This window comes from Pholcus phalangioides, unplaced genomic scaffold, assembly GCF_987345545.1.
Source record: "Pholcus phalangioides strain wild (caught in Gottingen) unplaced genomic scaffold, Ppha-v1.0 ptg000014l_1, whole genome shotgun sequence".
In the NCBI taxonomy this organism is placed as follows: domain Eukaryota; kingdom Metazoa; phylum Arthropoda; class Arachnida; order Araneae; family Pholcidae; genus Pholcus; species Pholcus phalangioides.
Genome location: NW_028301607.1, coordinates 22,965,433 through 23,037,521, shown reverse-complemented (window position 1 = coordinate 23,037,521; position 72,089 = coordinate 22,965,433). Strand labels below are relative to the sequence as shown.

Genomic DNA, 72,089 nt, shown 5'->3' with positions numbered 1-72,089 from the left:
GTGGAGTCGGTCCATTTTTCATGTTGCCCTGATTGATCTCCGGATGATTCGTTTTTCGGGTTTTATATATCCCACGAGGCTCAAAGAATAGAAGAAAACTTTTGGTCCCTTTCTTGAGAGAAAATGGCTTCCTCGTTTCTCATTCTTTTCTCTTTTCTTATGTATTTTATCTCTCTTTCTTTCTCCCATTCTGTTATTCCTACTCCTTTTTCTGTCTTTAATCTCGGGGTCATCGTTCAAAATATATATATATGTATGTATCTGATGCTCTTTTCCTCGAATCCACCGAGAAATTTACATTCCGAGGCAATGACAGCGTATGATGACAGTAGAATGAAAATTTCTCCATTGTGTGGGAAATGTTCCATCTTTTACTCTTTTGTCTTCTCTTTTTTTTATTATTTTTGAAGGCACAAACCATTTTAATTTTTTAACTTGAACAGATCGAGAATTTATTTTTAGCTTGGAACCTATTTTTTATAATCGATCGATTCAAGATCATCTCACGAAGAGTTCATAAAATACATGATAGTACAGGTGCTGCGCAATATTTTCAGTCCGCTGGTGAGATCGACGTTATTCTGTCACTCGATGGCCAGAAACTTGTACATCCCTTTCAGAAACGAGCTTTTTTTTTTTTTTTTTTTTTGGAATTTTCAAGATGTTTTTCCTTTTTTATACTCAAAAAATGCGTTAAAGACATTTAAATGTTAGCAAATCTTTATGATTTTCCCCTTTTTTGCGAAGAAATAATTCACTTCGTTCAAATTGTTTCAGCCGAGATGATGCAGGGTATATTCATCTTCGCATACAATCAATTTTGTTCTAAATTTTATGTAATAAATTACACTTTCTCCTGGAAGTCATCATAAAAACCAACTGAAGTTCAACTTCAAGTGCTGCCCTCTGGTGAAAGCTCATAAGTTCATATTCATCATATTTCAAACTCGAAACGTGTGTACACACAGTTTTTGACAGGGCTTAACTCATTGAGGTCAAAAAAAAAATTTCTATAATGAAAAAAACCAACCGCCTCATCTGCGCATGCAGGGTCTGAAAGGGATACATAGAGTGACCATATGACCCGTTTTTACGGGATATTCCCGGAATTTCGCCGTACCAACTTTTAAAATACCCGTTACTTTATAAAATGTCGCGTTTTTTCCCTTTTCCTCAACAGCCTTGGTGAAAAAATGAATTTTTTTAAATCAAGAACTAAGATTATTTTCACATGATTACATGATAATTATGATCCTAATTATTTCATTATAATCATATACAGTAAAACCTGTCTTCAACGGAATCGCAAGGGACCGAGATTTTTTTTTCCGTTGAACACAGGTTTCCGCTTAATAAAGGTTCAATAGACATGATGTGTAAAAATATGTAACGATCTCGTTACTCTTTTGTAATTGAAGCACAGCACAATAAAAATAAATCAATTAAAAGTAAACTAATTAATTTAAATGTACATAAAATAAAGTAATGCACATTATTAGCTCCATAATTACTAAATATTTAGGTTTTCACAGCATCTGTATGAAACTTTACCCCACATTCTTCATCTGAAATGACTAGATTTACGTTCTTTTTGACGTTCTCTTGAATTTTCAATGAGGGTGTCAATATCTGTCGTGTCAGGTTCAGTTTGTACATTGTCGTCTATGTTTTTGTGATCCTCAGCACCAGGGCCGTAACTACTATTTTTTTGTGTGGGGGGCAACATGATTTCGCTGCCCTGACCACTGCAAAATTCGATGATTTCCCCACGTAAAATTTGCTATCTCCCAGATTTTGCCATCCGAGCAATTGCCACCACCTACGCTTCCCTCTAATTCCGGCCGTGCTTAGCATTTGCGATCACAGAAAGCAGCTTGCATACAATTTTGAAAGTGTTATACATCACTTGGAAATCTAACCATTACACTGATTTCTCCAGTAGAGAAAGGCCTGCTTTACACTAAAAAATGTGTTTCAATTTCAGAAAGAAACTACTTCACTACATATTGCTTTTCAAAAACCACAGCATTAAGTACGGTAACGGCTTTTGTCGAAGGGTGGGTGGAGTAGAACTCGCATTGGCAATCAGTCATTGCATTAAAAATTTCGATAAAAGCACTAATATTTTGTAAGATTCTTTAGTCAATTGTCCGCGAAATAGTCGAAGCGTTTGTGTGAAATTTTCCGATAAAGGGTAAAGTTCGGTTTTCGTGTTAGACAGGTTCCGTTTAATCCAGGTTTTTTAATGTGTATTCTGGCATTCAAATCACGTGACCACGATTTTTTTTTTCCGAACCCTTTCCGGCGTGATGTCCCCATAGTAAAATCACTTTTTCAAAATTCCATCAAAAAATAACTAATTTTCGCACAGGAATCATTTAAATCCTATTAACTAGCTTAAGATTTAGATTTTCTGTCAGATATGGCAGCATCATACTGGTTTTGTTTTGCAAGTGGTTTTTCTTCATTTTCTCCCCTCTTTCTTGTTTACTATAAAATGGGTGGCAGCAGCAATGGTGTTGAAACGAAAGCGCCTCAATCCTTGTCCGACTCTGTTCTAGTGTCGAATTTGATTGGACGTGCGTGATCATAGACGTAAAATCAGGATTTTCTTCCTTGTAACCTTTTGCATGTGGCTTTGGCGCTATTTTTTTTTTCAAGCAACTGTGACGTCATAGAAACGTCACAGTAGACCGCGAGGCTACCGTAACTTTTGATCCATTTGGCGCCACCATATTTCCTAGCGACATTTAATAATGGATATTCTAAATTTAACTTCAGTTCGGCAACCTGGATTGATGCAGTGGGAAGTTCACGGGACGCTTAAAACGAAGGTTATGAGTTCGAGTCCCTCCGTAAAAATCCAATTTTTTTTTCTAGCATCTTCGTTTGAAAAGTTTAATTTCTTATCACATTTAATTTTTTTCTTTTAACCGTTGCACGGGATAAACATGATTTATTATATTATGATTCACCACAAATTGTCAGATGCACGGGAATGGGGGGGGGGGGGGGGGGGTCTCCCAAACAGCGAACTTGGCGATACAGGGGGAATGGGGGGGGCCACCCCCGTATAATAAGTTATCGTTTATTGAATCACTAAAAAATGTTTTGTTTTTTTTTCTGATTTAATCAAAATGTGGTTCAGTTGCATCAAGTTGACAATAGTAACGGCTCGCGAAGCGAGCGCCCAGCGAAGCTGGGCCCTGCTATCATTTATTGATTCATAATGCTGATAGATTCATTAGAAAACCAAACATAGAAATTGTGTTTCGGCAAGCCACTGTATTTATTGCATGTCAATATAATTATTATTATATAATATATATCATTATTATTATGATCGTTATAGTATTATAGTTAAATTATATCATTGTAATTTATTATCGTGTGAGCAAACGAGACGTAATGACAAAATGAAAGCGAAATCGTTAATAGACGCTGGTGTTTGGCGATAAGTTGCCAAACGTAACAGCAGGAGGTACACTTTACACATACGGTGATGTTTCTATAACGTCACAGTAGCCTTATTCTGATTGGCTGATAATGTCAAAAATATAAATAAAATCGTCATAACTACGAGGAACAGCCAAAACTAGAGAGGAAATCCTTAATCAGAGGTCATTGATCACGTGATACTAACTATCCAATCAAATCCGACACTAGAAAAGAGTCGGACAAGTGTGGAGGTGCTTGTGTTGAAACATCTCAGATGTGTATTTGTGGAGGAGTTTCGAACGTTAGAATGGAAGACATTTTTATTTTATTTTCTGGAATTTCCTTTGCCTTTAGTCCCCTCCCACCCCCGATTATTGTGCATTTATTATTTTTATTGGTGGTAAAATGCCTATAAAATTCCTTAGTACAGAGGAAGCATTATTATACTAATTTCGGAGCTTCCCTCTGATCCGGAGTCTAATGCATCTTATGATACCCCCAGATGAAGAAAATAAAACAAAGCTTACTGCACGGGTGATGACGAAAATGATGTATGCACTTCCCCCAATGCCTGGATGTTCTCGACAATTTTAGATGGTTCGGGAGAGAAAACCAAGAACCAAAACCCAGATCTCAAGGAAGAGCGCCCGAGTGGCGTGGTGGTAAGATGTTCATTTACCACCGTGAAGGTTGCTCTCACGGTCCCGGGTTCGAACCCAAGGGAGGATATAAATAAGATATTTTCCCTAACGAAGTTGAGGCGACCATCGATGGACAGCGCCTTCATTTCCAACCCATCTCAATAATGGCAGTAATTTGCGATATGGCCAGAGTTGGTGTTTGGTGAAGTAGATTTCAAGGAAGAAGTGGAAATTCTACCAATGCCGGATACATCGCCAATATCTCGATATTCTTCTTACGCCACTCAAGAACGAAAATTTGCACCGCTGTCTCATTGAAAGAGATGTGCCGGCTATCAATATGCTTACATTGATCATTTTTGCATCACAAAATCAAGAAAAAAGGGAATTTTTTTTTTTAAGAAAATGTTGCTTCAGAAAATGTTGAGTAAATTTGCTCGAGTAAATTTACTTGAGTGAATACAAAGGCGAACATCACCCCTCCACGACTCATTCGTGTGAATTCTAACCACGAGGTCCTGATGACGGCTCTCCATTGAAGAGCCGAAACGCGCCGACCATTCGACCAATTCAATTTATTTGTCTTAAAAACGTGGCAATTTTTGTGTAAAATAAATATATAAATATGCTTGAATTTAATTTGATTAATTTTTAATTTATGAAAATAACGAAAGAGCAAAATAAACGTAATCGAATACAGTAAAAAAAAATAGAATAAATTATTTTCAATCAATTTAAATTCTGCGCTTGAAGACGGTACAATGTCATCAAGTTACTTGTACTGGATGAAATTTGTATATTATTTCAAATTAGTTTATTTTTGTGTAAATTATTATGGTTTCGTTGAGGAAATGTCAGTTGTAGCTTCCAAAATACGCATTCTTGTAGTGATAAAAATCGCAAAAAGTGGTAGCAAGCAGTTTTATTAATTTTATTCTCTCCCCATGCGGATAAAAGTAGTATATAATGAGGGAGTAGCCACACAGAAATGAATCACAATTGAAAAGTTCAACCTACCACAACGTTTTCAATAATGTATCAAGGATATAGGTTCATGTTGTAGCCATACTATGAACTTAAAAAAATGAACTAAAATACGTGCGAAAAATTTGTAAATATTTGTTTGAAACATTCATTCCAGAGAAATCATGTGCGCAGTCACAGGGCCGGATTAACCATTAAGCAAAATAAGTACATGCTTAGGGCATCAGTACAAAAGGGGCACCACAAAAAGGTATCATATGGTATTTCTTTTTAATGCACGATTTTTTTTCAACATCCATCATCCGATAGAAGATCCTAAAATTGTAAGAACACTTGATTGTATAGTTGAAGATCATTATCACAAGAATGGCACGAAAGATGAGAATATAATAATATTGCAAACTGGCTTGTCGAGCGGTGATGTGCCCTGGGATTGGGGGTTTGGGTGTGGGAGTGTGATTGTGCTGCTTGGTTGGCGGGATGTTGGTCCCGGCCGGCTTGAGTTTTTTTTCCGGCACGCCCACGATCTCACGATCAATGAGCTTATATCGCAAAAGCGACAGAGCCTGGGCGTGCTCGGTTCTATACTAATACTAATATTGCATACTAGACTTCACATTATTGCCAATTTTTTCTCGATTAGCTTTTCACAATCTTCATAAAGTACGCCCAGGGATGTCTTAACATTATATTACGCCCATATACAAAGCGATTTTTCTGAGAGAGGCACTACTACCTTGCTAAAAATTCCTACCTACCTATTTGGATATTTACTCTTGAAAATCGGAACCAGATCTAATTGTCACTTGGTTGCCAGAAGTGACCAGATGGGCCCCCATGCAGCAAACCAAGTTCTACAGAATAAGGACATGATTTTTGTGGGTCATTAGTGGATCAACTGTGCAGTTTGATCCATAGAAGTAAAAGAAATGCTACCAGGTGTAAATTACAAACTTGAGAATGTATCTAAAAAGAAAAAATACCCAATATATATAACGGTGAATAGTCAGAAATAAGATACCTATTGGCAGGGCCGCAACTGGATACTTGGTTAGCCGGGGCAACTACTCATTTAGGCACCCTTCCCCCCGTAATGCTAAAGGATAGGTTGAATGCTTCAATTTGCGCTCATTTTTGTAATGCGCCTGGGGCACCAGACTCGCCTGCTCCCCCCTTCCCCCACCCACTAGTTTCCGCCCTGCCTATTGGTAATATTATGGCCATTACAAGATTCAATGGTTTCTCCTTGGAGTGTTGGTACAGCCTTTATCCATCAACCGTTCGTCGTAGCGGTATGGTTATAATTTTAAAAATTCTCAAAATACGACCAAAAATCACCCTGTACGAGTTTTGAGGATGAAAATACAGCGTACACAAAATGAAAAATGTAAATTTTTGTAAGCTCCCCCCTCCCCTCTAATTTCCAATCAAACAGTTGTTGCTCTTTCCCGTCTGAGCCCAACAAACAAATCACATGTTTTTAACTGATTATTCCCTGAGATATTTAAATTCAAAATCGGAGACAGGTGCGGGCTCAGGAGAATTTCGCGGCCCAATGCAAAAAAAATTTTTGCGGCTCCCTCTGAAAACATATTATGTAATTGTTCCTGACTTACAAACTTTTCGAGTTGCGAACATAAATCTTGGAGGGGAATTTTTTTTCAGAGAGAACGCATTTTATTACACTAATTTTTTCATTATTTCAGGAACGCGTTGATAGTCCGGATCGTAATCAAACACGATCCATTGAGAGAGAATGACATTTAAATTAATTTTACAAAATTCATAGATTATTAATAATAATTAGCGCGTGGTCCACCTGCTACTTCACCAAACACCAACTCTGGCCATATCGCTGCATTGCAATTTACTGCCATTAATGAACTGGGTTGGAAGGGAAGGCGCTGTCTATCGGTGGTCGCCTCGAGTTCGTTAGGGAAAATATCTTATCTATATCCTCCTTTGGGTTCGAACCTGAGACTCTGACAACAACCTTCAGGATGGTAGACGAGCACCATGCCACTCGGGCACTGCGCTTAGAAAAACTTGATGTGATAGCCACCAACGAGGATCGAACTCACGACCTCTGGTTTACAAGACCAGTGCTCTAACCACTGAGCTATGATGGCGACCGTAGTCCACCTGCTGACATCGTGGCTCGAATCATATTGAACAGTCATAAAATTTTGTCATACTTTTAAAGCGCTTCATCATCTTTTTGGAGGCCCTACCTGGAAAATTCTCGAAAAATTCAACTACGTCTCGTTTTTCTGAGGCACCTCTTGTCTTGATGACCTTCGGGCACGGGCCGGGGTGGGGGAAGCATACGTTAAGACGGCACTGCCTAAGGTTCGTTTTCAGTTTTGAATCTGGTAACCCTATCTGAAGACCACAATAATCCGTGTTTTCACTTATTTGTTCGATCATCCATATTGTCCGAATTTGTTTGTGGAAAGAAATAATTATTTTTTCTGCATTAAAAAATCGATTATTGCAAATGTACGAATTTTGTTACCGAAATTTTCGTCTCACAAAAAAATGTCATGCCAAAAAATGCCAAAGAACTCTCTGTCTCTCTTTCATCATCTCATGAGTTGCCTGAAATTTCGAGATTAAATGGCAGCACCAACAGTATATAAATCAAGTCTCTGGAGAGAGTGGGACGTCAGCGGTCTCCGCCTTGGCAGTGCTGAGAACTGTGTCCCCCAATACCTTTCGTCGGAACATCGCGTGGCTCGGTGAAAACAAACACGGACCCCCCCCCCCCCCCGTTATTTTCTTATGGCATAAATAGGAGTTTAAAACAATAAATTAAAAAATAATTTGATAATAATTCCAAAATTGATGAAAGTTATAATTTCAGCATTAAGGTACCCGACTACCTTTCTTGTCACTTTTCTTTAAAATGGTCCTGGAGTGAACTTTAAATACATTTTTTGATAGAAAGTGTCTCGAAATGGTCAAAACAGTGACAAATTTTGGTCTATCTATTATATTTTCTATATAAAAGTCGTTTTTATGTCAAATTTTAGACAAAATTCATGTGATATTCGAAACACGATTGCAAAAAATTTTAATAATGAAATGCTTTGTGATTTTCATAGTGCATTTCGCTAGTAATTTTGCAGGTTATGAACCAAAATCTAAATGATTGCACGATATGTTCATAAGTTACAACAAAATATGTTTTAGTACGTGTGAATTTTTTGAAATTTCTTCCTGCATTTTGTCTATAAAACACTGTAATTCAAAAAATATATGTGATAGACCTTAGATTTTGGTTCATAACCTCAACAATATATAGCAAAATATCACATTAAAATTTCGTAAGGATGCAATGCATAAATTTTTAGAAATCGTGTCACAAAGTCAAGTAAAATGTCAAAAATAGCATTCTTCGTAAAACGCGTTTAAAGTCTTTATTCGCGTATTACTTGTATGTAAAAACGCAACACTAAAATGAACGTAACTTTGATTCTAAGCATCATATAAACAAAACAAGGCCCGTTTTGGAATCACAACAAATAGGGCTTTTATAAAAAATAAAAAAATGAAAATCCATATTTTCTTCCAAAATGACGTTTTCAACGTAGTCAGCATTAATTGAAGAAAATATTCCAGAATTAATGTAAGAGATAATTACAGCATTGATAAAAGTGATAATTCCAAAATTAGTGAAAGAATTAATGAAAGCGATAATAATAAAATGAATGAAAGATAATTCCAGATCAGAAGGAAAGAGATAATTCCAAAATTAATAAAAGAGTTAATTCCAGAATTAATGAGATATAATTTCAGAACCAACGACAGAAATAATTCCAGCATTAACAAAAAAAATAATTTCAGCATTAATGAAAGAAACAAATTCAGAATTGATGAAAGCAATTATTTCAGAAGTAATCAAAGAAATAATAATTAATAAAGGAAATAATTCCAGAATTAATGAAAGAATATTCAAAAAATAATGAAGGAAAATTCCATAATTAATGAAGGAAAATTTCAGAATTAATGAAAGAAAATTCCAGAATTAATGGAGGAAAATTTCAGAATTAATGAAGGAAAATTCCATAATTAATGAAGGAAAATTCCAGAATTAATGAAGGAAAATTCCAAAATCATTGGAGGAAAATTCCATAATTAATGAAGGAAAATTCAGAATTAATGGAGGAAAATTTCAGAATTAATGAAGGAAAATTCCATAATTAATGAAGGAAAATTCCAGAATTAATGAAGGAAAATTCCATAATTAATGAAGGAAAATTCAGAATTAATGAAGGAAATTTAATGGAGGAAAATTCCATAATTATTGGAGGAAAATTTCAGAATTAATGAAGAAAAATTTCAAAATCAATGGAGGAAAATTCCATAATTAATGAAGGAAAATCCAGAATTAATGAAGGGAAATTCCAGAATTAATGGAGAAAAATTCCAGAATTAATGAAGGAAAATTTCAGAATTAATGAAGGAAAATTCAGAATTAATAAATTAAAATCCAGAATTAATGGAGGAAACTTCAGAATTAATAAAAGAAAATCCATAATTAATGGAGGAAAATTTCAGAATTAATGAAGGAAAATTCCAAAATCAATGGAGGAAAATTTCATAATTAATGAACGAAAATTCAAGAAATTATGAAAGAAATGATTCCGGTATTAAATGAAAATAATTTAATCTTTTTTCATCTCTCTTTAGATGAGTTCTTCCCTCTATCGTTTTTTTAAATCTTTAAAACCCAATATTTAGAGACCGAACTGTACATTTCTATGGAAAAATGGCCAGGCGGGGAAGTTTGTTTCGACCGAGTCACGTGATTTCCTTGCATTTGATGTCGCTGCAGTCGCGGTGGCTGGATGCTCCCTCCAGTAAAGTCCGACCAGTAATGTCGTCTGCTTCTCTCCAGGTTACTTGTTTTGGGCGTCTCCTTGTGTCCTGAAAAAATTACTGAACTGGCAGTTCGAACTTCCAGTTCTGTTTGTGAGCTTAGCTTCTAGGGAACCGAACAAACCGTCTGTCGTCTGCTCATTAAGAGGGTCTTCGTTTTGGACGTCTCCTTATGCTCAGATAAAATAACCGAACTTTCAGTTTGAATTTCCAGCTCAGTTTATCAGCTTTGTTTATAAGGAACTAGGCGGAATGAAGAATATAGTTTTTTTCACTTTGAACTTCTTCATCACCACATGAGTCGCTTTTAAATTCGACGTTAGATGGCAGCACATTACTATAAAGTTCAGTATGGAAAAATTCACTTTTTACGATTTAACACATCGAGAAGAAATATAAGCTTTTGATTGTTTTTTCCGGTGTAACGGTCAACTTCACTTGCCTTTGACAATTTTTCTGGCAATTCTACTTCCTTTTAGTAATTTTTTTCTGCTGTAACTGGCAACTTTACTTGCCTTTGGCGATTTTTTCGGTGAAATTCCGCATTTTCATGGAGGAAATATTGTCAGCCTATCTATTTGTCGTGTTGTGTGTAAATTGATACTTTTCTGATAGAACAACGTTCACGTGCCGGAGGAGGTTGTTTTCCTATTTTGATGTCTATAGATACAGTGAAATAATAGGTTCGATCATTATATTCACAATAAGAGATGTTACCGTTACATTGAAACTGGGTACATGAATAATATGAGGATTGTGGGGATTTCCGCTTCTTTAAGTACAAAGAGAACTTTATTGCAATTTAAAAAAATACTAATTTAATACATTAGTTCAACAGAGTATTGTCTTTCACAATAAGTGACTTTTTGCTTGATTTCAAGCCACTATTGTGACGTACGGGCTAGAACTGAGAGCTCACAAATGCGGCAAAATTCTCAATTCCTGTAACTATAGTGAGCTGCTTGCTGCTACTTTTTAATTATTATAAATGGCAAAAAGTGAAATTGGTCACAAGTTAAATTAGACATTTGAAGTTCAAATGTTTGGAAAGTAACCCTAGTGTCTTAAATATGCCTAAATATACAGGGGGTGAACTATCTCTGCAGTCCTTAGTAACTACTAGTCCTAATGAACTACCGGTCGGAGGACTGCAGCTAAGGACCGCTTCAACTACTAGTAGTTAAGAGGTACTATGTACTACCAGTCCTTAAGGTCACGTGACGTGAAACAGTAGTTAGAGGGGGAGAAAATTTTTGGTTTCGAGATTAACAGATCTCTAACCAATCGGGATGCCGTTTGAAGCCTACAACTACTACTAATTATTTAACAATCGTTTTTCCGCAGTGGGTTGTGGCAGCGATTTCATGTTTACAAACAAACATGTTGTAAACAAACTTTTTTTTTTCCGAGGGACTCGCCATACATTTTTTTGTCACCCGTGTTTTGCAATTTTTTTTACTCTAATATCGCTGGCTAGTTTAATTATTTTGTAAACGTATGAGGACGTTGCATTTTTCATCTTGCGACTTTTTTTTAGAATAAGATTAAGTATATAATAATAGTCAAAGTATTTTTCTTGTCCGAGCTCATGGACCCCACTTTTGGATGCTTGAAGAAGCGAGTACAGAGGCGTCGGAAATGTTATGTACATGTGGGTGCTTGGCTTGACCTTTATGTGGAAAATTTTGATTTCTGGATGAATTCTGGGGGGTGCTCAGATCAGTGGTACAGAATACTGTGGGTTCTCAGACACCCACGGCTCCGACGCCACTGAGCGAGTATCTGGGACCCCCAGCTGCATATAAGTGGGTCGCATACTGATGAAATCAAAATTTGAAAATAAAAAATTCTTACAACAAAATGTAAGATTTTAAATTAAGGTTACCGGCACTAGTTGAGCCTATGGCCGTAATGTGCCTTTTCGGGGCAGACTTTCCCTTTTTTTGGGGGGGCCCTCTTCTTGAAAGGGTTATTATGCAAAATAATTAGATTTTTGGGCCCCCTATTCACCTCGGGAGCCCTACTTGAGGCCCCAGCTGAATACTATTTTTAATATTGAGTGCCACTTTTTTTTAAGACCAATTTGTTAAAAATGATTTTTTATTATCCATTTTTATTCCTTTTAAATTCATTGAAACAACGAATTGCAAATTCTTTTTGGAGCAACTAAAATAATAAATTATAATTTATAATATAAAGTTTAATATTTATAATTATATAAAGTTTAATATTTATATGATAATTTATAATTAAAAGAATTAACTGCCTTGCTGAGTATTGTATTTCTGTATTTTAAACTATGGGTTTCTCCTCAGTATTAAAAAATATTATCAGAACATGATTTTCTATGAATGAGCACTTACCTGTTAATGCAAGTGAATACTTCAATATTTAAAATATATATACTTCAATATTAAAGATCTTTCATCAATTTATGTGTTTCATATTTAGCTTCCAACAAATAACTTCACCTGATAACTTTCATTTGATCGTATATTTCATTTCAGTTGATTAGAAGATGAATGATTGATTGAAGTTGATTAATAGAAACATGAATTGAATAACAACTTGCACACATGATTTGTCATACAAACACATTTTATTTCAAACATATGTTCATAGAAAGTTATAATCACAATTTATTTGTTGTACTTTTCTTAGAAATCGCACCTTTCAAGAATATAATTTTTTGAGATTCATTAACTTTCATCTGCATCTTCAAATGTTGATTTACCTGAAATTAGAAAGAGGAAGAAAAAAAACACTTTTATTATGCTTATCAATATGTATATTTGATTTCAAATTATAACAGTCTTTAGTTGCATAAGTAGAGATAATTCGTGCACAATAGCACTTTGTCGACTCGCCACCATTTTATCACAGTAGGATCCAAAATGCATCAACTGTGTTTTACAAGGGAGGCCTGGCATTGCACACAGATGCACTTGTTCATGTCTAGATGTATTTACCTAGGGCTTCACAAATCTTAGGAGCCAACATTGCAAAAAAGAAAATCATACTGACACCTAAAATTTTCTATGCAGATCACAAAATATTTGGAGTTTATGTCTGCATCTTCCAATATGTGAAGATCATCACCAAGTGCTGAAAAAGTTGAATATAATTTTTTTTTACTTTGGATTATTTCTCCTAAAAATATGCTTGGCTGCCAAGAAATTTGGCTGGCGCCTAAAAATTTTTTTCAATTTTTCGAGCCATGTTTCTACCCTAAAATTTTGGTCAGACTGATGAAGTGAAAAAACCTATTGGCACGCAGCTTACTTAATATTTTCACTTTACTTTCAGCTTCGCTGTAAAACACATCCTTAGCAACGTGTTGTGGATTGGGGTACTCTATTTAAATTAACATAAAAATTTTGCAGTGTTGTATGGTCTCGCTAGTTAAAAAGTATGATATTATTTGTCGTCAATTATATTAATTGTTTTAATATTTCAATTCACAAAATTTGCTAATCAGTAAATATGATAATAACATTTTTAAAGAATTAATATTGCTTTTCAGTTTTTTTAATGTCCTCCGTCTCATTTATATAGCCAAGACAAGTTTTTCAACATTATACATGTTTTTACTTGCACTGGTCAAATTTTGAGTGGTACAGGTAGCCATTGAGAAATCTATCTTAATTTGCTCAATTCAATTATGTCAAAAAGAGTTGTTCTTTCAATAGTATCTGAAAAAAATTATGATTATAAAGAAAATTACTCATAGCAAGATATTTCTCAAGAAAAATCAATATTGTATGGACTAAAAACAATGCCACCTCCCCCCCCCCCCCCACCTTGCTCATTTTGTTTTTGCACATATAAAATGTGTTGCTGAAATTACAATAATTTCAAAGGGAAGTATGTTTCTGTTAAGTTTTATATTGAGAAATATTCAAGTGATTTTACAGTTTACAATTTTTATGAATTTTCTCAACTTAAAATTGAATGTGTATAAAATAGGTTATTTTATTCATCATACAACATAAATGAGACACTGAAATACATTTCATAATAAACATGTGAATTTATGTAATACAGCCTCTCCGAAACGCTATTATGTCTGCAATCTGATATAACGCCAAAATTCTTTGGGTGGGATGGTGGCATTAAATCGGGGTTCAACTGTATTTGTTCCACTAGGGTTGTTGATACAAATGAAATCAGTGAAAATGATGCGACATAATGTTAAAATTTATGTCATTAAATCATGCATGGAAATATTTCATTTTACATGAAAATAATAATGGAAACTGTTGCTCAAAGTCAAATACAAAGAATTAAAATTACCTTTGTTTGCTCTGGTAGAATTGTTTAACCTTGAAAACCTTCACATAACTTCATAGCTACCTACAGCCAAGTTCCTGGGAAACAAAATTTTTCAAGAGTTAGAAAAGTCTCACAAATGTATATACAATATATATATCAGCTGTTTATTAACAACATCGTTAAAAAATAAATGCTTGTTAAAAGTTTAAATGTTAAAAGTTTCAGTTCCATGACATGTCAAAATGTTATATTTTAAAGTTCTTAAGAAATGGAAATTTTTTTTCTGTCGTTACCCACACACAAAATCAAAAACAATTTTTGGCAAAAAATTAAATTTGAACACACACGCAGCAAGGCCATAACCCAAATACTGAAGTAGTAATATGTTTCAAACACTAATCTGCTTCCTTTCATTATAATGTATATACCTCAACACTAAAAACTGTGCCTGAAATTAAAACTTTGTTTTTTATATCAACAAAGCAATATAATGATTCTTTATTAAATATTCTTCATCTCAGAGCGAGTTGCAGAGTACAATTTTTAAAGTAGTAGCACATGATTTTTTTCTGAAAATTTAACTTTCACTAAGTATTACAATATTGTTCATTTGAACAGTTCAAAATATCAAATCTATATTTTAATCCTTTACACTAAATTTAGTGCATGAGTTTTACAAAATTTAATACTTAACATTACTGCCAATTTTTACCATGCTTTATTTCAATTTCACCATTACTCATCACAAAAAAATAATTAAAATTTTTGTCATTTAGGTGCTATAATTTATTATCAATGAATTGTAGCTTATTAGTTACTTTGTGCATTGAAGGGAGGTTGATCTAAAACACAAATTTTCAATTTCCTTATTTATAGGCGATTATTCATAGCATAGTCATCCAAGCACAATTTTTATTGTGCCAACAATATTCAAATTATTTATTTACACACATGCTCAATTTATTTAGACATAATTTTTCATTAAAAAAAATTAATACAGCAAAAAACATGGAATGTAAAATTTCAATCTGATATTATCGTAATTGCAGATTCATGTTTCATTTGGCATGTAAATATTTTCAATACAATCCAAAATATACATAGGCTATTTGATATTTTTCAGCATTACCGAATGGGATCCACTGCCCTATTGATTGCGTGCATTATGTCCATTTATATTTTTAAATAACGCATTTACCGAGCAAAAAAATATTGAGAATATTTCTAAACACTTTTCTTATATAGTTCAATAGCAATAAAATAATTCTTACCTCAGTAATGAACATGCTAGCACTTCGTCGTGGCTTCGATCGTGGCCGATGTCAACATACACGTATAGCACACAGGTTTTGGAGGATATAACGATGAATCACTTCAACTTTGATGACATCGAAGATATAATCTAAGTTATGTCTGTCATTATTATCGTAAAAAATTGTTTAATTCGAAAAAAAAACAGCATATTTCATCACTAAATATCACAGCGAGAGCTCGCGGCCAGAGGCGAAATTTCCTCTTTTCCAAGATGGCCGCCGTGAACTACTTTTCTTGCTGCTTTAGGACCATAGCCGGTAGGGACCACGAAGGAATGCTTAAAGCGCAAGCGCGAATGGGCGTGATTTCACGCGTGACGTAGGAGCACTTAAACAATAAAGTTAGCATAGGTAGGAGGTTGCTTTAAAATTGGCGTCTAAAATTGGCAAAGTGGCTTAAAAATTGCATTCTGCTTCTATTGCAGATTATTCGCCATTTTTTCGTCTCGTTAAGCTCGTGTTTTCCACATTTTTTCCTATTATATTATTAAAAATCATGGACAAAATGAAGAATATGAAGAGCGTGCATTTTCATCGATCCAAGGGTGAGTTTATTTATTGATAAAGTCGCAAATGAATAAATTTGATGAGCGTGCATTCTAACGCATGCATGAAGGGAGAGCAAGGGAAGCTCATTCTCCTTCCCCAAGACGATCAAAAATTAGATAATGTTTTTGAAGGGGCTCCAGTCCGGAACAATTATTTTTTGTTTTTTTCATGCAATAAATTCACACATAGGGACCCGTGAAAGGTCAAAGCCTAGGGGAACTTCTGTAGGATGTGGGGTAGTGGCTCACAAAAATAAGAACCGGTTGAAATTTTCGAAAATTTGCCTGGTAGGGCCTCAGAAAAATCGCCTGGCTTCTTTCTCAAGATGATCAAAATTAAAAGATTTTCAAATCGAGAGGCTGTGTCCATACATGAAGACAATCATATTTTCTTATGGCAGGGGTGGCAGCTTAGAGTTATTTATGAGAAAAAGGGGGGACAGTTGTAACAGAAACAATTTTCTGTCACAAAAGGGAGGGCAAGTATGCATTTAGGTGCCCCACTATTCTGGAGTACCAGAAACACCTTCGAAATAAGTTTATAAAAATTGCTTCATTATGCTTTGTTTGTAGGGTAATCAACATTTCCAGAGAATGTTCATGGGAATTGATGTATTCCAATGAACGGTGGAATCGTGCATAGTGTCTGCTAATTAATGACCATTTTCTATTATATATATGCATGTTACATATATATATATATTTGTCGATTAGTTATTTTTCATGTGTATTGATTTTATTTAGTGTTGCTGAATCGTGTTATTGATTATATTTAGGGTTGCTGAATATTTGTAGGGTGCTGTAGCCTAGGTTGATACTATACTCGCCTAAAGTACCAAAGGATGTGTAGAGGTGTTGCGAGTTCGATACCAGGTTCGTTCTTGTCAGAAACTTTCCTGACATCGGGTGCAGCAGAAATGGCAACATGACCACAGAAAAGAGATTGCTTACCGCAGGGAGCCCCACACCAAGGGGTTAGCGTACCAACTTCTCTGTGAGTATGAAAAAAAGGACAAAATATCTAATGCTGCCGTTCGGAATCTGCAATAAATTATAGGTCCTGGTCTAATTAGCCCTCCTGTGCAGAAAATGACCGTGGTGCGACAAAAATGATCTGAATGTTATAGTATTTATGAACCATATCATTGATATTTTTTTTCAGCACCTTGTATAGCAGTTTTTACCAAGACATTTTTATAATTTAAAACATTTCTATCAGATCTGTGGACAGGTGTTTTTATATTTATGCTTTGACGAAACGTTGAAGGGAAACATCAGCTCTAGCCTGCAGGATTAATAGCTCCAGTAGTTCTCTCTCAGGACATGGGTCTGGGTGGAGAGGCCGCTTGATCATGGACTTTGATGTCAAGACATTTGTTTTACTTGCATCACTGTCTGTCATCCAGCAGCCATTTTCTTGGAACATACATCCTAACATAAAAATAAGTGTAGCCTCTTCCCTATGTTAGTGGCTGATTTCAGGCTACTGCTGGAGCTTCCAACATGAGACTAACGATGTATGTAACAGGAAATAATACCTTTGACTGTGAATGAGCTAAACCAACTTAGTTATTCATTTTAGTGGAATAAATCAATGTTTCTTTTTTCCTCTTATTACTATTTTAGTATTCAAAACTATTGATCTATATTTCCTAAATCTGTTTCATTCATTCTATTCTTTTAATTTTATTCTTAACTGGCATTTGACACGAATTTCATGCAATTTCTGTACTACTTGCTTATTTATATCTGCCATGTATAGAGATGTAAAATTCTCGAGAATAATCTTTTAGGAGGATATTCTCTGGAAGGACTACTATTATAAATAACTTGAGAATATTCTCCCGTTTATTTATAATGTAGTTATATATAATATCCTTGAAACCATTTCTCTTCCCGTCAAGAAGACTGGGAATATTAAAGTTTGAAAGCAGGAAAATGAAACCACTATTGCTGAATTGCACAACTTGCAAAGAAATATGAGCGATAAAGAATTTAAGTGTATGTACATTGAAGAAAACAACAGTTCTGTATCTTAGAATAAAGGTGACTATTGAAGAATAGCTTTCTTCATCAATCACCTTTTGGTTTAATTTTTTGTTTTCAACTTATTTCTGAAAATTTATCTAATTTTAAAATAATGTTTTAGGGTTTTAATCTTAAGATTTCTAAAATCTTTATAACCAAATTTTTATACACAGAGAATATTCTCGAACTGGAAGTTGTCATTGTGGGGTGATTATGCCAAAAATTGTTTTTTGTTTCAGGCAATAAAAACTGATATATATTTTATAATATAAACAAAACTAGTAAAAACATTATGCATTTTTCTTTTAAATAATAATATCGATTATTCTCCAATTTTTACATCCAGGAGAATATTCTCGCATGTCTAGCCATGTACATTTTTAAAGATTTGTATTTATTCATTGAAAAAATGGGCATTATTTTCCATTATAATTATCTTCTGATTTGCATACTGCTTTCTCTATGTGGTAACATTACTTAATTTTATAACACACCAAATAGTATTTAAATGCTTTTAGAAAAGGGCAAATATACTATTTTATGTATCTTGTAACAATCAGAAATATTGATTTTCAACGCTATTTTAATGGTTTATTTACAGTAGTTAAAACAATTAAGTTAATAATTATAATTCTTTCACACACTTCCCTTCGATTCAAATTGAATACAATTCTTTAATTTAGATGAAAAAAACAATTGGCAGCCCATAATTGAGGTATAATTTTATGGGGAATGACTAGGGTCAAATTAAGTTTGACTTTGCTACACGCCCTTAACTAGTCTGGGGCACTGCCCAGGACCCCGAGCCAAGTGGGTCCCCTACATAAAATTATGCATATATTTTGCTTAGAAATAACCACATTCAAGAAGCCTCCACGAAAAAAAATCTGCTTTGAGAAGGCACGTTACGGTCTTGCCTTGCTGTACATTAATAGAATTATCACAAAAATTAGAAAATTTACCTGGTTTTAATTTATACAAAAATTGCCACGTTTTCAAGACAAGTAAAATTCAATTGGTTGAATGGTCAATGGTTCAAGTGGTCGAATGGTCAATGGTTCAAATGGTCAATGGTTCAAGTGGTCGAATGGTCAATGGTTCAAGTGGTCGAATGGTCAATGGTTCAATTAGTCGAATGGTCAATTTGACCATTCGACTAATAACCGAAACCCCTAATAAGTCGTTATTTTTATTCAGGCCCTTCCAGCTCTCATAGACAACAATATTATTAAACCCTTGTTTACTCGTCGTTAATTTTGGTTAACTCGTCACTATGAGAAAGTGGAACAGACTATTTTTATGGCTACCAATTAAAAAATAGCTTGTTAACAGCATTGTCATATGCTTAAAAGTCACCATAAAATCCTATATACCCAAACGGAACAGTTTGAAATTTAAACAAAATATCTTTGTTGAAAGAAATTAGACATTCTTTCCCAAGTTGAGGTCTTCTGTTTACTTTTCCCAGCACAGGGCCCCTCCACCAAGTCATACGTGTTCGAGATTACTTTGTGGTTGTATCATGAACTACTTATGAACAAACACAAATTATAAATTTGATGTACATGTAAAATTAATGTGCAATAGAGAGTTCTATTTATGAAGGAAAGCTGCTTATTCTAACAGTTGCTCCGTTAGTCTAAATTAAAAATTACTGGTATAAATCGAAAGTGTACAGTACATTTTACCACAATAATTTAAGTAATAAGAGATAATATTATTTTTTACCTTTTTTTTTTATTTATTCTTTTGCAATGTAAATTTTATTAATATTATTTTGGTTCACACTTTAATAAATGTCATATTAAATATTTTTATACGATTTTCACAACATTGCAAGGTAAAACTGATGGCACTCCGGTTAAGTTGTCACTCCGTTTAAGCAGTCATAATTTTTCGATAACTTGAGGTGACAACTTATCAAGGTTTTACTGTACTTTTACTTTTGAAGTACAACTTTCTTTTGAAGTTTAATGAATTTGTGCAATAAAGTGATAGTCAATTTTATGTTACAAAGAAATTAGTGGAAGCGAGTGATCTGTTGTATTGCATTGCAAATATTTCGTATGAATTCATCTGCATTTTGATTTTCACATTTTTCTAAATTCATTTCTATACGTAAACTTATCTAGAATTAGAGAGCTATATATATATATATATATCCTTCTGTACTATTCTACTGAAGATAAGCAATTACGGGTATGTCTTTCTGTATTTCTTTTAATTGAGTAATTTCAGGCCTTTGTCACATTACAATAACATGCATTACATTGGCTTATGAATTTTGATGCTATTCAAAAGTATTTCAAAAACTTTAAGAACAATTGTCCAAGTTTGAAAGCAAAATAATTAATCCTGAAATAATTCCAAAAATTCATGAACTATGTGGAATAGACAGTCACGTCGCAAGCATCAAATTAATGCCATTTCTGTATGTGAGGTTTTAATATCCTCAAAGAATTTTTTTTGAGAATAGCCTGTGTGAAAGAAGCTATTATACTCTAGAAAAATTCAAATGAATATAAAGATATTTATTGTGTGTGCACTCTGTTCAGGGGCGTAGTCAGGAATGATTTTTGGAGTAGGACGGAAAAGGTTTGGGAGGACGGAGTGTAAGGAATCTCTCTCCACATATAAACTTATGGTTACCATCTCTTAAAAGCATTCCAATCAATTACCTTCTGTGATACTTTACTTTTTTTCCAAAATTTTTTGCAAATGTAGAAGTGCAGATAATAGATTCAATTATACGAGAATGATGAAGATATCTAAGAAAATTATGAACACTAAACAAAAAAATGTAATGATGAAAATTCAGATGTGTGTGTGTGTGTGTGTGTCGTGAGAATTATTAAAAGTTCAGAATATTTTATGAAAGAAACATTTAATCAAAAATTAATATAAAAAATTTAATTCCAACAATGTTGAACATTTCGAATAAATGAAGAAAATAATTGAAAGCTAATGATAATGTGCCTAGTCATTTTTCTGAGGGCCTACTTGGAAAATTCTAGAAAATTTCACCCATATCTCATTTTTGTGGGGGGCCCTCGTCTCTTGAGGCCCCTGGGCCGTGCCTGCGTGGGCCTATGCCTTCAGACAACACTGAATGACAAATATATTTAGAATTGAATTTTTTACGGTTATGAAAACCCTGAATTTTTTTGAAAAAGTAATTTGTGAAAATCAGTAAAAGCCCTAAATATATGTGAGATGGGGGAGATAAGAAGAATGACACGTAATTGTTTTCACTTCCAAGTTCACTGTCCCATGGCTCCCACAAGGACAGGGCTAAAGCCCGGGATTATTCTTACCAAGTTTTGTTTTTTAACACTATAAATTCGCTATGGAAGGGCCATCAAAGATCTCATCCTAAGGACCTTGCTGCAGGATGTGGGGCACCATGTCAGAAGTAGGGCCTGCTGAAGTAGAGTCCCCAGGGTACAAGAACTCCCTACTTCAGCAGATATACCGTTATCAGCTCCGGCGCGGGGTTATGTGTTTACGTAACGCTATCCTAGAATCCTGAACGGGAAGTTTAATATTTTTGTTTCATATAAATTCACAGGAAAATCAAAGTAGGCTTCGTGAAAAGACTACGATTGGGGATTCCTTCAAACTCCTGGCCTAAACAGTGCCGCCTTAACACGGGCCCCACCCGAGCATGACCCGGGAGCCTCAAGTGTGCAGAGTGCCACATGGTAATCAGATCTCGTAATGATTTCGAAATTAAGCATGCAAATCGGTAAGCAATCGTTTGGGTGGGGGGAACCTAAAAAAAAATCAATTTGTCCAAAGGCCCATGATGAACTTACGACGGGCCTAGGGTTCCATCTGTAGGCTGTGTATGTGTATCATATTTGAGTATGTTATAATGCGTGTGACATTTTTCCATTGCATATTTATAAATCAATAAAAAATTATGGTCTATAAATCTCTTTACAAGCATATTTAAACTCAAAACGGAACTTCTTTTTTTTTCATTTATCAGATCGCTTGATATCATTAGCCTATACATTTTAATCAGGGCTGTAGTGTGCCTTCTCGGGGCAGATGTTCCTTGGGCACCTCTGGAAAGGGTAAATGTGGAACAAATATAAACTTTTGCGGGGCCCCATTCAACTCGGAGCCCAGGGGGAGTATCCCCGTTGCCCCAGCCTAGTTACGGCCCTTATTTTAATCCCGTTTTACGACACTTAATATTTAGCGGCCTGGTGCGGACGCTAACCAGTGCGTCTTAACACATGGGCCCACCCGGGCCTCAAGAGAAGAGAGCCTCACAAAAATGAGATTTGGTTGAAATTTTCTAGAATTTATCTAAAAAACCGCTTGGCCCGGTGGCCCATGATTATGCTCTTAAGACGGCCCTGCCGCTAACTTCACACTTTTGTAAGTTCGGCATTAATGTAATGCAACCATGTTTTCCAAAACAAGGCAATTTGTTTGTTTTCCAAACAACATCAGTGAATAATTTTCGTTGAGATAAGAAATTCACAATACAAAAAATATTTTTTACCACTTCTCTAATATAAATTCCACCAAATGTGTATTTTGATTGGAATGAGGAGATAGATTATTTTATACCGTAAAATACAGAAAATATATATATATATGGTCATTTAGTTTTGCTAATCAAGTTTTTGTTTTGAGAAATGGCAACAAAAGATCATCTCTTTCTCCCTTGGCGACGACAGTTCATGCGATAAGCTATTTATTGTGGTAACCTTGACTAGATATAACGCAAAGGATTCTGGGACTGACACCGCGACGTCATAAGGGACGTCACAGAAGAGATCCAAGTTCTGCGCATGCGCTTTGAGTAATATTCCATTCCGTTTCTTGATCCCTAACGTCTTGTGCTTTAGGACTGGTGCTAGGTAGTCCTTAGAAGCGGTCCTAAGTAACTACTAAAAAAAAGTCCTTAGCTTACAGATAGTATCGAAAAGTCGAACTACTGGCCAGCTAAGGACAAATCGGCGCTTAACTACTTTTTTTCGGCTAAGGACCACAGAGATAGTTCACCCCCAGGGTCTTTATAACTAAATTTCCACTCTGAAATGGCCATAAAAGGAAAACTACTGGACAAAATGTTATCAAACTTGGTAATAGTTTACAGGTCATGGAATTCAATTTAAAAAAAGTAGAATAGTTCAAAAACTCACCGCCAATGGGGGAATGGCGCTGTATTCGCAATATTGTTAAACGAATCCCAACCATATTTGTTATGGGCATCTTTTTTTCATCCACCTCGTTGGGCATTTTGCCTGTTGTGGCCTTGTATTTGTATTGAAATAAGACATGAAGACATCGGTTTAAAATGTTTTTAATCGTTTCTAAAACGTGCTAAAAAAGCATGTTCAATGTGGCGGCCACCATTTTCTGAAAGCAAGTTAAATCGCATTACTGCGTTCTCAACAGTAGCTCAGCATATCAGGAAGAATGTTACGGGCATGTCGGTGTATCGCATTTTTCAATTCCGGTGCAATTTCCCCGATTCCAAAAACATTTTAAACCGATGTCCTAACGTCTTATTTCGTTTAACAATATTACAAACTGCGCCATTCCCAGCTGGTGGTGAGTTTTTGAACTTTTTTTTGCGCAAAATTGAATCCCAAAAAAATGTCTCCTGTAAAACTATTACCAAGTTTGATAACATTTTGTCCAGTAGTTTTATTTTGTAGGTCATTTCAAAGTGGAACTTAACTAATTATGAAGACTTATAGTGCCTTAGTCTCTTAATATAGTGTCTTAGTCTCTTAATATAGTGTCTTAGTCTCTTAATATAGTGTCATAGTCTCTTAATATAGTGTCTTAGTCTCTTAATATAGTATCTTAGTCTCGTGTATAGACTTATAGTGTCTTAGTCGCGTGTATAGATTTATAGTGTCTTAGTCTCGTGTATAGATTTATAGTGTCTTAGTCTCATGTCTAGACTTATAGTGTCTTAGTCTCGTGTATAGACTTAGGCCCTCCTCACACGGGGAAACTAAAATCGAGTTCGAGTTGCTTCAACTTGAGAGTTGAGTTGACTAGAACGAGTCGAGTTGCCCGTTCTCCCTCACACGGCGCTACTAAAAAAATATTCAAAGCCCGGGAAATTGAGTAAAAACAGCACAGCCTATAGTTTTCCTTCTTATCTTCCGGTATTATCTTGTTAACCGGGTTTGGAAAAATCGAGAGTTTCCTCTGACAACTATTGCTACTCAACGTACATTCACCTCGTAAACATTCCTCTGGAGAACCTCGAACAAATTAGTACACGCCGGATAGTGTGTTCTGAGTTTTTGTTGCGTGAACCTAACGTATTTATGTTGCTAGGGCAATGCGTATTTCGTGTTCTGGTCGTGCTGCCATCTGGCTTCCATATTTAAAAGTGAAAACGGAAGGTGCTTGAATTTACGTGTTATGTAAGTCATGTTATATGTCTGCCTGCTCCCTACGCGAAGTCTTTCTTTTCGCAACTTTCCGTGAGGAGGACCATGAATTACTGGCGTGTGTGTGTGTATTGGATATCCTGTCTTACAGAATATTTTAATGGCAGGTCGAGATCAAATGGGGATTGTACCATCTGGGAGGACATAAGAATCCTAAGCGTGATTTTACTTCTATGATTTCTTGAAAATTTCCTTTCAAAGATTCAAATAAAAATTTAAAAATTTTAATGCATATGAAAATTTCATTTCAAATTCCGGAAAAATCGAGGACTCGGCGGAGTTTTCTGTCGGAGCCAAACTTGAGAGAATCCCATACCTGGAAATATTATCGCGATTATTCGAGTGAAAACTCTGTTGTAATTGAATTAGACTTCAGCCTCGTTTTGAGAGAATTTTGATTACTTTATTAACATTTTTTTTTTTTCATTCGTTCCTCCTGCCAAAGTTTGGACCAATCCAAAATCACGGATCCAAATCATTTTCTTGAAACGAAAATTACTTTAATTTAGAACTGGAAAAATTCCTCTCACGCATTCTTCCACACTACGTTACGTTCCACGGGATCACGAATAGAACGAAGGTATGTGATTAAAGTCGTAAATACGGATAGTTTTGTTCGCGTATCGACGGGTTCTTTATTTTAAATTTCGTGTATATATACACAAAAATTATCTTTTTTAATGTTGAAAGTTATTGGCAAAAGTTATAACGCGCGAAATTCACCATGCATCAAATAAAAAAAAATGATAACAATTCCTAATAACGCCGTACACCAAACACTTCTTGAAAAGAAATTTCTAGTTCCACACGGGAACATTAATTAAACCAAGAAATGAAAATTTTCCTGAGCGTAATTTTCGTTTGCCGTTTTCCAGGGGAATAAATTCGTTTTACGGAAATATATTTCCCACGTCGTGGAAATGAGCTCTATTTCATTATGTAAGAGGTTAACGGAATATCTTTTGTGGAGTTTTCGTATCCGTCTCTTGGAGAACAATTCGTGAATGCGGCGGAATCTGAAAACACATTTGAGTGCTACTCTATATCTATGAAACAATGCAATTATAAAACAATGATGTTGAGTAATTACGCGAGTTTTATACAATTCAAAAATCACTTTTATTCAAAAGAAAAATCTGGATCACTGATATGGAAATGCTTAACCCAGTGTTGAACAATAACATAGTGGATGTTCGGAGTCATACAAGGTGAAGTACTCACAGTAGGTATTATCAGAGTTACAAAGGTTTTAACAACTGGCTGTTGCGAAGATATATTTCGGAAAGAGAGAAAATTCAACTGCCCCTGCGGGGAATCGAACCCACGTCCTTTCACAGTTGTGAGCTTGGCCTGAGTCTGGTCCGGCCGTCCATGTACGGTCCCTTTCAGTGAACACGAACTCCAAGGAAAGATTGAGAGATTCGGTGCCTCTGCAGTCTAGTGGTCTAGGGCGTTCTCCCGGAAAGTGGAAGGACGTAGGTCTGCTCAACAGCCAGTTGCTAAAACCTTTGTATGGTAGCGGAGAGTGACGTTATCCTTGCATTATCAGAGTTGTCCTAAAAGTTTGGTGTTCCTGCATGTTTTTGTGTGAAGGAAAGCATGTACTCTCTTTGGAGTACGGGCCTTTTTTATTTATTTTTTCCAGCTTTATTTAGTTGCTTTGGAAACCAAATAGAAATATATATATATATGTTATCTATGTTGCTTTCCACATCATTACTCGTATGACGTGACGTTCACATCCTTTTGTCGATTTTTAATTCCGTCAACGTGTATAAAATTATATTCTTCATGTAACTTCCAAGATAGCTAACAGAGGGCACTTATGCAGAGCCATCCTGGGGGGGGGGGGGGAAGGGGAGGGGGGTATGCGACAGGTGTGGTTGCCCCAATTTTTTTCGGGGGGGAGAGACACACGGTAACAATAATCCGTTTCGTAAATTCTGAATTTTAATCATCGCTAGGATTCTGCATTCTCATCTAGAAAGAAATCCTATATATAATTCTGGAATTATTTCTTTCATAAATTCTAAATTTCCTCCATTTCTGGAATTTTTTTTTTTTTAACAAATTCTGAATTTTCATCAATTCCCGGAATTCTGTATTATTTGAATTGTTTAAAAATTATTTCTTTCATTTTCTGAATTTTGATTCTTCGCCCCCACAGAATATATAAAATCGGCGCCAAGGGGCACTGTAAGGGAAATTATCAAGATGGCTCTCCCTTCTCTATTAATTTCGCACCGGACCCCGCGTCTGGTAAGGGCGGCCCTGCACTTATGTTAACTTCTATGAGTGCTTTTGAACATTGGAAGTGTGATTCTTCTATTTTTTTTCTCAGTGTTTACACATAGGGTATTTAAATCAGAGTTGATTGGATTCATTTAGGGAAAGATTTTGCATCTAACGAATTTTGAAGGAAGTGGAACAAGAGAAACTGATCCCTTTTTTAAAAATGCCTTTTTTGTATAAAAATGTCTTTTTTGCCCATTTTCAAACTTTTTTGGAAAACAATTTTTTTTGCAGAACTTGGTTACATTGGTATTTTTAGCATTGAGAAGTTAAAAAAAAATCACTTTTCCGAAAAATCTTCAACTTGCAATATTATTTTTTATATTTACCCCTTTCAATCCCAGTATTCACAAACGTGGGATTATTTTCTCTCCTGTAGATTTTTTTTTTAAACTTCAGAGGAGTTCAGCCAGTGCCACCTACAGCTAGAGATATTATCTACAGATAATATCTCTAGGGAGTTTTTTGTTCAGATTTGACTTCGAAGATAAAGCAACCATAATCAGCCAGGGCTAGATTGAAAATAGAATTACAAAAAAAAAAAAAAGAAAACAGCCCTCAGTCTGTGTGTATAGGGTTTTAGAGGGATAACGCCTTTCCCCCCAGCCCCATTCAAACACAAATAGGCGTAAGTGCCTAACGAACATATTACAGAACTTCCGGTTGTTAAGCATAGATTCCATTGAAATAGTAACGTGGTTATTTGTATGGTTTTATGGTGTGGTTGTGGGTGCGAATCATAAAATGAATAAAAAAATAGAATCAGCGTGTTTTTAATGTGCAATGAAAACTCACACTAAGGTTTTCGAAATTACTGGTACATATTTTAAATGCTTCATACCCTGGAACAATAGAGTGAGGGGTGCAGCAGTAAAGTATATATACAGTAGCCAAAAATTTATAATACGTAATTGGAAACACATTGAACAATACCACATTACTCGCATAGAAGTTTGATGCTATAATGTGAAGAATAAATTATGTGAATCTCATCATTCACCTTCCATTTTCTGTCAGTGTAGCTTTAGAAGCACCCTTTATCCGGAAATTTTTAACAACTTTTTCAGAATTATTACATATACACATTTGTTGAATATTATCTGTACAAATTTCGGTATTGATTTGACGATTGGATTAAGCTGCATAATGCTTCGAATAAGACAACTTATTATGTTCCCACCTTGCCCTTTAATATTTATGCATCGATTCTTTGGCGAACTTTATCATCTTAAATTTCGCTGAGTAACAGATTAAAATTTACTTTATATCATTTCATATCTTTAATGTTATGTGAACGCGGGCACTTTTCTCTTGTGTCTGATAATTGAGACATTCCGCAGCCTCTCAACCGTAATTAGGAACTTTTTTTTTTTAAGTTGGCATAATTCGTGATTACAACTTAATCCTCTACAAGCAATTAATTTCTTCCGTTTTTTAATTTTTTTGGTATTGTGAACTTGAATAAGTGAAAAAAAAGATCATCTCTGTTTTTTTTTTTTGCGTAGCTTGACATTATCATCTTGTTGTACTTGGAGCTTTCTAAATCCCCCCTCGTGATTACTTGAGATAAGCGGCGAAATTTTTATGAGAAGTTCAAAAAAAGAACAATTATGTCGATATTTTCTAATCTCGAGGCACGTTGTAATTAAATGATGCAGCTCAAGGATTAAATGCGGAGATTTTCTTTTGAACACTTCAAACTTCTCTTTCTCATATTTCTTTTTCCATGAAGCATTTTTTGTGTTCGTTTTTCTTACCATAAGCCATGGAAATATTTTGTTGCAATGAGCCCTTGGGTCTGCTTAGATTCCCCCTTTCCCTCCACCCGCGAAGTGTTCATTTGCATATTGGAACGTTTAATGGTTGCAGCTTAGTAGAGGGGAATGTTTTAAGATGAGTTTCGCCATCAACTTGCAAGATTAGCCATGGATGAATGTAATGTTTGAATCGACGTATTTGTGGAATTTCGCATATAAGTCGTCTTTGAGGTGTGATTTTTTTTATGGATGTAATAGGGAAACTACAATAACGCATGCGTAGCTTACCTTTTTTTTTCGTAATCTGAAGAAAGGTTCAAGCAATCCAGCCTCTGCAGTAGTAATGATAGCCTATATCGATCAGGCTGAAGAATAGAAATCATCCGCTATTGTCCAGGTTGAAAAAAGGTGAAAGGAAATCATCCTCTACCGGTGAGGTTGAAGCGGGAAATCATTCTTTGTCTAACAAGCTGAATAAAAGTGAAAGGAAATCACCCTCACTATCACTCGGGCTGAAAAAAGGTGGTGAAAGAAAACTGTTCTCTACCAATCAGGCTGAAGAAAGGTGATGGAAAATCAGCCTCTATATTGATCAGACTGAAGAAAGGTAAAGGGAGCAATAGTCACTATGGATGAGGCTGAAGAAAGGTGAAAATAAATCAACCTGTATATCGTGGTAAGATGCTTGTCAGCTTCCAAGAAGATTACCGTCAGGGGTCCACGGGTAAGATCCGGGAAAGGACATGGAAAACAAATCTTTACCTACCGATTCCGGGGTGACCACCAACAGATGGTGCTTTAATTTCCCACCCAACTCCATCGGTAGGAAATTGCCGTATGGCGATATGACCAGAGTTGGTGTGCGGTAAAGTAGTGGTAGCCTCTATCGATCAGGATGAAGAAAGCTGAAAAGAAACCAGCCCCCATCGATCAGGCTGGAGATAGGTGAAAGAAAATCAGCATGTATCGATAATGTGTGGGTGCCAGCATTGGAGTACGAAAAGGGGGTTTTGGGATTCTAAGAAAATTCTGCGTACGCCTATGGGTGCTTACCAATGCTTCTCTTGATGCGTGAAATCATGGTAAAACCCTAGATGGCGCAATAGTAAAATATATTCTAACGACATCAGCTCACTTTTTCTCATGCTGTAGAAGCACATACATACACTCGTAATTTAACACTATTTTGACATTGAGGCTTGCATCTAATCCACTGTAAAATATTTTCCTACAAAATAAAATATGCGCCTTTTTTGGAGAAGAACGAAACGCAAATTTCGAGCATACAACAAAACTTCGTTTTTCTAACGTGAGCATTTCATAAACAGTCCTTGCAAATTTCTATAGTGTTCAAGTTTGTTTTTTTTTTCCACAAACGTTTACATGTAAATGGTTTTTATTCATTCTATTTTTGTTGTAACTACTATCTTTCTCTGTTGTACATTTGTTCACCATGTATCTAAAAATATTATTACTGTACTGTATTTTAATAACCTATTTATTGTGACAGCTAGTATGAGACATCGTCTCCTTGGTTGCCATCAACATCATAAAATATGTATTCACACAAATTGTAAAATGAATTTGAAAATGAAATTGAAAAAATAGGTAGCCTCGCGAAATGCTCCTGAGATTCGTCGATAACAGCCAGTAAGTAAAACCGCTTCAATATCGATGGATTGGAATAGTACAGAACCACATTACGAAGATATATAATGTGGGACTCTGTACGAGTAGAAGACTAAATCATGCAACTTGCTTCTGTTTTTTATATACATATAATGCCTATCGACCCTTTCACGATCAAATGGTAATATCGGAAATAAATGCGTCGGAGGAAGATGGGAAGAAGAGCGATCGGACTACACAAACTGAATGGAATTTCGAAAACAAAAGAAAAGAGAGAGGCTTTACTGGTTTTCCTTGTATTGTTGTTTTTTGGCCCAAACGTTATTGCCTTATCGAAGAAATGTGGGCTGGGGGGAAAAGGGGAATTTTCTGTCGTAAAATTAGAATTTCAGTAGCTGATTTGAGTCGGTCCCTTGCTTTCCCTTTCCAGGGGGAAAAAAAGCTCAAGGAAGGGAAAATAAAATGAGGTCGTCCCTAGTATAGGCTCCCGAGCGGAAACAAAGGGACATTAAAACTAAAGGAAAGCTCCGAGATGAAAGAAGTCGAAAGAACAGTCAATTGAGTAACAAAATAAGAAAAAAAAACAAATCACCAAGAATTCAGTTGGCTCCAAAGAAAATGCTCCCTTTATTGAGAATCTTCAGTATTTTCTATTCTATCCCAAGAGGAAGGGGTAGGAAATAAACGCTTACCTGAAATTCGTTTCTTCAGAGCAGCATTTCTCAATCTTTCTGCCCTTTCCAAACATTTGCAAAAATATTTGTGCTTCAGGCCGGAGTTTTCCGAAATTTTGAATTCCAATAAAATTACAATAATGCTACAATTAAAATATCTATATTCACGTTTGTTATGGGTTTGCGTTCCGCGGAATAGTCTAGTAACCATCAGGGTGTAGGCTATGCTCAAACTAAAACGTTAGAAACCTCTGTTCTAGGGAGCCTCTTCCATGTTCAAAAATCCCTTTAAGTAATATCATACTCTGGAAAATTAATACGTTTATGGGGTTCCCTAATTTAGCTCTTGTTTGGAAACAAGATGGTTCAAACTCATACGCTCTCACCCCATGGCTGGCTAGAGAGCCAAAGGTGGCCCTCTTCGTCATCTGATACGATCTGCGACCTCAACCCTAAATTTGTAAAAATGAACTAAGAGGCACATTTCCAGATCTCTCATGTGACCGTGGCGCAATGGTGCATCACTTAGCCATCACCAGACCATTTAAATGACTTGCGGCATACTTACAGATCATTTGAGTGACCCTCGGCACATTTCCAGCTCACTTAAGTGACCCGCAGCATATTTACAGGTCATTTAAATAACCCGGCGGTGCAGTTCTAAGGCACTTAAGCGCCCCGCAATACGTTTTCAATTCAGTGGAATGGCCTTGCACTCTCCTTAAAGTTGAACACACTTTTTCTAACGGGGGTCATGTGCTGATAAACCGATCTCGGATACGGATCTCAAGAGAGCGATATATATATAGGTCTAACTGAAACTATTTTCCTTTCTCTATGTGCGGTGTTATTTTCTCACAAAATCCCTTGCGATGTCTTGGAGATACCCGATAGAGAAATGCTGCTCTAGAACAGAGTTCCAACATTTTAGCTCGCGTGGAAATGCTGAGAAATGGTTACGAGACTGTTGCGTGAAACCCACGCAAACATGAATATTTCAATTATTAAAAATATTTTTTTCTTTCGCATCAACATTGAAAACGTATACAGTTTTTGATGCTGTGGAGTCTCACGGAACACCGGTTGAGTACCTATGCTCTAGACTAGAGCAGTGGTTCTCAACCGGCCTAAGGATATTCGAAGGGGGGGAGGCACGGATAAAAATCTCTCAAAAGGGGAGCCACAACTGCTGATAAGGTGGCCACAAAGAAATTTGTGATGAAGAGAACGACCTTCAAGTCGTAGCAATCGTTATTGCATGTTACGTATGTATCAGCGTAATCTATCATATTATGTATCGTATATGTAATCTAAACACACTCGGTTTGCTTGTTAGTTAACTACAGGGTGGGCAAAAAGTCCATAGAAACTTGAAAAAACCGGGAAAAACCGAAATGAAAAACGATTTGCAGGGTTAGCATTTGCAGGTTAGCAACGGGAATTTTTTTTAAGACAGGAAAAAAACCTCAAAAACAGCCGATAGGTGGCACTGGTGGCGACTTCAATGGAAATATGCAAATGAGACGGCAGGCCCGTTATTTGGGGGGGCAGGGGGGCCGTTGCCCCTCTCCCCGGCTTTTGAAAATACACTAAAAATGGTATATGGTAAATGGTACATACACTGAATGTATGTACATATATATATATATATATATACGGGGTGATTATAAAAAAACTATCCCGACATATGGGCCCCTAACTATCATACCATTCACAGAAACTGAATGAAATTTTGGCATAAGGTATTTTGAGGTATGCGCTCAAGAATGGTATGGAAAACAACAGTGTCACTCTAACAGTTACGGTTACAGTGAGAAAATTTCGAAAATATCAAATGGCAACACCAAGTTTTTTGTATTGGAATGCGATCTCCATACTGAAAAACACTAAATAGCGTTGGAATGGCACCTGTGTCACGAAAATCCCCGGAGCTAGGCAGGGAGAAAGTAAAAAGGACTTTGCCGTGCACCAGAGCATTAATGTTCGTTTCATTCGTCACACCGTTTCTTCGGCTGAGATCCCAGCCTGATTAGTCCTCCACAAGGTCATGTGGAAAATTTGTGAAACACAATAAAATGCTTTATTTTATGCTGCTTCTCTGTCCTTATTGGTTGTCCTCACTTTTAGCCTATCTACCGCCGGTGATTTTCATGCTACAGTTGCCGTTCGAACGCTATTTAGGGTTTTTCACAATGGAGATCACATTCCAATACAAAAAACTTGGTGTTGCCATTTGATATTTCGAAATTTTCTCACTGTAACCGTAACTGTTAGAGTGACACTGTTGTTTTCCATATCATTCTTGAGCGCATACATCAAAATACCTTATGCCAAAATTCCATTCAGTTTCTGTGAATGGTATGATAGTTAGGGGCCCATATGTCGGGATAGTTTTTTTATAATCACCCTGTATATATGTACATACATTCAGTGCATGTGCTTTCTCCCTCCTGGAAAATGTTTGCCCCCCCCCCCCCGGAGAAAGTTGAAATGACGGCCCTGTGAGACGGTTATAAGAACTTGCGCTCCTAATCCACAGCAAGTTCACCGTTGTAAACCGTGTATTTGGACCTGCTGCACTCGGCCGTTGCTCTATTTGTGACAATGTGTTATCCCCCGTGGGCACGTGGAACACATACTGCTGTAATAAAGGATTTGGAGGCATTCTGTTCGTTATTTAAGTATCTTTTTTTTTTACTTGTGTACGTCAGTGATACCTATCGGCTGTTTTTTTTCAATTTTTTTTCCTGACAAAAAAATTCCCGTGACCTAGTGATGCTAATCCGGCAAACCGTGTTTTATTTCGGTTATTTTTCCGGTTTTTATGAATTTTTAAAGCTTCTACGCGGTCTTTTTGCCCACCCTGTATTATACTTAATACAGTAGACCAGTGTTTATACGCCGTTCAAGAGGCCGCATAAAAACTTAGTATGAATGCGAAAATTACACAAACTGAAATTATTATTAGCCCCTTTCCCGTATAGTTGTTATAAATTTTAGGGGTTTATTTTTAATAGTTATTTCTTTGTGTGTTTCTTGAAAAAAATTCCCATCTTTTTATAAAACTACTGTTAAAATTTTGGAGAGCATTGAAATTAATTCAAAATAGTTCTGGAAAATTATACAAAATTATTTTTTCCCATAACACTGCAATACAGTATTATATCACATGTAAGAAACATCACTGAACTAGAACCTCTGCTGCCACCTATCATACATGAACACAACTGCTATAATTCTTCAATTGAAATTCGTAACCGGTTTTTGATTTGTGCGTCGCACAATGGAAAACAATACGGCGTTATTTACCCCGGAGGTAGTAAATTGTAACACAATTGGCACGTTTAAAAAGAAATACGATAAACATGTTGGGGTAAATCGAGAAGCTATCCATACTTAGAATAAGACAACCATAAGTATTCTTTATGGGCATTGTATAATATTTTATCACGTGTATATATTGTTTACAATTTTTGTTAATTGCATTTTTAATTGGATTGCTGTATTTTTGAAATATATGACATCCATATTTTTATGGGCATCTTTTTCTCAGCCACCTCGAAGGGCATTTTGTCTGTTGTGGCGTTGTATTTGTATTTGTATATATTACTAAATATTTCACAATTAATAATATTAGTTCAATAATCAAGTTGGCCTCGGAATCTTGCCAGTTATTTCTTTGTCCGTCGTAAAATAACGTTAGTACAACCCACAAAGTATAGTCATCCTTGGATTTTTGTAATTGCAATGTAAAGAATATAGATCATAATCCATCGGGTCCTGGTCTATATTCTTTCAATTCCTATTACTAGCAGCCAAAGAGAGTACTACACACTTTATGGGTTTTATTTTATAACAAACAACAACTTGGAAGATAGTCACAAAATAATAATAAAGCCAAAATTAAATATTAGCCATAGCCACAAAAAAGGCATTAAATAATAAGTAAAAAAATTATAAAAATTAATTAATGTAATTAATTATAGAAAAAAAAACAATTTTCAAACATAAAAAAAACATTTTCGAAGAGGGTGGGGTGCGGGAACGTAAGTCCCATTGCACTGGGGGTGCGGGAAGGAAAAAAGGTTAAGAACCACACACACACTGTTATAGAGCAATGAAACCCGAAGAAGTATCTCGTGCAAATGTCGTTTGTCTGTCCCGTAAAAAATAAGCATCAGCCTAGCCTTGATTAAAATGCAAGGGGAAAAAATGAAAATAATAATAAAACACAGTGGAATGAATTCGCTTTGTTTGGACTTTCGGTAAAACCCGCTTCGTTATTTCAATGCTTGAGGGCAACGTGATTTCTATCAAGTTGTCGGCCTTGAGAAAAACACAATACTAGAGAGAGAGAGAGAGATGCGACGTCCTCATTATATTATGCATGTACAATGAAAGACTTCGTTTCTCCAAAAATTCTGATTTTTTTCTTCCTTTTTTTGCTCTCAATACATGGGAAGGTGCAGCCAGAATCATTTCGGTACGCAGCCGGCGTACGTACGTACGTATACCTCGACAATTTCGAGACTATAATCATTTGTGAGTTTTTCTTGACAATGTAAAAAGATGCAGCTCTTATCCCGCAATTTCTTTTATTCATGGAATGACATATTCAGGAATTCAGTTCTCAATTCTTTCTCATCAGAGAGATGGATCCACATCATTAGAGTTTCGAGATTCTTTTATGGTAAGGGATGGGACTCCTTGATAAAATTATTTTCGAAGAAAAATTTATATAACTACGTATGTACATTTTACAATGTTTTGAAATATATTTGCAGAATTATACTAAAGGCGCACTAGCGCGCCGATCTTGCAACGCACAACTCCCTGCAGCGGTTCTAATCCGATAGCGGGTACACAAACTTCCTTTGTGTTCCTTTCTTTCCTTTGTGTTCGTTGAAAAAAACGATTTCGGGTAGGACCAGTTTGAACAGCTCAAGAATTGTTCACAACACCATACAAGTTACTGAACAACTAATTACGAATGCTTTCATTGCATGATCCGCGCGCAAGTGTATACGCGCCTTAATATTCACCAGTATAAAGCCATGAAGCTTGATAAGTTCTCCCATCCATAGATCCGAGTTTGAATCTAGGTGTTCGCAGAAGTGTTATGTAACATGTGTGGAAAATTCGTCGCCAACAATTTTACACCGTCAAAAATTTACCACCATAAAATTCATTTTTCACCGACAAAAAATTTACCACCACGCAATTCAACGACAACAATTCACCCCCCATAGGATATTTCACCGACGAACATTCATCAACAAAGTGACGCAGCGACCCAGTGGATGAGCAAGTGCGTACGCCAGTGAGCAAGGGAGTGATTGATCAAGTGAGTCAGATTGTTAGTAAGTGAGCAAAGTGAAAGAGTCACTAATACTCACTCAATCGGTCATTTATATTGTCACTCACTCGCTCGATCACTAAAACGAGTACTCACTCTGTCACTCACCCACTCACTCTGTCACTCACCCACTCACTCATACGGTCATTCACTCAATCGCTTACTCAGTTGGTAACTCACTCACTCACTCACTTGATCACCAATACGGAGATTAGCTTACTCGGTCACTCACCCATTCATTTGATCGCTCATCCGATCATCCATACAGTCTATTGCCCAGGGCAGCATGTTTGAGTATTTGTGGTCAAGAACATTAAATTAGAATAAGAGAGGAGCGCAAAATTTGAATAGCCCGCAAGAGCAGAGCCATAAATCCTCCTCTGAGTGCTAGTATGCTGACCATTGTCCCAAAGTGATTTCCTTTTGATGGGGATGTAGTTCCAAGATAAGTAATGTTTGACATGAAGGTGTTCTCAAGAAATCGGAAATTGGCTTGATTTTTTTTTAGGTAGAATAGAACACTAGATAGAAACTCGAGCTGTTAGGTATACAAACTCATACTTCCGGCACAAATTGTTCGGTGGTAATGTGACAATGGCGATAGACCGGATTGTTCGGGTAAAATTACTCTAGAGGAGATATTCTAGAAGATTGTAGAAGATGTATATATCGCACTGTGCGTCCACACACATGGCGGAGATAAGAAGGGGGGGGGCGGGGTGAAGGCAATGCCCCCCAGTGTCAAAGGTGGAGTCGACTGATCTAATGTATATATGTATATATGAATTGACATCATCATCGTGCCCCCTCCCCTCCAGCAATAATGACCGTGCACCCCCAGACTTCCAAGTCTATCTCCGTCTATGTGTGCGTCAAGTCCTCCGCATTCGAATTTGTGTGACATTTCATGTGTAATGCAGTTTTTGTGATGCAGCGTCCTCTTTGAGTTGAATTTCAAACAATTTTTTATCAATATTTTTAATTAAAAAATTTCACATAATGATTTCACATTTTCAGTGCATGCCGCATCATCTGATGTCAGCACTACGCATAACAAGCATTACACAGAAGCAAATCTTCACGTCAGGTACACATGCATTCCAACATGCAAAAATGCAATCAGTAAGAGTTTCGGTTACATTCGAGCGAATGTAAGCAATAGGCTTATTGGTTACGTTTTTCAAGTTTTGTAAAAGATCTTTTATCTAACTTGTATAGTGTAATTCCGGCCTTACTCTACGGAAGTTGTTCTCCTGAAATGTGTTTCACAATAGGGGATACACACTTGCGTGGTTCTGTCAAAACTTTGCAAAATAAGTGATCCAACCAGCTGATAAGCCCAAAAGTGAAAATTTTCACATTCGTGTCTCTGGCATAAGGGGACGATATGCTGAACATGCTTGTCATATCCTGGAATTTCTTAACTTGGATCTTGTTGGTTTTTTTTTTAATTGGTAATTTTAGAAATCGCCACTAGTTTTCGTTGAATCGGCTTGTGTTTCCTCATGTCGAAAAATTTGATCAAAATATTGATTCAAATGTTTTTAAATACGGTCACTTATCTGAAATGTTATGTACAGGAACATCATTTAAGAGACATTTAATCGGTTTAGTCAAATAAATCAAGTTAAGTTATAAACTACTAATATAAAAATTTTAATCGAATTTTGATTGGATTGATCAAGCCGATTAACTCAACTGAAATTTTTAACTGCGATTAGCAAATGATCGATTAACCAACCCGATTAATCTGACCAGCCCTACCTTCCAAATGTCTTATTGCTCATAAATTTAAAGTATTCGCATTCATATTTAGCACACGAAACGTGATTAAAACATAACTAGTATTAGCGCACATAATTCTTTATGCTACTACTTTACCGCACACCAACTCCGATCTCATATCTCCATACGGCAATTTCCAACCAGTGGAGTTGGGTGGGAAATAAAGACGTCATCTATATCGATGGTGACCCGAGGCTGGATTAGTAAAGAAATTATTTTCGATATTCTACCTCTGTATTCGAACCCGTGGATCTTGACAGCAAACTTCATAGTGGGTGTACTGGCATCATACTAGAAAAAGAAACATTTTCATGCTTCACACCGGTTTTAAACCAATAACTAATTTTTCTTCCAGAATTGCAACAGATGGTTGTGTTTCCATTTGATAAGTGGCGGCGCTATGTACAGTATACAAGTATTATTGTCACACTGGAACCACTGTAATCTACAAAAAAAAAATTAGAAAGTTTCACATCGTAGTGTGTTGTCTGTCGCTATCCTGTTGCCCCAAAAATAAAACATTGCCGTTACTTTGATGTTCAAATATAATTCACATTCGGCACACGATAAATTATTGCTGTAATTCTTCGGCAAAAATAAAAACATTATCGGAGTTATGGTGCATAAAATTTTTACTAGTATCGCAACAAATATTGCTCAATGCTTGTTGCCGAATTTTATTCCATGCAAATTGTCAAATACAATAAATTAATTAATAGATAATTAATTAATATAATTATTAATAGAGCCCGGATTATATGCACTAAAAAAGTGGCAAAATATGCTCTAAAAATATGCAAATATGCACTTAAAAATGTAAAAATATGTGCTTAAAAATGCAAAAATATGCACTTATAAATGCAAAAATAAGCACTTGAAATACAAAATGTGCACTGAAAATTTCAAAATATGCATTAAACACCCCAGAATATGCATTAAACACCCCAGAATATGCATTAGAAATCTTGAAAAAGTCAAATATTCCGAAATATGTATAAAAAAAGGGAAAATATGCATTAAAAAATACACCATGCAAAAAAAGCGAATGTGTTTTTAAAATACATGTTTTCTATTAGTGCATATGTATTTCATTTTTACCAAAAAATATCCCCTCATATATATATATATATACAGCATATGCAAATAACTTCTACATATTTTTTATTCAGGCATTTTTTTAGTTTTCAGTTTGTTGTAGCTGCTCAATAACGAAAATAGCAGTAATAAAAGAATTTCGACACTATTTCTAAAATTAAAATTAACATTTTGACACATCTCTAGAAATAGCCTTACAATAAAACAGTTAGTAATCGCAAAATACTTTATAAATATGTATTAATTCACTAAATTTCATATACCGGGAAAAAAAATCGATGTTATGAAAATATTATGAACAATATTTATTTGGAAAATTATAAAAAAAAAAAGTGAGTTTAAGTAAACCTTCAAAAATATGCACTTATACTGGAAATTCTTTGATTTTATGCATTTATATGCATTAATACTAAAAAAGGCTAAAATATGCAAATGCATATGCACATATGCATTTGCATATAATCCGGGCTCTAATTATTAATATTGTAATTTTAATTCATATTTTAATAAATGTGTTGTAAGATTTTTTAAATTTATACGATATCCACACTATTGAAGATTGAAACTTCGCTTAAGTCGTCACACCGCTTAAGCCGTCAAAACTTCTCCATAACTCGAGTGACGACTTGTTGAGGTTTTAGTGTATTTTTCAGTGCTTGTTACCAAATATTGTTCAGGGCTTTTTTTTGCCAAATGTTGTTCACATTACCATGCTGCACACCGATTTAAAAGTGAAAAATTGTAATAGATAGTTTGGTTTTTATTTGATAGGTGGCAGCATTTGTTCCAACCAAGTTATGTTTTTTGCATATATAAAAATAGAGTTAAATTAGAAGTTAGAAAATGTTTCTCCCAATATTTTTTTCCACTGGTTCCGAAATTATTTCTTGCACTTATGGTGGTCTGTGAACAATTTCGCGGACCGTAAGTAGAAAAAAAAATTTAAGAATACTGGTTTTTAGAGAGCGAATGTTGAATGCAAGAAGAGATGAAAAAACTCTTTCACAGCTCATTTCTTATCCTTCTCATGTTTGTATCGTTCATTATCCTTCTCATTACGACTTCAAAAAGCTTGTTTTCTTTCCCATTTATATTTAATAAATTCCAATCTAAATTCCCTTCCATAACTTGATGGCTGGCAATATTTATCCATATTGCCAAGAACGTAACTTCTCTCTCAAAAATCCGAACAGATTTTTTTTTTCTTTTGCTCCATTTCAGCTTCAAACGTACTTGAATACCCCTGGTTGGAGAGCGATTGATTGAAATAATCCAAGATTTATAGTTGAGGCCGTTCAAAACCAGAGATAGAAGAGAAGAAAAAAAATCTTCCACGAGAGAGATAATACCCCAAAAGAAAACGATGTTTACTGAAAACGTTTTCATTCAACTCTTATGTGTATCTTACGAAAATAAATGAAATGAGGAAAAAAAATATATATATAAAAAGCGGAGAGGGTTCTCTCTGAAGATCGTTGTTTACTGTTTCGAAAGTGGAAAAAAAAACCGATAAAGATATATATTATTGTTTCCTCTAACAATACAGCTTATTTTTCTTTACGGTTATTGGTTTTTATTGGAAAAAAAATGAAATTTATATTATATTGGGAAGTGGTTATGTTTCCCCACCGCAGGACAAAACTATAACTTCTACCACCACCTACTGCATATAAGCCTCCTTTTGGGTTTTTGTTTTGGGAATCTTTACCTTTGATTCATAAAACATGTAAACTATCTATAAAAAGTATTTTTTACATCACTCGTGTCCGTATTAGTGGGTCCGTCTTTCGTCATCGAGCTCCACACCCCCAGTAAAGGTGCAATGTTATAATTTGAAGCATTCATTCCTTAGAGGAGATATATATATATACAGGTATACTACTACTAAACCACACATGCACCTCGTTCATATTCCTCTGCGGAACTTCGAACGAATTGGTACATGTTGGAATGTGTGTGTGTACGTACAGTGAACCTTCCGTGAAGTTTGTTTCTGTGTAATGCTTGCTATGTCTAGTGCTGCCATCTGCAATCAGTTTTTTTAAAAACTATGAGTTTTTACTCAACTCATAGTGAATGAAGTGTAATGTATGAATAATTATTCCGTTGTAGGCCTGCTGTTCTCTGCGACGAGACATTTTTAACGGGGAGATCGATTCGCATTCGTGCCTCGAAGTTTGGGAACCGCAGAACACCAACTTCAGCCGACCACCACTGTGGCGACGGTGAGGTTTGTACTCGGATCCTCGCGATGTGAGTCCGTCACTATGATAACTAGACCACCGCAGAGACGTCCAGGATACCGGTATACATAGACATTCCAAGATGCTTCTCATTTTGCATTCCTTAAGAGAGCAATGTTTCTCAAACTTTTTCAACCCATGACCTTTTTTGAACCATATTTCCTTCTCGTGCCCCTTCCCCCCCCCCCACCCCGGCTTACCCAGATTCCCCACACTCCTCAGAGAGCGAAATCTTATGGAATTGAATTTAATAAAAACTATATTTATAAAGAACAAAAACTTTATAAATAAGATCGATGTCTGAAACCCCCTGGGCCAGACATGGATCCAGGACGTGGGACATCAGCCCTGCTAAGATACAAATCAAACCGGAAGCCTGAAAAGGAGGACAAAAGTTTTCTAAAACTCTAGGGCGTTTGAGGAGAAAAGGAGGACGTCTGGGGACCCTATCCTTCACCACTTCACGTCGTGGCTCGCCCTTTCACCTGACTTTCACCCGTGCCCCCCCCCCCCCAGAATATTCTAGATTTAACCATTGAGTTTAATGTCAGTTTGCATAAACTTCCATTCAATCGCAATCTTGCTTTTGCCATGCGAGTGCCATCCGGAAAATGATCGGTCTTTACTAAATCCTATTCAAGGTTAATACCAGATTTTTTTATTTCCTTTATTAAGTGATTTTTACATGGCCCCCACATCTCTCTCTGGTAGTATAGTCTCTTGGCTGGCATCTTTGGCGGGCTCCCAGGCAAGATTCCAAGGACACCCCGCCATAGTAAATTTATAGTTTGAGGGAAGGACTTTAAAATTCATGAGAATCTTCTCGGACCATCTCGGGATGGAACCCAGAAAACCCTACCCTCGGGGGGGCCATAAATTTTAGATCCCCCATTTGTTCTGTTCCCCCCCCCCCCGAAAGGTTAAAAAATACATGTACGTGAAGATGGCCTTATCTTATGAAAAAAAAATACGAAACAACGTACAAAAAATACTTTATACGATACCATTGCAAAATACGAAAATGTATGAAGCATTGTCGAGTGTAAACGCAATTGCAAATCCCAAAATAGGTGAAAAATTCCCAATGATGACCTACTGAAATAAAAGCTGAATGCGTGAAATGGAATATGTGTATTCATATTTAAAATTCATAATCTATTGATATTAAACAAGAGATTATAAAATCATTTTCATCCGCGATTTCTGTGAAGATACAAATTGAAATAACACATTCGTTTGAAAAAGTGGCACACATTTCTAAAAGTTCGGGACCATGGGCGGAGATGCGGGGTGCTTGAGGCAGGGCCATCTTAAGAGCATCATGGGGCCCCCCGGACCAAGTGATTTTTCTGAGGTCCTAGCTGATAACTTCTCGAAACATTCAACTACTTCTCGTTTTCCTGGGGCCCCTCTCCTCTTGAGATCTCCTCTTTGGGCGTTAAGTCCTCATTCGTTAAGACGGCATCTGCGCGGGGGAGGGGGCAATGCCCCCAGCAGGTGAAGTCGACTGATCTAATGCATATATGTATAGATGAATTGACATCATCAGTGGCGTCGGAGCGGGGGTGCTGTGGGTGCTCGAGCACCCACGGTAATTTGTGGCTTGGGTCTGAGCACCCCCAGAATTGATTGAGAAATTGTAATTTCCAATAAAAAGCTCAAGACGAGCACCCACAGGTTCGAAACATTTCCTACGCCCCTGGACATCATCATCATCGTGCCCACCCCAGCAATAATGACCGTGCCCCCCCCCCCCAGACTTCCAAATCTATATCCGCCTATGTTCGGGACTGATAAAAATTTGAGAAAATACGGGAAAATGTCAGTAAAATATATACAATATGATCCCAAAGTCTAAATGAATGATAAATTGTGCGCTGACACATAAAATTGACCCTGCAAAAGAATACATAATTCGTCCATGTGATACTTGTGCTGCTATCTGGCGACATTAAAAACAAACACCAGAGGTTCATAAACACATCCTTAGATGGCAGAGCAATCTCATTTGAACATGAAATAAAAGATTTAATTTTAACATGAAATAAAAGATTTACATTAAAACTAGTGTAATTTGGTAATTTTGAGCATGAAATTACCAAATTACATCAAAAACAAAAAGGTAAATTGGAATCCTATTCTCAAGAAATCGCGAGATGATACTAAATGTCATTAAAAGTTTTGTCCATCTTGACTAAGATCACCAAAATCATTAACAAGAAATGAAGAATCACAATGAGTCAGAATATTTTCCATGAAGAAGGGGGAGGGGAATGGCAAATATATCAGAATAGTATTTATATCAATGTAAGAATGTCCCGTCAAATGCTAGTCATATGGTCAACGCAATGTATGCCCTTACAATGGCGTCTAAAAACGATAAGAGTGAGGGTTGAAATTTTACTATAAAAATCGGAAATATTTTCGATTTTAATAAGTTTAAAACTCATAAATTGTTTTAATAAGAATTTTAAAGTATACAAAATGAATATTTAATCGTATTTTTGAATATCAAAATTTAAAACCCAGCACCCAAAAATCGGCCTCTTTGATTTTCGGCGGGAATGTTTATTCCTCTATTTGGCGGGAAGCCACTGCACAAAAGTGTATGGCGGCAGCGGCGAGCACCTGTTAAAGGGTACGAGCGACGATTTCGTGCGATCTCTTTAAATTTGTCGTCTTGAAAACATTCAGGCAGTCGAGATGCTTTCATCAGAGGACGGACAATTCAGGAACGAAGAAGGGGATTTATCCGACTGTTCGTCTGCTTTGTATCCTCAGTCATGGAATTGGAGCATGGCTCCTTCATCGCCATCGTCCTCATTAGTGTCCTCTCCGACGACCTCATCATCATCACCGACATCATCATCTCCTCATCAGATCTCCAGCACTCCCACGAGTGGCGGTCGGAGAGGCCGGCCAAAGTCAGAGACTATCACGGCTCTGATACTGAACGGCTCTTCGTCGGAGAGCTCCATCAAATGCTCAATGTGCTGCAGGGTTTTCCCGCGTCTCAAGTCTCTCCGAGCTCACATCCGCACTCACACGGGTAAATTATTTCTCTATTATTATTATTATTATTAACTCCCCCCCCCCCCCCCCATGTGTAATTTTAATGCTTTCTCAATACCTCGTACTTTAATTTGTTGTGGTAATGCCAAAGTTTACATATTTGACTGCTTGTGGAAGCCCTCCGATAGCTGGTTAGCCTTGGGCCCCCTTCAAGCCATTGTTGGGGGGTCCTCCATAGGCGGAGATAGACTTGGAAGTGTTGGTGGGGACACGGTGAGGATGATGTCAATTCATATATACATTAGATCATCTCCGCCCATGGGGTCCTCATAGTTTCACAAATCGTGTAAAATTTACCAAATCAGTAATTTACAGGGGCGTTTTAGCTTCATACTCTCCCACTGTGTTTATTATTGCGCTATCTATGTTTTAAGCTGATTTTGTTGCAATCAAATCAGCATTTTACATTTTTTTTCCCGTAATATTACATTTTTGTTTTCTTAAGTATATTATGTGTGTGGGTATTGTGTGAATATATATTTTATTGATTATGTACTTAGCATGTATTAAAGCAGTCATGGAGCAACCTTTGCAAAAAGGACAGTCTTGACAGCATCAGAGGCTCAGGGTCGTGACTAAGTATTTTGTGGCCTGGTGCAAAAACAGCTTTGCTGCCCTCTGTAAAACTGGCTTTCCCGTATTCCTGGAGTGTCTTAGTCCACATCAGGTTTACACTGACACCCGAGAACGACATACTATTTCATGTTTATAAGAAAGTAGAGGATATGGAGCCAGGTGTTTATTTGATACATGGCAGAAGGCTTGCAGTGGTGTCACGCAACTTTCCTGAATCTTTGAGAGACACTGGACGTTTATTCGATGTGCGCGCGCCAGATAAGTCACATCATTGCCTTACCGTATCTTTTCAAAATAATATAACAAACAACTATCGTATCTGTATTATAATCAGCACAATGTGATTTCACTTTTATTGTATTTTATTATCACTGCTCGTGAAAGGGCTGGTGGGCATGCTACGCTCGCTGATCCACCACCCCACACAGTAAGCACATCATGGCCCTTCACTATGGAATATAAGTAATTAAAAATGAATAAAAATTGTCATTAAGGCTCTGCCCTGGCAACCCTCTGAAGACCAGACAAGACCCTGGAGGGATAAAAGCCCTTTATCCTGTTGGGTTGGATTATGCTGTAGATGCCTGAGGCAGGTTTCTCCCACCCCCACCAGGATATCCTGTGGGTGCACCACACTGTTCCCCAACCCTCAGGTACCCTCTGTTTCTGTATTACCAGTCCTTTCTACTCTTCTATCCTCTGCCAGTCTAGACAGGGTCTATGGTCTGTCCCTCAGTGATCCCAGATGCACAGCCGCAATATGGCTAGTTGGAAAAGCTCTCAGGCTGTTTTATTTTCAACCAAATTTCTAATTTAAATTACATGGCAACCCTCTGGGGATGACTTGGGTGCTTAATATCAGCTTTGCATACAAGTGAAAAAATAAATTGATGATAATCAAAAAATATTGAAGATGAAGAGAGAGAAAATATTAAAGTTATGACCACACACACACAGGATTCGAACCATCAACTTTCGTACTGCCAGTTTTATACTCTGCCAACTACTTCACCACACACCAACTCCAGCCATATTGCTACTTCACAATATACTGCCATTAATGAGTTGGATTGGAAATGAAGCCGCCATTTATCGGTGGATGTCTCAAGCTCATTAGGAAAAAATTTCTTGTTATATATATATTCCCCCCCCCCCCTGATTTGAATCTGGGATCTGATGGCAACTTAATAATTTATTTTAAGACCTTGAGTGGACCGAAATATATTTTTAATTACTCAAGATATTATTTCTCCATAATATTTTGCGGCACCCCAGTTTGTAAAGACTGGTTTACAGGATCAAGTGTAGAGAAGACAAGTTCTGAGAGGGGATGAATGATAAGTTTAGAAGACTCTGATATAACAAAATAAATAGAGTTCTGACAGTATAATTTGTGAAAATGACCTAAATATATGATGTTTTCGGCTGTTCAAAAATGATAAAAATGCTTTCAGATTGGTTTTCCCGTCACTAAATGTAATTTTTTTAATCTCTCATTTTAGGTGAACGTCCTTATATATGTGATTATCCAGATTGCAAAAGAGCATTTGCTCAAAGCGGACAGTTGCGTACCCATCAGAGGCTTCACACAGGAGAAAAACCTTTCATCTGTGGTGTTGAAGGTAATACACCCCCCTGGATGGCATTGATTGGTTCATTTTGATGTTTTCCCATCTTGTTAGTCTACTACAGCACTGAAAATGCTTTCTGCATAATTTCTTATTGCATTATGAAACTAAATTTTAAAAAGTTTTCTTATTTGTCTTTCTGCAGGCTGCGAAAGTCGTTTCACGCATCCAAATAGACGTTGCCCGCGACATCCCTCTGTCCCTCTCGAAAGAAATTCTGCAATTGATGGCGACAAATATGGTGCTGATATTGAAAACACAAACGAGGAGGTTCTTCTATGGCTAGAAAAGTAAGTATATATTTTCATGCTATTAAACTCGACCATAAGTATTATACCACCAAAGTAGCATGTGTAGGATTTTCATAGGGAGGAAGAGTATTAATTTTTCATCTCATGTTTGTATTGCAATTGCTGCATTGACATTATGTTTTTTCTCTACTTCATTAGGCATTACAGAGAAAGAAATGAAAAAACCATCACGGGTTCCGCAACAAAGCAGACACTAGAACCAGAACCTAAAAAGCCCAGGATGTGCCTCAAAAAGAAAATCATCAGCGCAAAAGAAGTCGAACATCATATACAGCTCACCCCGGAGAAAGACGGTAAATACAGCGTTGCTTTAGCTCTCCTGGAACTCTCAAATACTTTATATTCTCCCGAGGACTTGCCGTTACCAGTCATCACCAATGCGACTAGGATTCCGCCGAATTGCAAAAAAGCGTTAATTCTCGAGTGACATCATCAGCTTCCAGGAAAGAGATGTATCCAAATATTCTTGATTTTTGGAGAATAGACAATGTGCATCTCAAGATTCATCATTCTCGATTTATTTCTCTTTCAACGGCCAAATTGTATACAAATTGTTTTTTACAGTATTTTTTGATTTTTTTTTTTTTTTTTTGTAAAGCAGTGTTTTAAGTGAAAGTTGTGTATCAGTCCATCCAGTTGCACCGAGAAAAATAACAAGATCCTGTTTCTTGTAGGATGTGCACTTTGATTGTAAAAGTTGAATTTGTATAATTATTAAATTGTTTTATATTTTCTGTTGCATCGCTGTTCATTTAAATGACTATTTTCTCATTTTTTACCACTAATATATGTAGCTATTTTATATTCACATGCGCAAATTTTGGAATTCGTGCCAGTGGAACATGGAAATCAGTACCAACATGCTGAGGGTCAAGAAGTCCCAGAAAAGTTAGAGATTATTTTGGACTTTTTTTCTTGAGTGGGGGGGGGATGTAATTTAGCTCGCATCTTTTTTTTTTTTAATTTTTCTTCCCCTGGTAGTTATAGCTAAATTGTTTGGGTCTGATTTTTAAAGGAACTACAAAATGATTTGAATCATTCTATTTGTTCCTATTTCATTTCCCCCCATAAACGGTCAATTCTTTTGTTAGGTATTCCAATATTGTTTCAAAGTACAGCAATACCTCAGCTAATGAAGATAATTTGTTCAAGAATCATGTCCGTTAGCCAAAATGTAATTTCTCATGGGTTGCTAGGTTATTTTAAACACCAAGGGGTGTTATAAAAAAGACAAATTGAATGAAGGCTAAAATAAAAGGCTTCAAAATTGGATAAATGAGGAACACTGAATAGATCTTTTTATTTCGCACAACCAACTTTGTTGTGACACAAACCAGATGAATTTCAATTTCGTTGGTGTCCCCATCTGATTCTGTGTCTGATACATGCAGATGCAAAAGACAAGCTCCTAGAATGTCTAGACCAGCGTTTCCAACCTTTTGAAGTCTGCGGCACCCTTGGGAATAACATTAAAAATTTGGGTCACCCTTCCTTGAAAACAGAGTGCAGTTTGCTACAACGAAAATTATGTAAAAATACATCAGTAGAGTTCCATTAAACATTAAAGTGAAACTTGTAATTGATGCTTTGATCACAGATATTTGAAATCAGGCTTTACAGTTGACAACGAAACACATAAATTGTTCTCTAGGTCTTGCAGTCTATTTCTTGGCAGATGGTAGCACTACACATAACAAGCATTACACAGAAAAAAAGTCACATTAGGTTCACAACACACGCCCATTCTGGCATGTACCAATTTGTTAGAAATTCCATAGAGGAATGTGAATGAGGTGCATGTTTGGTTGAGTAGTAGTAGTAGTCTATTTGTTGCTTTGTATTTTATTGTTGATATATCAGAGAAAGCTTGCTCACATAGATATTATGCTGGGAAAGGGCAAAAGTGAATTAATTGCTTTCTTCATTAGATTAGGATACTCCTCTCTCAGTGCAAGCCAAAAAACAGCAGCTACACCAATGCCTCACTCTTGGTGAACTTACCTTGGAGTATGGAGTCGGTGCAAATATCATTAAATACATATTGTTCACGAGCAGTGAAATCTATTTCCTGTCTGCGAAATCAAATGGTGAGACAGCAGTCAAAATTCTCAGTGGAAAGTACATATCTATTGCATCTTGATAAGTGTTGACAAATGAAGTTTTATCAGCTTATCCGAAGGTGTGGGTGTGTCACTCTCCGTTATTACTTCGAAGGTTTCGGCAGCTGGCTGATGTGAAGATAAATCCAAGAAAGAAAATTAGCCTTGCGGGGAATCGAACCCACGTTCTTCCACTTGCTGGGTGAGCACCCTAGGCCATTAAACTAAATGGGGCCATACATGGACAGGAAGACCAAAGCTCACATTGCTGACACTGCCACCAGACGGCGACTTATCCTATAAATCTGTCATGCATGAGAGTAATTAATTCGACTTAATTTATTTTAAGATCTTAAGTGGACTAATATTTTCTTGAGTTAACTTCATATCTCGCGGCACACTGGTCTAGACCATTCAGTTTGATGCTCAGTCTTGCACTTAAAAAGTATGTGCTCTGTAAACATCTGGAAAAAGATTCCATGGTAGACACGAGTTAATCTGGCTCGAGTAATGGTAATTCTCTGAGATGGTAAGTAGCACTAAAATTCTCTCACAACGTGGCTGTTTCATGTTACTGTGTGCATCCATATCAATAAAAATGTCCATTAGCTTAGGCAGAAATTTTTTTTAAAAATTGGGGTAGGCCATAGTTGCCAGATTTGACATGAATAAGTTTTTGTGCCTAGCCCCGCGTGGTAGGTACTGACTTCATTGCCTTTATCTCATGGCATAATTTTTAAAAAAACTCAATTTTTCTTTTATTTAAAGAAAAAAATTATACCACTATCTCAGAGTATCCTATAAAATTGACTCAATCCAAAGCAAAATGACGTTAGCAAAAACAATTTTTGGCCAAAACAGTGTACTTATAGCAACCACAGATAATTCTTTTCCTCTCCTTACTATATTTATTACATTATTATTTTTTTTTTTTTTTTTTTTTTTTGGAGTTTTCCACGGTCCAGTCTGTCAACTCTTTGACTATGCACAGCAAATTGTTAAGGCATGTACATTTTCTAAGAATGAAGCTCAAGACCACTTTCAAAAAGCACAGTGCAAAATGTGTAAATTACAGGGTCCAATGTAAATAAGTCAAGGTGAACCGTATGGTTTTACTGTGTTGTTCATCCTTTTCTTTAAAAAGGGATTTGTTTACATTTTACTGTTCAATGCGTGTCATCGTTTTTGACAAATAAAATATTTTCATTTCTAGCTCTTTGCTGAACGTTGTAAATATTATTTATGCCTCTGCATTCCCTAAAAATATAGAAACCAATTCAATGGGCTATTGGGTAGCATCAGAATCACCAAACGTAGAATAGGCCTATGTATCCAACTTCTTTGTAATGCAAACTTGTTTCACCTATACACAAATGCGTACCATAATTTTGAGTAATGAATGATAGTTACTGTCCAAGACCATAAAGTAGTAAATACAAGATTATTTTCTCCATTCAGACAGAAAGAAGACTTTAAAGACTACTCTACTCGTTGAACCCTGAAACTATAAGCAAAAGAAAATTTAATAAACCAAATGGTCCACATACACCCCCACCCCAAATAACCTGAAAAATGACACAATTTCTGCTTTGGCAGAGCCATCAATTGCAATCTACTACACATTTGCATTATTTGGCAAAATATCTATGAGAGAGAGATTCCCTTCTCAATTAAAAATCAATTACATGGATTTTGTTGATAGGATTTCTTAGCAAATTAGGACGGAACCTAGAAATTAGGACAAAAGTAAGGTATTTTACCAAAAAGTAGTACAAGTGAGAGCCCTGAAAATTAAAAAATTATGTAACCCAAAATGAGAGCAATTTTTTTTTGGAAAAAAAAATTTCAGAAAAATGTAATAAATTGCTCATAAAATTTATGGTTGTATACATTTTAATTTGTATACTATATACTTTATCAAAGGAAGGATATATTATACTGAAAAATCTCTTTTCCTTGATATTGAGCTGAAAGAAAACAATCTCACTAAACATACGATATACCTTAACGGCAGTACAAGGTGCCAAATCAGGGCAAGGAAAGAAAATTATTGCTGAAAAATTTGTAAAAATAATTTTATCTCTAAAATTCAAAAAATGGGTGTTTTGGGTGAAATACACCCATTTTTGGACAAGGGAAATTGTAATTTTTGATGCACATATATATATATGCTCATGACATACACAAATCAGCAAGCTTTTCAGGTCATTTATCAGCATGTCCTGAAAATTCACCACTGGGAAAATTTGACAACCAACAATTCACAGAATGAAAAATTCATCACGGAAAATTCACCAACCTCAACATGAGTAAATGAATGATTGAGTGGGCAGATGAAAGCGTGAGCGAATGAATAAGCCAGTGAATAGGGGGATTGAGTAAGTGAATGAGTGAGTGAATGAATCATCAAGTGAGCGAAACTGGCCTGTCACCAGCTAGCTCGCTCTTGCTCCAGGTCACTCAGTCAATTACTAGATAGCTCATTCTATCACTCACTCACTGATCTGCTCTCTCTGTCTTTTTTACTCACTAGGTATATTTTAGGCACATTATATCATTCGCTCGCTTACTCCCTAGGTCATTCACTCACCAAGTCACTGACTCACAATGTCACTAGATCACTCTCTCAGTAGGCTGGTCACTCACTTGATCTCCATGATGGGCATTTACTCCCTAGATCACCCACTTACTTTGCCATTCACTCATTCTATCAACTCACTATGTTGCTCTTTCTGTCACACACTCAATCACCTGGTTGCTCACTCATTAACTACTGCATCAATTACTGACACTCACTTGGCCATTCCTCGCCCACTGACTCATGTCAAACTATTGCCAGTGAATTTTCTATAAACCAGAGGGGCACCAAAAGGATCTCTCGCATGGGTGAGAATTTTGTCTCTAGCTGCCGCTGAACATTCGTACTTGGTTAAAAATTCATCATGTGACATGTCATCTTTGACAAAACTGGCCAGATACTTATCACAATGAAATCAATAAGCTTTCTAGATATTATGCCAAGGTGAACAGGAAAGAAGCATCGTTTCTCCTCTACAGTGGAACAAATTCAGGACCTCTTGCATACCGAGCAAACACACTTACCATTATATATAGGGTATGAAATACCCTGACCAATTGAACAGGTGCAAAGAGTTTAGTATAAAGGCTATTCTAATATTTTTATTTTTGATAAAACGGCCGTTTTTGAAGGAACAATGAGGGGTCATCGCAATGAGTTGACCATACCTAGATGACTAGTTTCCAGGAATGAAAAAAATTCCCTCCCACCTAATTCCCTTTCCAGAATTTTCTCACTGTCATTCATTCATTCATGTCTGCAGACCAGATTTCCAGTGTGGCTACTCATCATGTGCCAAAAACCTATTGTGCTTATTATGTTGTGAGGATTCGGATTGGTTCTATTTTTAGGAACACTTTCACAGACTGGAGGTTGTGCACCTCTCCTAAATCTTCTCCATAGAAGAGACCGCAAAATACGCTCAGAGATGGTAATGTTCCAAATAGTAGATGACTTCATTTCGTCTAAAAAGAGTTTTCTTCAAAAATGGTTGATAGGTAAAAGAAGATAATTCTTATGACAACAAAAAATTGAGTTTTGCACAGGTGTCATTGTCCTTTCCTTTTCCTGCACTAAAAAATGACACTATTAGGATAATCTGATAATTTTCCGCTTCTTGATTTGGAAGATAGGTTAGTAATATTTCTGAACACATAACACCAGGTAGGTGAGAGTAAAAGCTGCACTAAACAAAAATCAGTTGAGACGCGAGTTAATTTCAGAAAAAAAAAAGTGCTTTATACACACGTAAAATAACATGATCACACAATATTGTGTATATAAATATATTTACAACATTCATTAAACAAATAGTAAACGATACAGCAAAGCCTGTACGGCAGGCTAATTTCATCGGTCGTGTTAAGAAATAAAAATAAATGACGCAACTATTTTACAACTTCAACAGAAGATTATACAAACGTTTTTCCTTCCGTCTTCTGTACAAATGATAGATATCTATCTGAAGTCAAAGAGAAAAATATGAAATATAAGTTCAGATTCCCGATTTTCCTCATTCTCTAGAGCTAAAATTCTGTGGTGTATTTTCCTGTGACTGTCGGGTCAATTTCTGAAGCAGATACTTCGGATAAAGGGCTGTTCATTCTGCTTGTCACTGTACTTTGTGTATTCGTGACACTATTGTTTCTCGACACCAAATTTTCAGAGTTCTCTACATTTCTGGCAACTGGAACTTTGTTCAATGCTCTCTCTGCGCTATGCCAAATGCCGTAGAAGAAATATATACACAACCCTGAAGGAGTACGAAACATGAAAATGTGTCATATATATATATATAACCACACATATTCACAACCATAAATTACAAGCAGAAATATCTTGAATGAATATAATTCGGCAGAAATTAAAGACTATTTACCAATGAGCATCCAAATGCCGAAACGTTTCCAAGTGAGTGGAGGTAATTTGCACATGAGAAACCCATTAACAAATATGCTCAAGACTGGAATAAATGGCACAAGTGGAACCTGAAAAAATAAAGTTGTGAAAATTTGACAAAATACTTAGATGGGAACTAATTTATACGCCATATAGTGCATAGTTTCCCAAACCTTTTGTGTCATCTCCCTCTTCTTCAAAGATTTTTTTTTTTTTTGCATTGCATCACCCCAACTCAGGCCACCCCATAGGGTTCCATACAAAACATACAGATTCTACCACACCCCATTGACCATTCATTTACCCCCAGGAGGTGATATTGCCCACTTTGGGAAACACTGATATAGAGCATGTAAAAGATGGGGACCTTCAACCCCTTAATTCAAACAAGTCAAAGTCAAATGTGTAAAGTTAGTTGTTGCCATTGCAACAAATCACAATGAAATGTACAATTTTGGTGAGGAAAAGATGGAAATCGTCACAAAGCCGGCGCCAATTCAGCCCCCTTGACATTTGAGTCAATGAATGAGCATACAACCAATTTTTGGCCTAATGGCAATTTTCTTAGTGATCATGATTTCAGTGTTGGGATGATAGGTTGGTAACTTAATGTGTTGGGTGATAATTGCAGATGGCTGACATGATGTCCCATTTTTTTCATGATGGGCCAACGTATAAATTTTAATCTGCTGAAAAATTTTTTTTGCCTATAAATATGTTTTGGTAGATTTAACCTATCTTTTTCTACCCCTTATTGGCGCTAATTTTTTACATCTGGTTTTTCAATTTTTTTTTTTTTTTGATGCAGTTTTAGATCGACATCAAAAGTTTTGGTTATTATTCTACTCAAGATAGCAGGGGAAAAATCCTGATGATATATTTTTCATTCATAAAAAAATTCCTAACTTTGTTTACAAAAATCCCTTTAGTATTTGTCTCCATAAGTTTTTTTTGCACAAAACTAGTTATCGTCTGAAAATCTGGCTAACTATCATTTTCCAGGATTGGCAGCTATGACATGTACAAGTAGCAAATGTTCAGGTATTTTCAAATTTGTAGGTGCAAAAACGTTTTGTTGCCACCCCCCCCCCCCACTCAAAGTATGTATGTCTTTTTTTTCATACATGACTCTTTTAATTTACATGCAATGCCTGTGTATACTGCCTGAAATTTTTACCTTGAAGGCAAGTTTCCTGTCTTCAACAGGCTGTCTGTGCAGCATGATGACTAGTATGATAACAAGTGCAGATAGCGCTGCAACTGGTATAATAACTTTGGTGCTATGTTCGAAAGTATAGTCTGTGTTCAGGGCTAAGGCAGCATCAAGAGCAACAACACAAGAACCTGAAACAAATTATGGAGTCCATAATTTAAAAAGACAAATAAAATGTACAATTTTGTGAATCATGGTGACTCATCGCAAAATTTGATAAAAACAAACAAACAAATATGTATCACTGAAACGAGCAAAGTGATATTTAATCCAAATGAGTCAAAGTGAGAAAGGATGCAATTCAAGTAGGAAAAATAACAGAGAATAATAATAATTAACACTTACACACTGTAACAATCAGGATATTGCTAACTTTGGATGTGTTTTTCGTTGGGACTTTGTACCTGTCTAAGTTGAACAACTGACGTAAAAATCCAACACTAGTAAGTTTGTTCATTGAGCTCGACAAAGAGTCCATTTGGGCTTGACCATTTGGCAGTCCATCACTAGTAAGTAAAAACAAAAATCATAATAAGAAAACAATTTTCATATTTATATATGCAAATATGTGGTGCTCGCATTTTTCCTAGCAGATAGTTCGACTAATGAACACCTCGGCTTACAAATTTTTTCAGTTAACAAACATTTTAGTTGATATGGATGTATGAGGGAATATAAAACAGCCACATTGTGAGCAAAATTTTCATACTAATCAAAATGAATCTAATGAGTAACTGTTATTTAAGCAAGATTAATTTATTACCACCTTGGAATCGCTTTCCAGATCTCTTTCAGAAAGATTTTGAACCATTTCAATTGAAATGCATGATTAAACCAAGAGAAAATACATTTAAAAAAGCCTCAGACTTGGATGGTTTCAGTGGATACGCTAAGACTCTTTTCAACAAACTGAACATTCTAGGAACTTACCTTTTCTGTATCCTTATTCTCCATGTGTGTAAGATAGGAAATGAGCTGACTACAGCACACTATCTCACACACTTTCTTTTTTCACAAATGAGACTGAATAGTGCACATATGTGAAGTAAAATATATTATCCCCCCCCCCCCCTCATGCTAGAAGCACGAAGGTGCAGTGTCTTCAGAAAAAAAGAATGTGGAAAAAGTATGTTTGAATGTTTACTTCTGTCTACTTATGCTACTGTATGGAAGTTACTTTCCTAAAATGTTTGGTAACGTGTTTCAATAGGGATACACATTTGCGTTTCAGGCAAAACGTAGATAGCAGAATAAGTTATCTAACCTAGGGGCATTTGCCAAAGTTAAGGGAGGCTTTTAATGTCTCTACTTCAACACCTCATGTCACAGTATGTGAAATAAAGAAGGTTGGATCATTCTCCAGTGGTGTATATGGTATCGCACTAGATTTGCGAGAGGACTTGGGTTACATTTTTGGCAGAAACCAGATGACTTTCTGAGTTCACCTCAACATCATATCCAGTGAAATGCCTATTTCCTTGATGTATTAAGCTGAGAAAAAGCCATCTCACTCCCAAATGTCAAACTATTTAAAATTAATCTTAATTGAAATTATACACTTATTATATCTTACAATAAATGTGTGCAAAGAAATTTTCAACTTACTTTTGAGCAATGCTATGATAATGACCTGGCGAACTAGATACAGATTCTTCTTCTGGTTTGTACCTAAACAAGAACAAAAGAGAAACATGCTGGTTGACATAAGCATGTATGGCTTCAGGAATTGAAGAAATTGTATCTTACACATTATGTTCACTTAGAAGCGAGTAAAACAAGGGGTACAGTAGATTCTACATTATGAACAACAAAATTTATACTGGAACACACTCACATTTTTGTTAACTTACTCTGCATCGGAAATTCTCTACGTTTAAAAAATCCTCTTCCATTTAAAAAAAAAATTTTTTTGATGGAACAAAAAATAATATCATTACAGGAGACTCAACTGATAATAAAGAATTAATTTTATGTAGAAAAGAAACATATGATTTCATACTCTTTCATGAAATCTTTGCAAGGATAAATCAGAAAAGACAAGGGGAAAATTCTTTTCAATCTTCCAAAAAATAGAATAAAATTAATATCAAAATTCTCTAATTCATAAAAAAAAATGTTTTCTCTCACAACATCCAACGGGAATAGATAATAAATAAAATAAATGCAAAATACTGCTGACTCTTAACGACAATAATAAATCATCTTCACATAAAGTTAGTATTGAAGCTTAATGATCTGCAAACAAACCTTAGCACCAATACAGAAACAGCCACTAATGAGTAAGCTAGCAACGTGCCTATGGACATCATCTCAGCAAGTTCTTCAACATTAAACAGCATTGCCATGACACCTGTAAATATTGAGTGCTTCATTATATCTATCATATAAACATACAAAATGAGTATTCGTGATGCATTGCAATCATGCAAACTACGATGTATTGTCTGATTACAGCTCGAAAGATCTGATTGAATGCTCTTCTTACTGAGCATTTGGCTGTAAATAATAAGAACTTGATTTGATAATTACATACCAGCAAAAACTCCAGAGAATATTGTAGCAATCAGGGGAGTCTGGAAACGAGAACTGACACTGGCAAATGTTTTGAAAATCATTCCATCGCTAGCCATAGCATAGAGAACTCGAGGTAGAGGAAACATTGCTCCCAATAGACTGTTTAAAAAAAAGACATTACTTTGAATAAACAGAATAAAACTGTTTATATTCAACTATTTACATTTTGCGAGTGTGAAGTAAATGAAAAATTCCAATACTGCACTAATGTTACTGAATGTGTTCAGACTTCACACTGACATAACCAACAGATCAGAGTTGCTTAAAACAAGAAATAATTTTCTAAACTACAGAACGAATTAGCAGAACTTATGACAATAAAAATGCAGCAAAAAAATTAAAATCAAAATGAAACTTGTACTAACCTAGTAGAAAGCCCAGCTAATGCTCCGACCTTGATGACCCAACTTGCCCAATTCCAACCGACGTGCTCAAAAACATATGGCAGGGGAGCAGATTTGTTTTGGAGATAGTATGGGATCATTAAAGTCTGGACAGATGACACACCAAAGTATGCAAGAAAAATGAATAGCAAGGACACCACTATGCTTATTGGAATGGACTTTTGTGGATGTTTCACTTCTTCACCTGCAGGAGACAAAACGAATCGTGGTCATTAACTCAATTAGAATTAAACATACCATTTTCAATTTCATTCTCTGAATCTCACAAAAAAACTGAAATTCCAGGATACTGACAAAAATACAATGAAACCCTTTGTTTAACAGTCGTCACCCTCCTTTATAGCCAAATAATAATTAATTTTTCATTTTAAAGGCTTCAATAAGAATCTTCTTTAAGGACAAATTTTGTTTGTCTTGCAGATGCCTACAGAAGATGAGTTTTACTGCATTAAAGCCCAATTCCTCATTTCCAATTATTTGGAGCTGAACATACGAACAGAACATGTCATTATATTGCTTATAAGAGTACTTTGAAAATTTTGCTTACTCTTTCCCTCGGATTATAATAATTTTTTGTACATTATAGTAATAAAAAATTTTTAACATTGACAATGTCTGAAAAGAAATTAGTACATCTGCAGGTATAGTGTAAAAAAAATTTCTACAAATGCATACATTTAAATGCAACACCAGGGGCATAGCAATGCAGGAGACCCACACAAACCACAGCCCAAGGGCTTATGATAATGAAATGTGGTACCGCCATTTTCTAGAGAATGTGGGGTAATTTAGCCCATGATGCTGTAAGTCTTGAGTGACATAACGTAAGCATCAGATATTAAAATAAGGAAAAATCATATAACACTACAAAGTTTACTCCACGAAGACATAACAGGCCCAAATTTAATTTTTATTTCTAGCAAAAAGTAGAACAATTGAATTCTTTGTTGTTCTAGTTATTTCTATTGTATCACAAAAGAAATGCCAAATTTGTTTTCATTAATTTTTATTTTGTGAATGGTCCGTTTTTCAGATCCAGAACTTTGTGAAAGGTCCAGAAGACAGACCCAGATTTTGCCAGGGCAGACCCCTGTCTCTACTATTAACACAAAAGGTTTTGACAACTGGCAGATGTGAAGATGAATTGAAGAAAGAAAACTCAGCAGTCTCTTTAGGAGTCAAAGCACTGTCCCCTTGCCATGTCAGTGAGTGCACTAGGCTACAGGAGAAACTAACATCTTCCCTTAGAGCCCGAATATACTGAATTTCTGCCAGATGCCTAAACCTTTGTATGAATAGCAGAGAGTGACATCACATCTTTGTATAAATCGCCATCTGGCAGTAAATGTATTATATGAGCTATTAGCTGATTCATGTCTGACTGTCTATGTATGGTCCTGTTGAATGTATACAGGCTCTAAGGAAAGATGTTCATTACTTCTGTAGTGTAGAGTGATCTAGCACACTCGCCCAGATTGCAGAGGAATGATGGTTCAATTCCTCGCAGAGGCAGTTGAGTTTTCTTTCTTGCACTGATCTCCATATCTGCCAGTTGTCACAACCTTTGAAAGAACCTGAAATTTTATTGTTTTCCCAAAAACTGAATAAGTGATGTTTGGGAAGATGTGTACAAATGTTAATGTCTGTCACCCATTGCTGAAAATTAATGCATATTTTCTCCATTTTCTATTCCAACATGGTCATTCAAATATTAAAAATTAATTTTTCTATGAATAAAGAGTTTGATGAAATGAAAATTGGCAGTGAGCCTGTCCAGGCTTAATCCCCATTTCCTCAAGGATTGTGCTTAACAATTTTTCCAAAAAATAAATAACTAAATGAGCAAACAACATGCCTGTAGAAGCAATGCAGTCGAATCCAATAAAGCCATAAAAGCAAGTAGCAGCTCCTGCCATCATTCCTGACATACCAAATGGAAAAAATCCTCCATCTCCGCCGTTGTTGGTTACCTGATGGAAAGACAGTACTGTATCAGTTGCATTCAAAACATCACTATCACTTGATTCATAGGTTTTTTTTTTTATGATAAAGAAAAAGCTATTCACAGAAAATATTTACAAAAAACATTTATCTATAAAAGAAACATTATTCTATAAAAGTTTTGTTCAAATACTGTATCTATTCTAATCTAACGTTAGTATTTTTCTTTCTAAAATCAAACCTGTTTATCTGGATACATGTTTATGATGATGTCAATGTTGAGAGAAAAACATGAATTTTTTCACAGCTCAGAAATAAGGTGCACATTAGATTCAAGTAGATGTAAACTAATATGGGACTCAAACATCGCTATGTTCAAACAAATAATGGATTTAATGATACTTACATTTTTAAGAGCTATCCCATCTAATTTCCAGTTAGTCACATCTGCTTTTATGGATCCAGCAACAATCACAAATACCACCAGCAACAGGTTGATTCCAGTGAACACATTATTAAAACGGGTTGATTCCTTGACCCCAAAAGCTAACATCACTAGAATAAAGAAAAAATGTAAATGACATTGTACGTATAAGAATATCAATACAACAATCAAAATCACACACATTTTTTTTCTAATCACGTCTGTGATTGATTAAATTTGTGGGTAAGGAGCAGTATGTATCGACGGCCTGGTTCAAAAAGTAACAACTCAGAAAATTGTATTTTTGAGTTATGCATGCCATGAGAATGGTGGCAAATGGCCGAAATGCTATGCAAAACAGCAAAAACTCCCAAATATACTCATACGCTTCCTGCTGTAATTATATCTGAGTTGATTTCCATTCAGTTCCATGTAAAGTAAATCTTTAAAATGCAGGTATCTTAATATAGAATTTTGAGTTGTTGTCTTTTTGAACTGGGCTGTCAATATAAATATAATAGTCAAATCTCAATAACACGAATGTGCAGTGGCCGACAAAAAACTTTGAGTTACTGTTAATTTGACTAATTGGAAATAACATTATATTAATAAATGGTACTGCTGACTGGAATTACTTTAATTACATAACATATGCAAATATGCACGACATGACATATATATGAAAAACAGATGCTATCACAACAATGACATGGCGCAAACTGGCTAAATGTCCCCACAGCACTAATGCAATACAATAGCATAAAACGGCCATCCGTCAGACATAAATGTAATCATATACATAACATCTCCTCCCTTTCTTAGCATTGCAAATGTCACATTCATAACCCAAGTTGGTCCGGAGGTTTCTTTTTTTTTTTTTTTTTTTTTTTTTTTGGGTAGACCTATGAAGAACAGGATGAGCAGATAGCATCATATAGTATGCCAAACTACTGGACATGAAAGAATTAAAAACAATAACATATTCTAATTTAATAATATTTAATTATTGAATGAAACTATTTAGAAATAAACTACACGTAAATGTTGTTTCATGGAAATGGACGCATACATGATACTCGTATAAATGAAATAAATTATAAATAAAGTGTATACAAAATTATCACTTTTTAAAAAATTGCTGTAATTTTTGACGTCTATCACTTTGTTCTTTTGTGAGAAAGTCATTCACGTAGACAAATGGATCCGCTAAATGAATCTGCTAAATTCTATTGCTAGGGGCTAAATTCTATTGATAAATGCTTAATTCTATTGCTAAATGCTATATTTCAAAAATTTCTCTCATTCCCAAAAACTTTGAGTAAAAAAAAAATTTTAACACTGAAATACCAAAAAAATTATGGAGCCGAGTGATAACTTTGACTTAAACAAATATTCAAGTTATCAGAGTTCAACTCATCACAAATTGACTGTATATTAAGGCATGTATAGTAAGGCAAGATCCATCAATAATCTTACCAGTCAGTAGCAAAGTAATACCAAATGCCAAAAAGTCAGGAAAGTTCGAGGTAGCTACCAAAGCCATTGGCATTTTTTCCGTCAAATATTTTTCTATGGTCCCATTGAACATTGCATCAATGTAGCCACTGTACCCTCTAGCAACTGATGCAGTACCTAAAATGTATTTGAATATAATAAATATTTTTTAACTTTTTCACACTTGAAAGCAAATTAGTCAATCCATACATCTGTAGCAGAATCAATATAAGTGTTTTAAATGTTTAAAATATTCACATATTACTTATATGTACCTTATGTAATGCTTACCTATTATGTACTCCAAAATAAGATTCCAACCGATGACGAATGCCATAAATTCTCCGATGGTAACATAGCTGTAAATGTATGCAGAACCGGCTTTGGGGACTCTAGCACCAAATTCAGCATAACACAGACCTAAAGCATGCAAAATATTGTTATGTGATAGCTGATTTGTGATTTGAGTTTTAAAGTCTGATATCTATAATGAACTGATCAATTACAGAAGGAATTGTTCCTAAAGATGTTATTGCCTGAGTTATCATTATCATCAGTCAAAATTTCAATTTGAACAAAGAAAAGTAGAAATACAACTGAACTTTGATGACACAAAATTGCTTCCACTCCAGTAACGTACAGTCAAAAATCATATAGTACCTGATGTCGTGCCAAATTCGCTTAATGACAGAAATTTTCAATGAACAAATCTTCCATTTCTAGGTTTTACACATTAAACTGTGATTTAATGTAACACCAAACTCGTTAAAGCACCAGAATTGTGTGAAATAAATGGTGGTGTTGAATCAGGGTGCAACTCATGGGCGGAGATACGGGATGGGGGGGGGGGGTCAGAGTCAAACGTGGAGTCGACTGATCTAATGTATATATGTATAGATAAATTGACATCAATTGCAAAGCTAACAAAAGTTATCATTTTGGTACATAACATTCTCTGCTAAAGAAGTCATAATCAAATTTGTCATCAGAATTGGCTCCTGCTAGTTCTATCCCTCTATAAAAATGCCCCCTTCCAAATGCTCTATTCTTTAAATGGATTCTAGACAAATGATAGGGGTGGACAAAGATAATAGAACAAGCTTCAGAAGAGGTTCTCACACTTTTTTCACCTGCAGATGCCCCCTTTCTGTAATTTACCCTTATCTGTGGCTTCCCGAAACAAGCAACAAAGACTCACTTCAAAAAAAGTAAGTAAGTAAGGGCTGTGGTGGCTCACAGTTTGAGAGCCCCTGTCCTACAATGATGTAAAGGGGTTAGTAATCTATGTATGTGTTGTTATACCATAATACTAATAATTTAAGTTAATTCTTTTGAACAAAGTCTCTCTCTCTCTTCAAAGAGCAGCAGGCCTTCAACCAACATTAGCGACACAAAAATTCAGATATCTGCCACTTTCACATCAAAATGCAAAAGACAAATGGCAGCACCACTAAAAAACAAAATGTGCATATCTTTGACAACAAAAAAATGTGTTAGGGCTACACCAGGGCTGTACAAATCCCAGGTTGCTATGCCGATTAAAAAATTGGTACTGGCACCAAAACATTTCTTTGTGTAATTACTACATTGCAGGCTGAGAGCAGCACTAAGTGTTTGGGATTTATACCAGCATATCAGCCAACATGAAAGAGGGCCACTGGGCCCTGGGAAAGTCAAAAGAAACACTGTTTTGGACCTTTTCCTTAGGTAAAAAATTTCTTGGCACCTAAAAAATTGTTATGGCACCTAGAATTTTTTGCATTTTTTGTCTAATGTCAGCCTTGGGCACTAACACTGTTACATCACTATGACACATACAGAGCAGTGGTTCTGGCATGAATCAATTCATTAGAAATTTCTCAGACTAATGTTTGTGAAGTGCCATGTACAGCTAAGTCAAGTTTGACTGCAGCGAGAATTTGTAGCAAAAAAAAAAAAAAGAACTTATTGTGTGTATCTGTGAACATACCAGCAAAAATGGAAGCCACCGCTGCCACAAAGAATGAAATATTCACAGCTGGCCCTGCTTTAGTTGATGCAACCTGGCCAGCAAGAACATAGATCCCAAGACCCAATGTGCTTCCAATACCTAGAAAGAGAAAGAGAAAATTCAAAACACTTTCTACAACACTAAAATGCTAACTTAAATAAATAAGGCATGTTACCTCTATTACACACTACACACACATACATTTCTTAGACGTAGAGTTATTATTCTAGGGGGAGAAAACATCTTTGATAAGGTTTATTTCATCATAAGTTGTAAGTATTGTGTCAGCACCTTTATATAAAAATATGAAATATTCTTATGGTATCTTACTCGGTTTACCAAAAATTCGAAAGAACATTCACTGGTTTGTAGTCACCTGAACTAACATTCCCCATATTGATAGGTCCTTTACAGAGCCACTTTAGTGATCTCTAAATGTTCTGCGGAATTTTCAAGTGATCTGGAAACTTGTCCGGCCCTTTCAAGTGCTATAGAAATATGTCGTGAGCCGCTATAAAGTGCTCTGGAACTGTGTCGTGCATAACTCAAGTAATCTGGGAATGCGCCACGGGTAACTTGAGTGGTGTGGAACTGCTGCAAGCTATTTAAGTGCACTAAAACTGTGTCAAATGTCACTCAAGGGATCTTTAAATGTGTCCCGGATGGAACTGTGCTGCAGTGATCTGTGAATGTGCCATAGGCCGCTTAAATCCTCTGGAATTGTGCCACCGGCCACTTAAGCATTCTGTAAATTTGCCGCTTAGTTCATTTTTACAAAATTAGGTTTCAGGTGACAGGCCGTGTAACATAACCCTGAGGGTCAGTTACGCTTAGAGGGTGGGTTGCAATGAATTTCTTAAAAATAAATGAGAAATTTTGAGTTCTTAGCCTTCAAATAGCATTGAAATCAACATAAATGATTACAATAACATATAAAAGTTTTTCCTTCTGAAAATTTAATTTTTTTTTAATATTATTTGCATCAAAAAACTTTTTTTTTTATCATCTAGGGGGCACTAGCCCTCCCCCATATATCTCTGATCCCAATATGTGTTAGGAGGTAGAGGGCAGAGCTGACAAAATTTTGCTGACAAGGTTGGGAGGGGGTCAGAGTTTTGATCACTTTTGCTGGCAAAAGCTAGAGGGGGAGGGTCAAAATATCTAAAATTATATATTATGTCAAAATATCTGCTGACATAATACATGAACAGTCCCTAATACGACACATAAAGCAGAATGAACAAACTAAGAATAGCATGGTGAAAATATTACAATAAGTTTAGCAAAGCGAACATAGTAATGAAACATACCCAATGCTGTAAGGTCTAGAGTGGTTAGACATCTTTTCAGTTGACTCTTGTTTTGATCGACAGCAATCGGTTTCCTTCTGACAAGAGCATTCAAGAAGTTCTTGGATAATTCCATGGATACCTCGTCTGTAAAGCAAAAAATCAAAATGTGAAAGTATTATATATCTTATATATTTTATTAGTAATATAAATAATTTCATTATATATTACTAAATAATATATAACGAAAGGGAGATTTATATCAAATAGGTAAAATATAATTATTCTTCTAATAGCCACACACAAGTGCATTGCTAATAACACCAGGACCCACAGTTTGTTGCTGAATCTAAACGGCAGAGTTTGACTTTTTTTGTCCCGCTCTCACATATATTTTAATGAGCACATGTAAGAGATTTATTCCGGATGTTTCAGATACACGGGTTTTTTTTGTTTGTTTTTCAAAGAACATGATTACAAACTTTCTTTATAAGAAAGTGTTAAAGAAGGAATAAGAAATTTTATCAATATGTGAAATTTTTTAAGTATTATTTTGCGTGAAACATCCATCATATAATTTTTTGCATACACTTATTCAAAGATTCATATGCCAGATTTTACATATATGACAAATGAGTGTGTGTGTGTGCAGTCAGTGACAAAATAGAGCAAATATAGTTTTTGCGCTTATTTTTCCTAGATTCAAGTGAATCTCTATGAATAATACACGCAAATTCATATAATGGTTAGCCCTTCATTAGCTTCAGATTCCATTGATTTGTAGTCCATCCCTGCTGCTCTACACATACATCCACTCATACCCAAAATGGGTTCACAGTGGCCTTCATTTTGTATATAAGGAAGGAAAGTTATTCTGTATCGATAAAAACCCTCTCCCTACAGTTATATTCACAATACATAACTGTAATAAGCAACTTTATGCAATGACAGCTTTTGACTAATTTGTGTGATATTTGGGACATTACGTATTTGTCACTTTGAATGAGCCTCTCAATAAATTTCCAACAACTGTGGACAAACTATTTTGGCCCAATTTCTGCAGTATTTTGAAGGAATACAACACAAACAATAGCAGCACACAAAATGGGTATTCAACGAAAGTTTGTGATTGGCGGTTACAGATTTTAGCAACAATTTGATTTTGCAGAAAAAATCCTATAAGATGACACCACCTCTATCAGAATATCTGGATTGAATGACAAGCTACAAGCACTGAGAGCACAATAAAGTGTGAAATCAAATTGTCACCAACATTTACTAATATACACATTCGACAAACGCTGATTTCTAGTGATGTGTTGCAAACAAATGGTTACATTTCTCCTGAACCACATCACTGATATGGTTTTTTGTAGGCTCTTTCAAAACCTGCTGTGATTGACAAGTATTTGGTAAATGTGACCGATTGTAGCTAGAAGGGTGTTTCCGGAATTGTGGATTAAACTTTTTGGTGGCAATTTGATTTTGCACTCTCATAATCTTTCAGTGCTTGTGTAGCTTGCCATTAAATTCATATATTCTAATGAAAATAATATCGCCTTATAGAATTTATTTTGCTCTTTCTATACATCATAGGCAGAGATAGACTAGGAAGTCTGGAGGAGCAAGGCCATTATTGCTGGGGGGGGGGGGCACGATGATGATGTCAATTCATATACACACATATACATTAGATCTGCCCACTCCATTTTTGATGCTCGGGGGGGGGGGGTGCAAAAAACAGAGATAGGGCAGGATTTATGCTCTATTTAGGCTGGTCTATCAACCCTGTTTGTTTAGCAGTTCACCCTGTACATAGCTAATTACTATCATATCCCCCCATTCCCGTTTGGCCCGCAATTGAGTATTGCAGCTTTTATATGATAAGATCCTATAACACATGAAATATGGCCTAGGAGTCAAAACAAATTTACCCCCCCCCCCATGATATATTGAACAATATATATTATTTTGTTGTAAAAAGGATTCTTTTCTTTCTTCTTTTTATTGAATAGATTATTAAGATAATCATTGTAGAATTCAGGGACATTTCTACATTCAAAGCAGAAAGAAAAAAAATAATTATCCAACCATTGTTGGAATAACAGGCTTCTTAATAATGGACATTAAGATTTAAAAGCCAATGATGATAAGCATTGTTGAAGTAAAAATAATTGTTACAAGAGAATTCAATTTTCTTCTACTCATTCCCATGTATTGTTGAGAGATAATCATTTTTAAAAAAATCGTTTAGATCCTAAAAATAATCCTTACTCACTCGGATTATAACCACGGGGATTGAATCTGTAGCTCCTTTCAACAGTGGAAATATTCACTGGCACACAATATTGTACACTCACCAGTTATACAATAAAAAATCCCGTATCCTATGTGGAAGCGATCCGATTGTTTCTTCGAGGATCCGAGCACTTTTCCAAGATGTGGAAAAACGAGCACCTTTTCCTCGTGGTGTGTCTCCCCCTTCCTAAAGATTCTTCTTCTCTGTAAATGAAGCCGCTCTTCTCTTTACACTTCCCTCGACGTGCTGTGGCTTTTGCCGCTTCTTCTAAATGAAAATGAGGAGAAAAAAGAGAAAGAGAGAGAGCCGTTTCTTTTCCAAAGCGCGGCGGCGAGGCTCAGATTCTCCACGCGCATGCGCACTCTCTGATTTGCTTACCTTTCTTTTTTTGTTTCTATCTCCCTCTCCCCCCCATCTTGTTTATCTCTTGTAGGACTTGCATCTTCTCCTTATACTGAGATGTTATGCAGAGAAAACCTTGTGGTCATTGTCAAGATCAGTCGGCCAAGATGACCTTTTCTCATTTGTTTACGTTGGTAGTACTATTCGGATTTGACAGTATTTCTAACTGCAGGGACGACACTGGATCTGATACCCACGCCGGGATGATTGCGTCATCTGTACGATGTTATTTCGTCAGCATCGGAAGTCATTGCGTCATCCAGTACTGTGTTTCTCTTTTGGTGCCGGCGGGTATCAAATAGAAATCTTTTGCGGCACTTTTACAGTGTTGCGGTGCTGCTGCCCCCCCCCCCCACATCCTGAAGCAGGGCCCCTAGGCTGGGTTCTTTTACGGGGGCCCCCGTTATGATGAATATATAGCGTGAAAAACCAAAAAAATGATTAAAATCCTCCTGGGCCCCAGGGCTGGAGCCTTGTCAGCCCACCCCTTGTGAGGGCCATGGTGCTGTTGGAGCACGTCATAGCGAAGAGCAGTGGCGTCAGAACGGGAGTGCTGCTGTGGGTGCTCGAGCACCCATGATCATTTGTGGCGTGGGTCCGAGCACCTCCAGAATTGATTCAGAAATAAAAAAAAACTTCTCTATAAAACTGAAAACGAGCACTCTCTCACAGGTTCGAAAACACTTCTGACGCCCCTTGCGAAGAGGTTGACTTTATAATTGGTTTTGATTATCCATTGATTTTAATTATATACATTTGATATTTGAATAAAATTAGAAAAAATATATATATCTTCGTCCAAAGGAAAATTCATTCGCCTCGACTTATATTACCAGGCCATTTTACAAGAAATTCTAACTCATGAGACCAGGGTGTCGGCTTTTTGGCAGTGCAATCAGGTCACCGGCAACTGGGGGGGGGTGGGACAGGCGGATCTATTCAAAGCCTTCTACATCAATGTTTCTCAACCACCGGGCCGTGAATGATAGGTACTCTCTCATTTCCCTTCAGTTATTCCCTATTAGTCGTGTGTATGACAGGGCGTATCCCCCCCCCCCCACAGGAAAGAAATCAACCGGGCCGCGGACTTTCAAAGGTACTTCTAAATTCTGGGGAGACTTGGGTCTCACGTGATGGATAGAAGTTTACGCCTATGCACAGTCCTTCCGTCTTGGCACCACAGAGGCAATTTACTGAGACCGGGATTTTTCACGAGCCCGTTTCTTGTTAATTTATATAGTACGTGTGAAATAAAATTCAATTAAAAAAAGATTAATTCCTAGGCCTTCGGAACATAGAATCTTGCCGATTTCTCCCATGTGGATGCCATGAAGGCGATTGAAAAATGACTTCTAGTGACATATGTGTTGTGTCACCCATGTCATAATATTAGTTACCACATGTTACTATATTTTCTCTCTACCTGGTGATCTAATGAAAATTCTGGTGTTGCGGCAAAAGATCCACGCCGCAAAGTCAAGACGTGCTAAGATATAATACAAGTAAATGAAAATGATGGAAAAAAGGAAAAAAAACTCTACGGAAGTTGAAGCTGGAATCATATATTAGTAATTAAGAGAAACAGAAGATTAATAGCTGCGTATACGCAAAACTGCTCTTCTCTAATCAATGGCAACTTGCGTTTCTTAATAAATGCATTATAACGAAGATTCTTTTTCTCATAAAAAAGCGATAATATCGTTTCTTTCCACCCAAACAAAAAAGAATTCATTCATTCTACATTTAGTGAACGAATATAACGTAATTATAATTTGTCTTTTCCGTATTTAAGTGAAATCAATTGCGAATGCTTAATGACATTTCCATGATAGTGAAGCGTGTTTTTCTCGCGCAAAATATATAATATAGAGATCTCTAGGTAAGATTGTCCTTTTTTACTGCATATCCCATTTCCCGTGGAAGTGGAGCGCTAATGTTTTCTAATCCATTATATCACTCATTTTTTTTTTTTTTGTCAAGGAAGTGATCTAAAATATCGATATGCACATTCTTTGGTAAATGACCGATTTCGCCATGAAACTGTACATTTCAAGCTCCTTAATCAATCAGATTCGTAATATTCGGGAAATTTTATAAAAATAATCTAAACTCAGGTACGCTTCTCGGTAAATAAATGAATAAACAAAAATTTATATTCTAAAAGAAATACTGAATTTAAAACCAAATGTGTTGAAAAATGCAAAATTAAAACATTTCAAAAGCCAGAGTATTTCGCCCAAGGCAGCTGTATACACATAAATAGAAATTATGAAATTAGAAGAGAATTAAAAAAATGAAATAAATGAAAAAATACAATAAATGTGGAAAAATGAGGAGGTCGTTCTCAAAATTCTAGTTCTATCTAAAAAGGCAAATATGAAAAAATACAAAAATTGAAAAAAAAACAAACTATTTTTTCAATTTTTGTATTTTTCCATATTTGCCTTTTTCGACTTCCAAAGCTTGTTTTCGCAAAAATGTCAGGGGAACTGATGGTAATTTCATGCTTTTCCATTTATTGTATTTTTTTCATTCTCTTCTTATATGTATATACGTACACACAATATGCATTCTGAAAGAAAAACTGCATTGAAGATTCAAATAATAAATTAAAAATTAGAAATCAAATAAAAGTTTATCGCAAAAATGCCGGGAGAACGGATGGTAATTTTATGCCTATCTTTGACTTACCATCATCAGAAATATTTTTGCTGTTTGGGACGGGAGGGGGGGGGGGAGATTCCCCTTAAGAACGACCTCCTCATTGTTTTTATTTATTTTATTTCCATTTATTTATTTCCTCTTTCTTTTTTTTTAATTTCTACTTACATTGCCGCTGTGGTGGTCGAGTGGTTATAGTGACGGACTCGCGATGCGAGGATCCGGGTTCGAACCCCACGGTGGTGGTCGGCTGAAGTTGGTTTTCTGTGGTTCCCAACTTCAAGGCGCAAATGCGAGCTTAAAAAGTCCCCGTTAAAAAGTCTCGCCACAGAGAGCAACAGTCCTACAACGATAAATCATTCAATCATAACACTTCACTCATAGTTAGAAAAACTGGTGGCAGATGGCAACACTACACATAACAAGCATTACAGAGAAACAAAAAAAAACTTCACGTCAGGTTTCACTACACGTACACGCACATTCCCGTATGTACCGATTCGTTGGGGGGTTCCGGAGGGGGGGTGTGGGCGGGGCGCATGTGTGGCGTAGTAGTAGTAGGTAGGGCCTCCAAAAAATGGCTCGGGGATCCATGATGTTCTTAAGTCAGCCACCTCGTTGGGCAATTTGCCTGTTGTGGCGTGGTATTTGTATTTGTATTTATATAAATTCGGTGAATTTTACTAATTCTTTTTGTGAATGGAATTATATAAAAAATAACAGCTGAAAATATATCTGTACTTTTTTTGTATAGCGTACCTCACGAAACTGAGCTATCTTATAAAAGGGAGTTGTTTATCACAAAAGCCTGCATTGACAAACTTTGGCCTGGGACTGTATTAAAGCTGGATCACTTCTTGGAGCACCGTAAAAGAGCTTCATTACGTCGTGGATGATCGCATGGCAGAAGGATTATTTCTTGGAGGGAATATAAAAGCTTAATTTCTTCTTAGAGGGCCGCATATATACTGTGGTAAAAAAAAATTAGGAATGCCGCCCCCCCCCCTCTGAAGCGGGAAGATTCGAAAAGTAAAATACGTAAACTGGTCCGCTTTCTAGAGCAGCACCCTGAGGATATCAGAACTACGGTCCCGGAGCCAGAACCAGATAGGGAGCAACTATGCCAGTTAGAAGATCCACTAGACTACGACGTCAACTACACCCAGACAGCGATCTCGTACATCTGTTTAGAGAAGAGGAGCCTGAGTAGTCGAGAATGGTTTGATCCACGCTGGCTTATCGAAAAGCAATTACAGGCAGCAATTACTGACGAATGTCTTTGGACCAAATCAAACTACACGGTGCAGCGATTAGATCAACCCAGAAGCAGATTGACAGCTTTCATTGATGTGATAGTTACTGATCCAATGAAAATCCCTGAAGAGAAGCAGATCACACAAATTTTATCAAGAACTATTCCGATTATGACGATTATTACGATGATTTTGTGATTTACAACCTGTGATTTACAATTGTGATTTATTTACATGAATCACCATTTTTCGATTACAAATTTTATACTTGTTTACTGGCGAGGTGCGTAATGGCACCTGCCCATGTATGTAATATATCTTTCTCAAGATCAATAAATGGTTAGGTTTCCCCGGAGGCACCCGAGTCCCCAGGGACAATGTGCTTATATCACTGAGTGTGACGACAGAGCCTGGGTGTCTCTCGGTTCCTATCCCTATCCCCCCCCTCCCACTTATACTTCGACTCGTCCGTGCAGCACGTGTACTGACGTAATAAACCCAATTTGCGATAAAAAGCTTTCTTCTGGTCAGAAGCACCAGTTAACGTTTCATTTTTCCTGTTCATGGGGGAAAACAAGAGATTTGAGTGACTTTGAACATGGCAAAATTGTG

At 36.1% G+C, this 72,089-nt stretch overlaps 2 protein-coding genes, 1 long non-coding RNA gene and 1 other non-coding gene across 5 annotated transcripts; 1 reads left to right on the top strand and 3 right to left on the bottom strand.

Moving 5' to 3' along the window:
• Positions 1–7,119: 7,119 nt before the first annotated feature.
• TRNAT-UGU (transfer RNA threonine (anticodon UGU)) lies at positions 7,120–7,192 on the bottom strand. Its single transcript has one exon. It is a non-coding gene; the product is annotated as a tRNA-Thr (tRNA).
• Positions 7,193–12,527: 5,335 nt separating this feature from the next.
• On the bottom strand, positions 12,528–15,757 carry LOC149078295 (uncharacterized). The gene is made up of 3 exons (XR_016193889.1): positions 15,488–15,757; positions 14,238–14,311; positions 12,528–12,678 (listed from the first exon to the last, which is right to left on the bottom strand). It is a non-coding gene; the product is annotated as an uncharacterized LOC149078295 (long non-coding RNA).
• Positions 15,758–43,960: 28,203 nt separating this feature from the next.
• LOC149078294 (zinc finger protein 367-like) lies at positions 43,961–47,691 on the top strand. Its single transcript, XM_089241459.1, has 4 exons — positions 43,961–44,419; positions 46,521–46,640; positions 46,792–46,936; positions 47,096–47,691. Exons 1-4 carry the CDS (start codon positions 44,074–44,076, stop codon positions 47,382–47,384), a joined length of 900 nt encoding a protein of 299 aa, XP_089097585.1. The 5' UTR covers positions 43,961–44,073; the 3' UTR covers positions 47,385–47,691.
• A 5,156-nt stretch (positions 47,692–52,847) lies between these two features.
• LOC149078293 (cationic amino acid transporter 2-like) lies at positions 52,848–67,440 on the bottom strand. 2 transcript variants are annotated; one of them, XM_089241936.1, is made up of 15 exons: positions 67,223–67,440; positions 64,884–65,009; positions 63,553–63,672; positions 61,875–62,003; positions 61,566–61,721; positions 60,072–60,220; positions 59,580–59,694; positions 57,686–57,908; positions 57,280–57,419; positions 56,994–57,096; positions 56,352–56,414; positions 55,092–55,252; positions 54,711–54,877; positions 53,514–53,622; positions 52,848–53,387 (listed from the first exon to the last, which is right to left on the bottom strand). In XM_089241936.1, exons 2-15 carry the CDS (start codon positions 64,996–64,998, stop codon positions 53,161–53,163), a joined length of 1,977 nt encoding a protein of 658 aa, XP_089098062.1. In that variant the 5' UTR covers positions 64,999–65,009; positions 67,223–67,440; the 3' UTR covers positions 52,848–53,160. The 2 variants fall into 2 exon arrangements, with proteins under 2 accessions (XP_089098062.1, XP_089098061.1); XM_089241935.1 differs by having other exon boundaries at positions 67,141–67,434.
• Positions 67,441–72,089: the final 4,649 nt, after the last annotated feature.

Coding starts and splice junctions, on each gene's coding strand:
- LOC149078294 (XM_089241459.1), top strand. CDS start 44,074: ATGCTTTCATCAGAGGACGGACAATTCAGGAACGAAGAAGGGGATTTA. Junction 46,641..46,791: donor TTTCATCTGTGGTGTTGAAG/GTAATACACCCC, acceptor GTCTTTCTGCAG/GCTGCGAAAGTCGTTTCACG. Junction 46,937..47,095: donor GTTCTTCTATGGCTAGAAAA/GTAAGTATATAT, acceptor CTACTTCATTAG/GCATTACAGAGAAAGAAATG.
- LOC149078293 (XM_089241936.1), bottom strand. CDS start 64,998: ATGGAATTATCCAAGAACTTCTTGAATGCTCTTGTCAGAAGGAAACCG. Junction 61,722..61,874: donor TATTTTGGAGTACATAATAG/GTAAGCATTACA, acceptor AATACATTTTAG/GTACTGCATCAGTTGCTAGA. Junction 53,623..54,710: donor ACAGGAAACTTGCCTTCAAG/GTAAAAATTTCA, acceptor TTATTTTTTCAG/GTTCCACTTGTGCCATTTAT.